This window comes from Pelodiscus sinensis, chromosome 5, assembly GCF_052426305.1.
Source record: "Pelodiscus sinensis isolate ZL-2025 chromosome 5, ASM5242630v1, whole genome shotgun sequence".
NCBI lineage: Eukaryota > Metazoa > Chordata > Testudines > Trionychidae > Pelodiscus > Pelodiscus sinensis.
The window spans coordinates 8408218-8479456 of record NC_143056.1 but is presented as its reverse complement, the minus strand read 5'-3'; the positions used below and the strand labels follow the sequence as shown (position 1 = coordinate 8479456).

At 47.8% G+C, this 71239-nt stretch overlaps 1 protein-coding gene and 1 long non-coding RNA gene across 2 annotated transcripts; both read left to right on the top strand.

Moving 5' to 3' along the window:
• The first annotated feature begins 20132 nt into the window (after window positions 1–20132).
• LOC142829051 (uncharacterized) lies at window positions 20133–57150 on the top strand. The gene is made up of 4 exons (XR_012903249.2): window positions 20133–20650; window positions 22476–22570; window positions 56465–56529; window positions 57036–57150. It is a non-coding gene; the product is annotated as an uncharacterized LOC142829051 (long non-coding RNA).
• Window positions 57151–57477: 327 nt separating this feature from the next.
• On the top strand, window positions 57478–60926 carry BMP4 (bone morphogenetic protein 4). The gene is made up of 3 exons (XM_075926224.2): window positions 57478–57673; window positions 58313–58689; window positions 59897–60926. The coding sequence occupies exons 2-3, from the start codon at window positions 58320–58322 to the stop codon at window positions 60733–60735; spliced, it is 1209 nt and encodes a 402-aa protein (XP_075782339.1). The 5' UTR covers window positions 57478–57673; window positions 58313–58319; the 3' UTR covers window positions 60736–60926.
• Window positions 60927–71239: the final 10313 nt, after the last annotated feature.

Sequence of the window (71239 nt, the reverse complement as noted above, 5' to 3'; positions counted from 1 at the left end):
TCTTCCACACATCTTAGACTGTGCTCAGACTAATATCCCTAAACTCGTTTAGGGTCCATCTTGCAGCTATAATAGCCTTTCACCAGCCTGTAGAAGAGTGTCTCTCAAAGTGTGGTCTGTGACTATCTTACAGGTGTCCAGCCCTGATCATAGAATCATAGAACACTAGAACTGGAAGGGACCTTAAGAGGTCATCAAATCCAGGACCAAGCACCATCTAGACCATTCCTCACAGATGTCTGTCTAATCTGCTCTTAAATATCTCCAGTGATAGAGATTCTACAACCTCCCTAGGCAATTTATTCCAGTGTTTAACCACCCTGACAGGAAGTTTTTCCTAATGTCCAACCTAAACCTCCTTGGCTGCAGTTTAAGCCCATTGCTTCTTGTTCTACCATTAGTGGCCAAGAAGAACAATTTTTCTCCCTTCTCCTTGTAACACCCATTAAAATACTTGAAAACTGCTATCGTGTTCCCTCTCGGTCTTCTCTCTTCCAAACTAAACAAGCCCCGTTCTTTCAGTCTCCCCTCATAGGACTTGTTTTCTAGGCCTCTAATCATTTTTGTTGCCCTTCTCTGGATCTTCTCCAATTTCTCCACATCTTTCTGGAAATGTGGTGCCCAGAACTAGACACTGTACTCCAACTTAGGCCTAATCAGTGCAGAGTGTTATATTGTTTGGAGTTACAGAGTTTAGAGAGAAATCACTTGAAACACAGAGAGCTGGAAGCAGCTGCAAGTGTCCATTTATTCCATAACACAGAACTAACTAGAACCAGCCCAAACCGGCTGGGCTGACCCCTAGTGACCTAACCCAGTTACTATAACAACAAGATCTATATGTACAACAATCCAATACACAACAGAGAGTAGAGTAGAATACTGCCGGACCAGCCTCATTGTGTGCATAATGCTCATCACCAGCCTGGTCAGCAGTTCAGGATCCAGGATGGGCCTTGTAGGACACCTCCTAGAGGTCAGTTAGAGCGACATAAGCAAGTGCAGTATCTACCCGGACCCTGCCTTACTCTGTCACAGTAAGCTCTATGCCTCTTGTCGAGTTGGTTTTATTTTGTTGGCATAGCAGGAGAGTTTAACCAGTGGGAGGAGCATTGCAATGTGTACATCTCCATTGTGTTGTTGGCTAAAGCTGATATTTTGTTGACAAACCTGTGGAATGTAGACTAGGCCTTAAGGTTTGAATGAGCACTGTGACAAGCGTTCTCAGCTCCCACTGACTTAAAATGAAGGATGATCAGCTAATCAAGCATGCTAAATGGACACATGCAGAGCAAATTTCAGGCTGTCAGCCTTCCACTAAACTCCAAGAAGCTCTGGGAGACAGACCCATAGTCTCCTATAGACAACCACCTAACCTCAAGATGATTCTTACCAACAACCACAGGACATACCACACTAATACCAACCCTGGTACTTTCCCTTGCAACAAACCCCGTTGCCAGCTTTGTCCACATATTCACTCTGCTGACACCATTATTGGGCCTAACCAAATGAGTTATAAGATCAAGAACACATATTCCTGCGCATCCAGAAATATAATCTATGCTATCATGTGCTGAAAGTGTCCGTCTGCTATGTACATTGGACAAACATCTCAGACACTTCGCCAAAGAATCAATGCCCACAAAACAGACATTAGACAGGATCACAAAGAAAAAACAGTTTCTTGCCATTTCAACCAGAAAGGACACTGTCTCAATGACCTAATCACATGCATCCTACTTCAGAAGACATTCAAATCTGCACTTGAAAGGGAATCCTCTGAACTGGCATTCATGCTAAAATTCGACACTCTCCGCAGGGGGCTGAACAAAGACCCCAACTACCTTACCCATTACAAAGATAGCTTCCTCAATTATCACCTCTAATACCATTAACTCACAGACATCTCCCCTTCCCCACCTCTAATATCATTAACTCACAGGCATTTACCTTCCTTTCCCCCCCCCCCCCGCATTCTCCCCTCTGTTCTGAAATGTGATTTGTCCTTTTCATATGTGTTCATTTTTTAAAATTGTATCCTTTGGTATATATGGTTGTGACTATTTTCTTCTACTATTTGATCTGAGGAAGTGGGTCTGGCCCACGAAAGCTCATCACCTAATAAACCATCTTGTTAGTCTTTAAAGTGCTACATAGTCCTGTATTTTGTTTCAGCTACACCAGACTAACACGGCTACATTTCTATCACTTCCCTTCTCATAGACTCAGTACTGCCTTTGAGCCTAGTAACTCTTGGTGCTCAGAATCAAAGGACCTTGAATGTTACGCTCTGACTTGTAATTCCAGTCTAGTTTGAGCACATTAATTTATATTCCTTTTTAATAGTAACTAATTTTTTAAATCCATGATTAATGGCTATTTTAAAAGTGAGAGAGCGAACTTTGTGTGGATACTTTATCTTCCATGCAACTGTCTCTGAGGCTTCTCTATTACTGCGCTTCCTCTCGAATGATCATGTCATTATTTCTGATTCAACCACTGAGCCTTCAAAAATCTGTGATAAAACCAGAATGATCATCAAGGTATGAGAGTTTCTGTCATCTATAGTGTGGTTGCTCTCAGCTTGTGACTCATTTATATATGAGGCACCATAATTTGTTCACACTGACAGTAGGATATAACAATGATAACTGGGTGGTTTCTCTCAGAAAATGTTGACTATTAAGTGGCTACCAAAGTTATTCATGCTTAAGTATTTGTAGAACTGAGACCTAACTTCTGAACAAAACCATGCAGATTCGCCTGAAGGAAAATCAGAGGTGCATGGCCAACTCTAGTAACATCACAGGTCTGATTTTTTCCCCTTTTTTCTTAAAATCCTAGTTCTTGGCATCGTGTGAGTATGTGAACATCTCAGCCTTTATTAAAAATGTAAAGTAATTTTTTATCTGTCATGGTTGTGTAGTAAAGCTTGAAAATGTGAGCCCAAAACCTATGAAGAAAATACCTCCCCCACATTTATTGTTTTTTAAAATCTTCTGATCTTCAGGGGCCTGACCCATCATTTTCAAAGAATTGAGGTTGGCAAAGCCAATAAAGCGTTGTCCATACCGGTGCTGCTTGTTGTTAAAACTTTTGTAGTTCTGCGCTGTGTTTTATCACAGCCCGAAGTGACAAAACTTTTTAACGAAAGTGCCAGTGTAGACATAACCCAAATGTTTGCAGGATCAGCACTTTCAAGAGAGTAGTCCAACATTTTCTGTCAATGTGATTTTCAGCTGCCAAAAACAAACAACAATTTTAAATCATAGATTTTTGGTTTTTCAACAGAGATGAAAAAAATGTTGATGCAAAGGAAATTTTTTCCATTTTCATCTAACTATTTTATGGAAACATAAATAATTTACTAATTTGGTCTAGCTTTGATTTTGCTGCCTTCAGCTGTGTTAGGGCATTGACTCAATGATATCGCGAGACCGATTTTGTTTTTAAAATACAAGTACATACACAAAGAGTCGATATAGGTATGGACAGTAATCTAATAGATTCACAGTTATGATAGATTGGATAAATACTATTTCAGCCACTAAACAATTTTCAATTAGGAACAGTTTTGTTGCTGCAGAGGTCGAATAGTTTGCCAAATATATTTCTTAAAAATCAAACATTTTCACAGAACCGAATGGGATCTCTTACTCTTCTATCTTTTTTGTGAGTACTTCTGTCATTCAAAATGGTCAAACTAAAAGCTCCAAGTCTACCAATATTTGCGTAGATGAATAACTTTGCACACATGGGTTCAAAGGGATTTCCCACATGTTTAAAGTTACCCACATATGAAAAGTTTTATGGTCCACTGACATGGGTACTGGGCTGAAAGAGAGATCTAGAAAGCTGGCTTCTATTACTAGCTCTGCTGTTATTCTTCTGCATGACCTTGGAAGTCACCCCCTTATTCCTCCTAGCTTTATCTGTCTTGTAAGCTCTTTGGGGCAGGGTGCATTTTTTACTATCAGTTTGTACCCTAACCTTAATCTCATCTGGGGCCTCTAGGCCTTGGCTAGTGAGTGAGCCACCCTCATCTCCGTGGGCCGCTAAACAGTCGTAACCAAGGCGCTTTCTCAGGATAGGGTAGTTATGGTAACTGCACTTGTGTACCTAGAATGTGCAGCGGGTGCCGGTTGAACTGTAGCAGTGCTTTTGCTTGACTTCAGAGGGAGCGCCCGGCTCTCACGGTCAGTGTGGTGTGCAACTAGCACGCACCTCACATCATATGCCCTGGCTTCCGTGTGTGCTGCTTTAGTAATACAGGCAGGAAAAACCAACACAGATGGAAACCAGGAGAATCTGGCAACGAGAAACAAAATATCTGGAGGGCCACACACAGAATCCCAATGGGCCACATGTGGCCCTCGGGCCGCAGGTTGCCCACCACTGCTCAAGATGCTACCATAATATAAATATTGACAGTGTGTTTGCAGGATTGGTCAACAAGTTTGGAACGAGGCTTATTTATGACCAGTATCCTAGAAGTTGTTTGCAGTGAACAGTGCCGATTGTATTATGCGTAAGTAACAGGAGAGCTATGCATTTTTCCACTAAGAAACATGCCGTGGGTAATTATTCCTGAATTAAAACGACATGTGGACATATTTGTGACATGCCGCGGTCCCATTTCTTTGAAGAGAAGTATTATTCTAAACAAGGTTAGCCACCACTCATTCCAAGGAGCTCTTGCTTTTCTGTGTTTGAAGCACTTTTTGTGGCTTTCCTTGTCTATTTGATAATCATTAACATGCTCCGGCGTTAACCTTCAAGCCGCTTTGCTTGAAACTTTATATGCAAGTGTTCCAACATTTGCCTTGCATTGCAGACTGTGGTTTGCTGGGGCTGGTTTTATAATCACTCGTGGGACAATCAAGGAGATGAAAAATGGGCGGGTCTGGAAGTGTAGCTCATCCAACATGCGAGACCTTAAATTAGAGTGACGAGCACAAACGCTGCAAACAGAGCTTCTCCAACTGGATTGCGGTTATATTTGAAATTGCCTACAATTACCAGTGACCATTTCAAAGGTAGACGTTAAACTTCTGAGGCTCTCCTCCAGAGGGATCGCTGTTACATGTGCTATGTTGTGCAGCCGACTGGAGGGAGGCGAAAGCGTGAACGAGAGGCACGAATAGCAACTGTGTTGTGTTCTGGCACAAGCAGAGTTGTGGGGTTGCTACCATCGTTACTGGGTTGTAAACGTGCATTTCATTTTGGACTAAAATGGTGGGTTTTTTTTGTTTTTGTTTTTTTTGAGGATGGCAATTGTGGAATCCACTTGAAAAGACCATGGAGCCAATTCTCTGCTGCTGTACATGGCCATAGCTCTACTGACTTCAAAGACTTTTAGTCATTTATTCCAGAGGAGGATTTGGCTCTTTATTTCTGACTCTTGCCTCAGAAACTGCTCTCGCTCTCCTCCCTAAAGGAGATCTGGAGGAGAAGTCAGAGCCTTGGCAATCCCTCCACTCCCTGGCCATACTTATTAGGAGTTGTAGCAGTGTACATCAGGTTGATGTGGAAGGCAACATCCCTTTTTGAGCTGGAATGCCTCCCTGGGTTCCCTCTGCAGGGTTGTACCTCTGTGTTCTCCCCGCCCCCTGCTGTGCAATTTTCAGAGCGTAGCGCTTCCAGATTATGAGATCAATAAAATGCTTCCAAGTGTAAAGTCAAGGGACCCTGCTCGTTGACAGGAGGGACTGAACCTGCGACCTTAGGGGCTAAATACATGTACTTCTACAGCATGAGCTAAAAGCCAAATACTTCTCAGCTAAAGCTGAGTAGAGCAGACTTCGCTTTCTCCTTGGCAGTGGTCTCCATGCTTTTGGGTTACACAAGCTACTATGAAATTTTAGAGATAAGTTTTTTTAAGAAAAGACACTTAGAACAAAACTTTTTCATGCTTGTCCCAGCAGCTAGTGCCATTATCCTGTGCTCTTCACATGTGGACCTCAAGTGTACAGGGAAGGGTATAGTCAAGTCTTTCTCCTTGGACTCCCAAGAATAGGGAGTAGCCTACTCATTTATTACTGGCTTTCAGTAGGTCTGCATTCCTCCTAATCAATTGGAAAATACTGCTCACAAGTTCATCACACACGTCCTGCCTGTTTCCTGTTGTTAATTCTTCAACTGATTTCAATATATCTTCAGCAGCCACTACAGGTAGAAGGGTCTAAATTGTACACTTAATTACTCGAGAGTAAATCAGTGTTGCTGGAGTCATTCCATTTGATGGAGTTACTCCCATTTTACACTTGGGGACCTGAGGGAAGGATCTAGCCCAAAGCATATATAAGACCAGATCTACGCTAGACCTGGAAGGTCAGGTTAAGGTATGCAACTCTAGCTACATAAAATAGGTAGCTAGAGCTGGCTTATCTGAAGCCGAGCTTGACGCCGTCTTGACAGAGGAAGGTTGATGGGAGTAAACGCTCCCATCAGCTTCCCTTACTCCTGGTGACTGCCAGTAGTACCAGTGCCAGCCAGAGCCATCCTCAGCATTTGATTTAGCGGGTCTTAACTAGACCCGCTAAATCAAATGCCAGAAAATCGATCTCTGGCACAGTAAGTAGAGGCATGGTCTAAGAAATAGCCATAGTTTCAGCTTCCAACGTGACTTTGAGTCTTGGGAATTAGCATGTGCCAAGAGTGTCAGCGACAGCTTTAGAAATGGATTGTTTGCATAAACTTGAAAACGGTACAAGCATAAATGTATTTCCTTTGTTTAACTTTTCACTCATGTTTACTCATTCCTGATTCTAAAAGGCTTTGTAAGTAAACTCCCCAAATCTTTAAGTGATGCAGGCATTAAAGGGGCGGCTGGGAATCTGGGTTCTGTTCCTGGCTCTGCTTTTTAAATAGCCTTCGTACCTTGGGAAACTCATGAAAGGCCTGATCCACCAGGCACTGAAGTCAGAGGAAAGACTCTTGCCACTGTCACTGGGCTTTGCACCAGGCTGTACATTTCATTGTGCCCGAGTGAAATCATAGAATACCAGGACTGGAAGGGACCTCGTGAGGTCATCGAGTCCAGTCCTCTACCCCCATGGCCGGACCCAGTACTGTCTAGACCTTCCCTGATAGACATTTATCTAACCTACTCTTAAATATCTCCAGAGATGGGGATTCCACATCCTCCCTGGGCAATTTATTCCAGTGTTTAACTACCCTGACAGTTAGGAACTTTTTCCTAATGTCCAACCTAAACCTCCCTTGCTGAAGTTTAAGCCCATTCCTTCTTCTTTTATCCTAAGAGGCCAAGATGAACAAGTTTTCTCCCTCCTCCTTGTGACACCTTTTTAGATACCTGAAAACGGCTATCATGTTCCCCCTGAATCTTCTCTTTTCTAAACTAAACAAACCCAATTCTTTCAGCCTTCCTTCATAGCTCATGTTCTCTAGATCTTGAATCATTCTTGTTGCTCTTCTCTGGACCCTCTTCAATTTCTCCACATCTTTCTTGAAATGCGGTGCCCAGAACTGGACACAATACTCCAACTGAGGCCTAACCAGCGCAGAGTAGAGCAGAAGAATGACTTCTCGTGTTTTGCTCACAACACACCTGTTAATGCATCCCAGAATCACGTTTGCTTTTTTTGCAACAGCATCACACTCCTGACTCATATTCAGCTTGTGGTCCACTATATCCCCTAGATCCCTTTCTGCCGTACTCCTTCCCAGACCGTCGCTTCCCATTCTGTATGTGTGAAACTGATGTGCCTTCCTAAGTGGAGCACTTTGCATTTGTCTTTATTAAACTTCATCCTGTTTACCTCAGACCATTTCTCTAATTTGTCCAGAAATTGGGGAATGCAGTGCAGTGCAGTGCTCATCATCAGTGTTTCTAATGCATGCTGAGTTCCCAAAGTCCCATGGGCTTCACAAGTGGTCACATAAGCATAAGTACTGCAGGGTGGAGGGTCTGACCTGGCTAATTTTCAAAGACAGAGATTCTACAACTTCCCTGGGCAATTTATTCCAGTGCTTAGCCATGTGGACAATTAGGAACTTTTCCCTAATGTCCAACCTAAACCTTCCTTGCTGCATTTTAAGCCCATTACTTCTCGTCCTGTCATCAGAAGTTAAGGAGAATAATTTGTCTCCCTCCTCCTCGTAACACCCTTTTAGGTACTTGAAAACTGCTATGTCCTTAGGGTGCGTCTACACAGCAGGGTTTATCTCGAAATAAGCTATGCAAATTGAGCTATGTCATTTGCGTTACTTATTTCAGAATAGCTTATTTTGAAATTGGGAGCATCTACACAGCACTTATTTCGAAATAGAGCACTCTTCCTCCGATTTCCCTTACTTCTCATACAATGAGGGTTACAGGAGTCGGAGTAAGAAGTTCTCCAGCTTGACAGTATTTTGATATTATTTCAAAATAACTGCCTGTGTGTAAACGTGGACTAAGTTATTTCGAAATATTTATTTTGAAATAATGGTGCTGTATAGACGTAGCCTCAGTCTTCTCTTTTCCAGACTAAACAAACCTACCATAGTTTGGCAAATTCTCTGGTTTGGCTCCAGGTGCCAGATGGTGCCAGACTGTGGAGAGTCAACCTGTACTAATTTTGATTTGCACTTACTACGCTTAACATGAAAGGGCTTTCCTTGAACTGACTGGTACATCCACATTTAGGCCCCAATTCAGCAAATCACTTAATTATATGCTTCAAATTAAGTGTTTTACTGACTTAAGACCTGCCTTAGACAATAAAAAAGCTACTGGAGAAGCACCTGTATCATGTATATCCTGGTCTGTCTCAATACTCTGCGACTCCTCCACCAATTTTAATGTGATCCATGCTGTTCAAAAGCCAGTTAGCTGCAGAACTAGGAAAGGGTCTAGTTTTCAGAGCTTATGAGCATTGCAACTCTCACAGGAAAGCGAGGTGCTCAGCATATCTGGAAAGTAAGACCCATATTACCCTGGCTACTTTATTAAGTCAACCAGTGGCTTGGTGCTCATGAGAAATTGTCCCAAATAATCTGCAGCTCTTTTGGGTCTCTTTCTCTGACCATCCTGCGCTTACCGCTGGGTTCATGATCCACCTCTCACCAATGGTTGGCTTAGAAATAGGGAAGGTGGAAATACAAATGACGGGGAGATGGACATCTTCTGATCCCAGTGACAAGTGTCGCTCCAGAGTTTCTGCAGTGAATAAGGTTCTTCCAGAGTTGCCCCAGGATAACTGAGTGCAGGGTCTGGCTCAGAGAGACGGGAGTGAGGCCATGACCTGAATAATGGGTGTGTTCCTCAGTATGACAACAGTACAATTTATTTTGTTCAATGAACCGGTACTCACTTAGAATCAGAGTGCAGTGGGGCAGATGCCCAGCTCTTGTGAAGGAAAGGTTAAACCCAGCCCTGGGAAAGGGCTGAGACCATGAGCCAATCAGCTGAAGGCAAGTAGCAGCCAATGAGGGCCCAGCTGGGGTGGTATAAACAGGGGCTGCTAAGCTCCTGGAGGTACTCTTGTTCCAGCTGTGGAGCAGGAAGGACCTGTCAGTCCAGTAAGCTAGAGAAGGTACCAGAGAGACAGAAAAATGCTGGGGGAGAGTTAGACAGACTTGGGGAGCTCTGGCCAGGCAAACTCTCAGGCTGATGCCTTGCTTTCAAGGCTGGAGGGATACTAGGTTTGCAGGGAGGCAGCCAGGGCAGGAGGAAGCAGCCAATGAGGAGTGGCCATTTCAGACGGCAGTTTGCCATGGGGGCAAAGGAGAAAAGATGACTGTCAGTGAGTCACTGAGGCAAGATGTGCAAGGTTGGGATTCTCTGGGAGGGGGGTGCCCCCAGAGTGTGGGGGCACTGCCACAGGGCAGTACTGTGGGGAGAAGGGCATCATGGGCCTGGAGAGCCACAGTGTGGAGAAGAAGACAAGCAAGATCTCAGCCAACAGGGCACTCTAGGGCTGGCTAGACAAGCAGGAGGCCCCTTCCTGGGTGCTCCAACTACATCGCTACAGGGTTGGGAGGGACCTAAAGAGGCTGTCTAGCCCACCCGCCTGCACTGAGTCTGGATTAAGTATGCCTCGACCATCCCTGGCAGTGAACATGGAGAGCAATTATTACCGTCCTCTTTCTAACAACCTTACATATTTGAAGACTGTCATCATGCCCCCTCCCCAGCCTTCTCTAGATAACTCCCCCCCCCGAATTCTTTCAAGCTAGGTCATATTTTCTAATCCTCTTTTTATGCCTCTCCTATGGACTCTTTCCAATTTTTCCACATCTTTCTCGAATTGTGGTGCCCAGAATTCAACACAGTCCTCAAGCGGAGGCCTCCCCAGTGCCAAAGAAAGCGAGACATTTATCTCCCACGTATATTCCTTCTTTGCAACAGCATCCCCTTATTGACTCATATTCATTTTGTGCTCCACTGTACCCCACAAGTCCTTTTCCTCAGCAACTATGGCCTGGCCAGTTATTCCCCATTTTGCAGTTGTGCATTGGATTGGTTTCATTCCTAATAGTGAGTCTTTGCACTTCATTTCATCCCCCTGATATCAGATCAATTCTTCCATTTATCAAGATGATTTGAAATTCTAATCTTGTCCTCCAAAGTGCTTGCAAATGCCTTCCCGCTTGGTGTCACTTGTTCGTTTCAAGGTGAGCTTTGTTGCATGGGGCACCAAGGATGAAGATGGGGCTTGGTCCTGCCGTGAGGGCAGGGGACTGGACTCAATGACCTCTCGAAGTCCCTTTCAGGTCTAGTGTTCTATGATTCTATGAATGAAGCCTGGTGTTAGCAGCTGGTTACAAAACTAAAAGGAAAACAGAACAGGGCTAGGGGTGAGGTGGCACCAAAAGATGCTTTAAAAGGTCTTTCTGTTTGTAGCTTACTTTCTTAACTCCCCATTTAATTCTAGCAGGAAGTAACTCTGGAAAAAAAATATTGTCTTCAAAAACTAATGTAAGTTATATACGTGAGCCACGATTTTCAGAAGCGGTGAGAGATTTCGGGAGTCCAACTTAGCGACACCATCCAGAAGCCTTATGTTAGAGGGGCAGATCCTAGATCCTTTTTGAAAATCAAGCCCTCATTCCGTGTCTCAAGTTGGGTACCACAAATCACTGTCCGCTTTTGAAACTCTTAGTCCTAAATACTAGCTCAGAATCTTTGTGCACAAAGTAAAATACAACAAAAATCATTTAAACCTCCCCGCCCCCCAAAAAAGCTGTTGGACAACTTGTGCTCGGTCTTGAACCCTCCACAGCCCAATTGGAGTGAAAGGAATTGCATAGGTTTGAAGTCAGCACGGAGTTTGGCCTCGTATCAGCTGATTTTAAATCAGTAATGTAAGAGTGCAATCAGCTGGTACTTACATCAAATAATATTCATGTGTAGTATGTAATTACCATCAAGTCTGTTTACACTCATAATAAACAGTTTGACCTTGCATCCCACTGTGGTGACATGTATAGAATTCTGAAAAGGCTCAATATCTCCAAAGACTGTGCTTCAGGTTAGACCGGGTCTGATTGTCTAAATTAAAGACATGTCAAACCTCATGAAAAGTTAAGGACAGAAGGTAACCACACAGGACGTGACATGTAGGCCAGATAATTACAATGGAGTGTAACCACGGCAGCACGAGGGAGACCCTATCACCTGCCTGCTTTACAAAAGAAAAGCTCGTCTTTATTTTTAATAGGAAATAAACATTAGTAAATGCAATCTGTGGATCCAAGGGCACTTGAATAAAGAAAAACAAATGTTTATTAGCTAATCGCTTGTAATTCTCCCTACCCCCAACTCCAGTTCTTCATGGAGAAAAAGAAAACTGAGCATGTAGGAACTTGTGCTCTGAGAAAACATTTCTATCTTCAGTCATTTATCTACCTCACCTCTGGCTCAGTTCAGACCTCCATTAAAAGACAGGCAGGGTGCTATCACAGAGAAAGGTCAGCCGGGATCATTTCAATGCCTTTTAGCTGGGTGAACCCTGAAGGTTTTTTCCCCCCCTTGTGTTTTCTTTCTTGTACATTTTGAGTCTGTTAAAAAGCAGAAAGTCTACTGAGCACAGAGCAGCTTATTCTTTGAACTGCGTTGCTTGCGTTTGCCTGCTTCCGAAATTACAGTGTTATTTTGAAACAGTGCTCATTATAACCACATGCGAGCACCCGGAAGCGTGTTTATTACAACGAACACTGAACGAGTTCTAAATGGCAAGCCGCTTGTTCCAAGTGTTATCAAAGGAAAGTTATTTTAACATAACGTTCTCTTCTGCCTTTGTTCCTTTCTGGTGTATGTGACTTTTCCCCCCTATTCAAACTGTTTCCCCAAGACAAACATAGTCACCCTCTTTGTAATGCAGCTTGTGGACTTTATTAAGATATAGGAACAAGCCTCAAAACACACACCTTGTTTGTTAATGGTGCAGCTATTTTTGGTGAGTTGACGGTCGCTGAGCAAACGTCTCCCTCGTTAGCAGTGCTGATTTCATGCTGCCAAGCTGCCATTTTTAATGCATAATGTCATCATTAAGAAAGCTGGAGCTAGACAAAAGGCTCGTCAGGTGTCAGATCTGTTGCTCTGCTGCCTTTCACCGTGTTAGTCACATCGTGTCTGAGTGCCTCCCAAAGATAGGGAGACAAGGTGGGTGAGTAATCACTTTTATTGGCCCCACTTCCGCTGCTGAGAGAGGCGCACAGAGCCACGCAGAGCTCTTCCGATCCAGGGGCAGGTCTATGCGACAAAGGCTGCATCGGTGCACCTGTGCCACTGTGGTGCTTTGGTGAAGACGGTCTAAGTCAGGGCTATTCAGCATGCGGCATGTTTGTTTGTGGCCCGCGGGGCGGTTTGGGTTTACGCAGGGCTCAACACGCAGCCCACGGGTGGGATCCTCTAAACATGGCCTCCGCTGGGAACCCGCTCCACAATGGTGAGTCAATATAACGGTCTTCTGTTGAGATGCATTTTAGTAGTTAAATTCCTGGACTGTCATTGCTCATTGAAAGGGCTGTCATATGGTGGAAATCAGGTAAATGTTGCATTTTATTAATATCAGCAGAACTGACTTAATGGGGCCTGCCTTAATCTTTGTATTCATGCCCATCAGTGTGAAAGAAGCGATTTGCATATATTTGCATATACATTTGCATGTACATGCAACCACACTTAAGTTGTGGCCCTCGGTGTGAGCTATGAGTATCATTGTGACCCCCGGAGTTGAGTAGCCCTGGTCTAAGTCAACGGGAGTCTGGAGAGAGCTCTTCCTTTGGCTTAGATATCCCATCGCAGCAAGGGGCACCGGAGCTAGGGCAGAGGGTAGGAGGACTGCACCCACCATTTTTACAAGTGGGAGGGCTGTGCCTGCCCATAGTTATAAGAGGTGTTGTTTTGGAGTCAGGGGATCACGTTCCCTCCCCAAATTACAAGCTTCAGGTGGGCGCAGAGCTGTGCCAGCAGGGCTGCCCTTCATAGCCGTGGGTTTCCCAATGATGGGTTGGGACCCAGCACTGGGTGGGGAAGTGTCGGGCGCTGAGTCTCGTTGCTGCAGGGGGATCTGGTGAGCAGTGGGGGCGCTAAGGCAGCTCCCTGCCTGTCCTGGCACCGCAGATTGCGCTGCACCCCAGAAGTGGCCAGCAACAGGCCCGACTCCTAGGTGTGTGTGTGTGTGGGGGGTGAGCACCGGGCTCCGTGCACTGCCCCTGCCCCGAGCACTAGCTCCGCACTCCCATGGCTGGGAGCCTGCTGCCGGCTGCTTCTAGGGCACAGCCTGGTCTGCGGTGCCAGGAGAGGCAGGAAGCTGCCTTAGTGCCCCCGCTGCACCGCTAACCGGGAGCCGCTCCAGGGAAGTCCCTCCTGCCCCAGCCCTGGCTCCCCTCGAAAGCCAGAGCCCCCTCCTCCAGCCCCACCCCGGAGCCCACACTCTAGTCAGATGATGTTGGGTTGCAGGCACCAACAATTTTCTTCAACTGGGTCATGAGAAAAAAAAGTTTGAAACCCCCTGCTCCATAGCAGGTCGATCAGCCCCCCCTCCCCCATGAAGTGAAGCTCCTACAGCTTCTTGCGGGTGAAGATGTGGGGAAGGGGATGAGGTGGCCCTCCCTTGCCATGAGGTCCATCTCCTCTCTGTGGACCTGCCCCTCTCCTCCTCTTGTCCCCATGGCTCCGCCCCCCCCCCACCAAGGTAAAAGCAGGAGCTGCCCAAGGAGCCTGGGACAATGTGGGGAGTCCAAGAGCCTTTGTGATGTAGTGGGGGTGCTGTACACCCTGGTTGGGCATTTGCTGGTCGCTATGCCTGGGCTGTGGGCTGTGGGTGACCCCTACTGGCCTGCATCTGTAAGCACTGCCTAGCGGGGGTCTCCCTGCGGGCCCTCGTGTCACGTAGACCATGGCCCAGCCGGTTCTCACCTGACCAGGGAAGGGGTTTGAACAAAGGAAGGGTGTGCTTTAGAGAGGGGGCAGTTGGAGTGTGGGGAAGCCTGGAGGGAGTAGACTAACCAGTGTAGGGGGGTTCAGGGGCCTGTAACCCCTTCCCCCAAGGGAACTAGGAGGCTGTCGGCCTATCCTCTTATGCCTGCATCGCGTCTATGCTTTGCTGTATCTTGGAGCAGCAATAAACCCTCTCTATTCCACTGGCTGGCGGCGTCACATCTTGCTGCGGACAGGGGTGCAGGGTCAGGGGTCCCTGACACGTCTTCACACCCTCCATCTGTCCTAGGCGGTGTGCTGTGGGGGGCTGGGATTCAGGCTGGAGCTTGCCCTAGGGCACGTCCGGTCTAGGGCAGATGGCAGGTGGATTTTTAATTCCTCTGAGCAATGTAGTGATAGCAAAGCAAGTGTGCAGTGTAGACATGTCTGGGAAAGGAACTCCCTGTCTCCTGGCTCAGTGAAAGGGGGAAGAGATTTTTTCATCCAAGTAGCTAGCGCATATTGTAAGGGTGGAGCGGCCCGTTAACCCCTCTGCAGTCACAGGACAAAAAGAGGAGGCGAGCGGGTTACAGACTGTGGGAATAAGCCACCAAGCCAATGGCTCTTTTCAGTCCGTGCTTTTTGGTGTCCAGCAGAGGAATGAATCTGAGCCCCCAGGTGCATCTTATGAAAGTGTCGTGCAGGTTTCCTGCGAGGATGCGGACTGCTAGGTCAAACACAGAGTGATCCCTCACGGGTGGGAGGGTGTTTTGGTCTTTTATGGTTTTCCAGGGTGAGTCCGTTCGCGAGCGGCGCGATGCTCTGGTTTCCCCTGCAGAGCTGTTATCGGGACATGTAGTGCACTGGATGAAGTGTAGCGCATGTGATAGTCGTGTGTCAGAGCCATCGAGCCTGAAGGGCATTTCGGGAAGTGTCGATCATGGTAGCAATGGAGAGTAGGGATGTTAGCTAACGGGTAATAGAATAGTTTATCCTCATGAATTTTTAGTGGTTAGTTGGCTAGTATATCATCCCTGGAGGCAGGGCTGACAGCCAGTGAGCTCCAGCCCCACTCCTGGGGTGCCCCCTGCCATCTGAGGCAGCAGCGCGGAGGGCCAGGCAAGGCCCGCTCCACAGGAGGAGCCAATTTAAAAACCAGCTCCCCCCACAGACCCGCTGCCTGCTGCTCTGCGCTGCTGCCTCTGATACAGAAGCAGCAGCATGGGGTGGCAGCAGCCCATGTCCATGGAGTTCTGCGTTCCCCATGGACAGAGGCTGCTGGCGGGGAGGGAGCTGGGGATGCTGCCGTGAAGCAGCCTCTGTTCCTGGCCAGCCCAGACTGCTTCAGACAGAGGCTGCTTTGCAGCACCAGCCCTTGTCCGTGGAGGGTCTCAGGTCTGTGGGGAGCAGCCTCTCCCCGTTGTGGGCCTGGATAGAAGCAGCAGTTTGGTGGGGAGACAGGTGGCACCGCGGAGACAGTGCTGGGGGAAATGGCTGTTAAGCCAGCTCTCCCCAGCACTGGCTCCTGCTTTCCACAGCCCCACTGCCTCTGATACACAGGCAGCAAAAGGGGAGGGGAACGCGGGCAGTGGACTAGATTAACTGATAATCCTGGATTAATCCTAGATTAACTTGTAAATCTAGTGGAGAGTTTTGCAGCTCTTGTTCTGGCAGGGTCCGGTGCTGCTTTGCGTTGGTGTGTGCTGGTTTTTATCATGCAATCAAATAGTCCCTAAGTAATAATGGCAGCATTAACCCCAACCGTTAGGACTGAGCTCTGAACTGTGGCGTTAGATGCCCAGTCTGAGGCGTGAGTTATTGGCAACTCCAGCTTTCGGGACCCAAATTTGCAACTCCCAGGAGAGGTGTGTGAGAGCCAGTATCACAGCCCCATAGCGCCTCAGGGAAGGGGACATGGCTTTATTTCTTGGGTTTGCAGGTCTTCTGCCATTTCAGTTGGGGAGGGGGTCTCTTTTCTAGCTGTGACTTGGCCAACTCAGAGAGATGGTAGGTTTCACACAGCATATTAGAGACTTGTAACAGATCTAGATAACTCAGTCTCTTTGTTGGGGGTAAGTTGAGTAAACACGTCAACATATCTGAGTTGAGTCACTCATAGCTTCTATAAATTCCCTCTGTGTCTATCCCCCCAAACATTCATTGGGTCAGTGATGTTGCTCTGAGCCAAAGAAGCATCTAGGAAGTTTTTCCCTCAAAGGTAATGGGATTTTGCATTATTTGAACAGGGAGAATTTGACCTTTCCCCTTTGGGTCTCTGATCTACAGTTGAGGTGGAAAACTGCTATAAATGTCCTGTCTTACACAAATATTCTGAGTTCCCCAAGCTGTCTGTCTGGCTTAATTACTCACCATGCTGACAGCTTTCTAGTGTGGTCCTCAACACTTTGAATTCCTTCTCAAGCTGATTGCATAGCTCCTTAAATCCGTGTAGCAGCTCATCTTTATTAGCAGGTTCCAAATTAGCCTGAATTTTCTGGGGTGTCCCCCCTCATGCTGTCCTGCTTGTGGTCCATGACACTCAGGTTGCTGATCACCTGTTGAATCTATTTTGTGAGTCCAACTTGAGAGTTATTTAGATGAACTTGTCAATCTGCCCAGACACTTTGTAGTTACTGCTCATCAAAGATTTTGTCTCCAACTGGAGGTAAATTCTCAGTCCTTTCTGGGAAGCTTCCAGGGAGCACTTTAATTTCTCTTGTAAAGTCTCCAATTCTTGTTTTAGGTTTAATTCTTTTAATTCCTTTTGTGACATCACCAAGTCCTGTTTTTAAATCCTTAGGGTCATCTTTGATTTCGGTAAATACCTCCATTATTAATTCCTCTGTGGCTCACAAAGAATATCAGTTCACAATTTCTCTCCTTGGAAATTGGATCCCACTGCAGCCACCCATTAACCAATATTTGGGAGCTCACACGTTATTTCTGTTAGGAGGAAACAACGATGATAGTCAGGTATATCTTTGATTCAATCCTGTTTGTTTACACAGAGTGTACAAAATCCTGTTTCTCGGATCATACTAAGACAAATGATAGGAAGCCGTTTCCCTGCTCAGAATTCCAAGCCTGCATTTCAAGCATAGATCCGGACCGCACACAGCCCCTTTTCCAAGCCCCACACTCTCTTTGCCTCTTCCTGCCCCTGCTCTCGCCCCTCCATTAGCACCTCCCACCCACTGCCAAACTGCTGATTACTGTGCATCCACCTTTTTCCCCCCATGAGTGCTCTGGGGTTTCCTGTACAGTGATGGTTTACAACTTTTCTTCATTTGTGTCTTTGAATGGAGGTACAGACTATGTTGGAATTCTTTGCAATGGTTTTCAGACTCCAAGGGTCTATGGACCACACGTTGAAAACCACTGCCATAGATCAGTGCACAGCCAACCTGTGGAACTCCTTGCCAGAGGATGTTATGAAGACCAGGAGTTTGGGTCAGGGTTCATAAAAGAGCTAGATAAATTCCTGGAGGTTAGGTCCATCAATGGCTATTAACCAGGATGGGTAGGAATGGTGTCCCTAGCCTCTGTTTGTCAGAAGCTGGGAATGGGTGATGGGGAAGGCTCACTTGATGATTCCCTGCTCTGTTCAGTCCTTCTAGGGCATTTGGCATTGGTCACTATCAGCAGACAGGATCCTGGGCTAGATGGAGCTTTGCGCTGACCCACTATGGCCATTCTTATGTTCGTATTATAAGCCTGCAAGGCAGGTATTGTCTCTGTTTCCGTAACACCCTGTACCATGATGCTCCAATCCCAGTTGAGGCATCTGGATCTTCAGCAACAACAATGCACAATATGTTCTCCTCTGAAAGGTCAGCTGTAGGCTCTCATTCAGCATCTTGCTCCTGGGACTTTTTTAATCCGCAATCTTTAGGCACATGAACTTCCTCAAAACACCCCCCTTTGTTTCCCATTCCAAGATTTAAATCCTGCAGTTTTTGCTCTAGCACTGAGAATTGCGGACGCCATCACATCTAATTTCAGTCTTCTAAATTGGGTTCCACAAGATGGGTCAGGGACACATACCACCATCCTGCCCAGAAAACCACGCTGAGAAAGTAAGGTTGGGTAAGCATCAGGCCCTGTTGAAATCAATGAGTGTTTTGCTGTTCACTTCCCAGGGGTTAGGCTTTCACCTGATATTTTTAAGCAAAACCTGATCTGTATCTCCAAGAGATTAAAAAAAAAAAAAGAATGCCACAGTATTCAGAAAATGGTATCATTATTCCTGCACGCTAGCAGATTCTGGAAGCAGAAGTGTTCTTTCTATTTGGAAAGGTAGGTTCAGCGCTGCCTCTACGATCTCATGCCAACAACGTACATGATTCACATATAATCCACATACCTTCTGGGTGTGGTGCTGTCCCTTCTAGAGACAGGCCACTTACAGAAAGAAGAATGAGTTTGCTCTGCCACTTTAGCTAAGAAGCAGCTGGCTTTTAGCTCAAGCTGTAGAGGCCTGTCGGCGTTACACACTCTTAACTTTAAGAATGTAATTGAATTGAGTTCAGCAGGATTTGCTATATGCTTAAAGATATGCATGTGCTTATGAAGTTTGCTAGATCAGGAGGAACAGACTTCTCAACCCCTTGCAAGATCAAGCCCTAAAGTCGTTCTTAAACTCCTTGGCAACCCCATCCAGTTCCTTCTGAGCCATCTTTTTACAACAACTACTTGCTGCAGTTTTTTGGTCACAGTGTTACTTTCTGGTCCTGCAAGGTTTTCCGTATCACTGTGATTTCTTTGATTAGTGGCCTAGAATCAGCCTTAAAAGTGTGTAACTCCAATTCCAGTGTGCCTTGTCCAATCTATTATTTCTTTGAAGGTTTTTATAGCATGGGTCAACAAACCTGTTCATTCTTAACAACTTTAAGGAAAGTGCCTCAGTGTAATGATCAAATCTTTTGTTCTTAGCTTTGCTGGACAAAACCCTGAGCTCCAAGTCCGAAGAGAAACATTGACATCAGCAGCAAAGTCTGCAGAAATCTTCACTCAACTGTAGAAGGCAAGCTATAACCTACTACTTTCTTCTCCCCCTGCATTGGACCAAAAAGTATAATGAATACCTTGGGGAAACTGTTGAAACAGGGTATTTATTGTTTCAGGTCTATACTGGTGGAGAAAATCCATGTAAGATGTGCATTTCCAGCTTCAACAATTGGATAGCTGGAGATGACTTACCTTACATTGATTTTCTGGGGCAGCCCCACAGTAACTCTCCCATCAACTTCCCTTACTCCTTGTGACTGAAACTGCAATGAGTACCATGGTCAAGGGGGGTTCCCTCAGCATTTGATTTAGCGGGTTTTTTGTAGACCTGCTAAATCGAACTCCGGAAGATCAATCACTGGAGTGTTGATCTCCGGTAAGTATAGACAAGGCCTAAAGTTATAAATTGCATTTATCCAGGGTCTTTTTTTTTCTAAATGAAATCTCAGAGGATGATGGGAAATGGAGGGTATGGAATTTTCAGTTTCCCATTGTGGGGAGGTGTGTATGAAATTTGACTTTTTTCACCAGAAAGAGACACGGATTTATTGGCTTCTGAAACAAAGTGGCTCTGTGTGTCTACTAGGCCCTGAGCCTGAGGCAGGTTGGCTCATTGTGAATGTTTTGATTGCACCCTTCATTAAAAGGAAAGTTACCCCAAATTAGAAGGAAAGTAACACTGAAAAAATCCAGCTGCATCCCCATTTTATTTCTCAATAAAACATCTGCATTGTTCTTTCAGGATGGCTCTGCCAAACGAGTCAACAATAAACCAAAGACCTGGCAATAGACGAAACGTTGGAAAGCGCCTTTTTAATATGGAAAAGTATCCTGCAGTGTCACAAAGTCCCCCGAGTGGAGACTGCCTCTCGCCCCTGTGAAATGTATACATAATATAGGGCCAAATCGTCGGCTGATGTAAAGTGACCTAAGTCTGTTGAAGTCCATGGAGCTATGCTGATTTACACTGGGTGGGGGAACTTGTCCTATTTTTTTTGTTTGTTCATTAAAAAAAAAAGCTCTTTTTTGGGTCTGTAGAAACTTTGCAAGTTCCTTGTTTTATTGTTAGCTCGTTTGGCAGGAGCAGCTGAGCAATAGAAGTGTTTTGTTTGGAAATACTTTAGGGGGAATTTGACAGAGTCCTAGCTGCCTTATGGTTGTTCTAGCTCTGAGAGGTTTTCACCTCTTCTTGGAGGCTGCACCAGGCTCGGATTATCTCATTTGATTTCCTTGGATCGGCGTACAGCTGAGAATTGAGGAAAATTAAAGGTTAGTGAAGTTTGCTTTCATCTCACACTGAGAGCTTTCAGTTATTTAAATGTAACTTGTTCTCTCTCTCTCTTTTTCCCCTTCCTGACAACTACCTTCTTGTTTTTGTGAACTAAAAATACCACTCGAGGTTTGATGTAGTTTGATTTGGTTCGGTAACCAAAGTGTGACCCAAACAGCTTTTTCTCCTGTGCAAGAGAGACTTAGAGGAAGAGGAATGGGGCCAGATTCTGATCTCAACGACGTGGGTGTAAACCCAGCGTCAGCCACTGACAGCTGAATCCGACCCTTCTATTTGAATATCAGGTGTGGAAACGTTCCGTTTTTCATGGCCAGCAATAACACGCCGGGTTGTTTTGCTCTGTGTTGTCACACAGCTTACTTTATTGCTCTCCAAATCTGTAAAAACCTCATCACCAAAGCTCTACTCACTTGCAAAGAATGAAAATAAACCAGGAAACCGCTTCTTGTGCTCACACAACCACCTCTTTCCTCTGCTTCCCAGGTCGAGGTCAGAGCCTCAGTTTCCTCAGTTGATGACAACTGGCACTGCTGTGCTCACGTAAACCACCAGCATGCCCTGGATGTGCTGAGCTCCTTTGAAAAGTGGGACATTTATCTTTGGGCCTCTTCTGCCAGTCTGGCTGGGAATGTGGGGGCTGAAAAGCTAGCTCTAAAATTCTAATATTGGCACCATCTAGACCATCCCTGACAGGTGTCTGTGTAATCTGGTCTTAAAAGCCCTCAATGATGGAGATTACACAACCTCCCTCAGCCATTTAGTCCAGTGCTTAACCACCAGGACAGCTACGACGTTTTTCCCTGATGTCCAACTTCAACCTTCCTTGCTGCAATTTAAGCCCATTGCTTCTTGTCCTATCCTCAGAGGTTAATGAGGACAATTTACCTCTCACCTCCTTGTAACACCCTTTTATTACTTGAAAATGGTTATCATGTCCCCCCTCAATCTTCTCTTCTGCAGACTAAACAAACGCAATTCTTTTAATCTTCCCTCACAGGTCATGTTCTCTAGACCTTTCATCATTTTGTTGCTCTTCTCTGGACTTTCTTCAATTTCTCCACATCTTTCTTGAAATGTGGTGCCCAGAACTGGACGCAATACTCTCGTTGAGGCCTAATCGGAGCAGAGTAGAGTGGAAGAATGACTTCTCGTGTCTTGCTCACCACACTCCTGTTAATACATCCCAGAATCATGTTTGCTTTTTTGCACCAGTGTCACGGTACTCCTTCGTAGTCAGTCATTTCCCATTTTGTATGCGTGCAATCAGTTGTTCCTTCCTAAGTGAAGTACTTTGCATTTGTCCTCATTGACTTTCATCCTATTTACTACAGACCATTTCTCCAGTTTGTCCAGATCCTTTTGAATGTTAACCCTGTCTTCCGGTCTTAGCCTTCTCTCACCTGGAGAGCCCAAAGACTTAAGGATGGGAGAATCCCTGATCATTTGGGGGAAGAGACAATGAAGGGTTGAGGATGGTTAATTTTTAACCTTTGTCCATTGTGCTTTGCGTTGCACTGCATCTTGGAGAAGGTCAGTCTGGCAGCATCCGTACAGCGCTTGCGGAATGTGCAGCTCTTGGAATGAATATAATTTTACAATTGGCCCGAAAAAACTCCATCTAGTTGTCAAGGTTCAAGAATGTTGTTTTATTAGGATTACGGCCTTGTTCTTCTTTGGTGTCAGCAGGCGTTTATGACTGTTACAACAAGAATGAAAAGCTGGGTCTGGAATAAGTGTTGCTTTCTCCTGCCAGGCGCAGGGTTCACCGTGGAGGCCAGACATATGTCTTTCTTTCTCCCCCAGATGCGACTTTCTTTCTGGAGGAGGCGGTGGACTGCACCCTCGCACTGGAAGAAGTGGCTGACGGCAGCTGCTTGCTGTGGGTTTGTAGGCCGAAGGTAACTGAAGGACCGTGTCACCCCCTCTGCCTCTGCAGGTGGAGCAAACCCTGATGAGTATGACAATGGAGAATGGGGAATGCCACAAGGATGCCCCTTAATGGGAACTGTGCAAGGTTGCCTCAGGCTGGGGTGAAGTGGGGGACAGAGCAGGGTTGGGCTAAGTGGCCAGTCACTAGCTGTAGCTTGCTCCTTCCCTCAGCTCAGCCAGTCTGTCATGGGTACATTAATCCAGATCCTGGCTCCCCTGCTCCAGGATGGAATCCGTCCCAGGGGGAGTAGGCTCTGCTGACAAGCATGAGATTCCCATAACTGCGCAGTCCCGACCCAGCCATTCTGTGAGAGCCAGAGGGACACAGGAGAGCCAGAAGAGAAGCCAGTGCAAAGGTCTGGGAGGCTCCACATAGCTTCCCCTGGCCTCCACAGATCCCCTGTGGTCCATGCAGACCTTGGCAGGTTGTTTTCAAGAGGTGACCAAATTCTGCCTGGCCCCAGGGAGCAATGTCTGGGAAGTCTGTGCCGAGACCCTGACAGAGCTTTCAGGCCCCTTGTGGGTCCTTCCTGCCTAGGGCACGGCCAGGCCATTAGCACTGTCATCATCAGCAAAGCCTGCTGAGGTTGGAAAACTTGGCCGGCTGTTTGCTTGTTTGTTTGTTTTGCCTGAGGAGCTCCATATGCCTTTCGGATTTGCTGGCCATCAGGGGGCTGAGGAATAATGAAGTGTCCACATCAGTGGAGCTGGGTTTTTGTCTGTTTATTTGAAAGAGCAGATGGAGGGCGGATAAAAGGGGTCTCCGTTGTGGATGGGGAGAACTCTCATGTCATGGTCGGGACTGGACAGCAGGACCAGCATGGCCGTGCGCAGTGTGGGATGTCAGGGCGGGGGTCTGCCCAGAAGGTAGAGGGATGAATTGTCTTTTGGACACCGACGGGGGGATTCTGAGCAAACCATTCATTTTATCGTACAAACAACTGGTTTTTCACGTCCATGAAGGTCCAGTCTCTGGTGTGCAACCCTGAGCTTCCTCATGCCATTAGAATTAATGAGGCTGGTTCTATGAATAAGTGTAAATAAGGTCGCAGAACGGACCTTACACAATGCCCCATCCTGAAGTCCTTACTCAGCTCCTATTCAGTCCTCATTTAGCCAAAATATCCATGGACTAAACATGGTTATGTAGGACCCTCAGGACTTGGCCCATACATTCCAGCTGTAAGTTTTGGGGCTGAACATTAATTATGTTAGATTTATCTTACCCTGACAGTCCCGCTGAATTCTACGGGGTGTCAATGTAGAACAAGGGCTCTGTCGTAATGTTCTGTGAGAAAAGAGCTATAGTTACCGTGGCTTGCAGGGTCTTGGTGGCTCTGTTGTATGCAACTCCTTGGGAGATCTCAGATATAGTGCCTCACCCTCCTCGGTGGTCCTGCTGCCATCACCAGCCTGCTTCCAGAGAAGGCGGCGTCTCTCCATTTGTGTCCCATTGCTAATCAGTCAATACCGCAGGTCATTTCTGCATTCGAAATACGTGACGCTGGAATTCCTTCGACAGCATAATCTGCCCTCATGACCAGAGCCTCTTGGGTTGCCACACAGCCAGAATGAGAGAACTGGAGGTATGTCTACACTACCCTCCTAGTTCGAACTAGGAGGGTAATGTAGGCATACCGCACTTGCAAATGAAGCCCGGGATTTGAATTTCCCGGGCTTCATTTGCGTAAGCGGGGAGCCGCCATTTTTAAAACCCCACTGGTTCGAACCCCGTGCAGCGCGGCTACACGGGGCTCGAACTAGGTAGTTCGGACTAGGATTCCTAGTGGAACCAGGTGTACCGGTAGTTCGGAATAGGGAAGCTCCGTCTACACCATCCCTGACAGATGTCTATCTAACCTGTTCTTAAATATCTCCAGAGAGGGAGATTCCACCACCTCCCTTGGCAATTTATTCCAATATTTGACCACCCTGACAGTTAGGAATTTTTTCCTAATGTCCAATCTAAACCTCCCTTGCTGCACTTTAAGCTCATTACTCCTTGTCCTGTCCTCAGAAACCAAGAGGAACAAATTTTCTCCTTCCTCCTTGTGACACCCTTTTAGATATTTGGAAACCGCTATCATGTCCCCCCTTAATCTTCTTTTTTCCAAACTAAACAAGCCCAGTTCATGAAGCCTGGCTTCATAGGTCATGTTCTCGAGACCTTTAATCATTCTTGTCGCTCTTCTCTGTACCCTTTCCAATTTCTCCACATCTTTCTTGAAATGTGGCGCCCAGAACTGGACACAGTACTCCAGCTGAGGCCTAACTAGTGCAGAGTAGAGCGGCAGAATGACTTCACAAGTTTTGCTTACAACACACCTGTTGATACAACCTAGAATCATATTTGCTTTTTTTGCAGCAGCGTCACACTGTTGTCTCATATTCAACTTGTGGTCCACTATGACCCCTAGATCCCTTTCCGCCATGCTCCTTCCTAGACAGTCGCTTCCCATCTTGTATGTATGGAACTGATTGTTCCTTCCTAAGTGGAGCACTTTGCATTTCTCTTTATTAAACTTAATTCTGTTTACCTCAGACCATTTCTCTAACTTGCTAAGGTCATTTTGAATTATGTCCCTATCCTCCAAAGAAGTTGCAACCCCACCCAGTTTGGTATCATCTGCAAACTTAATAAGCGTACTCTCTATCCCAATATCTACATCATTGATGAAGATATTGAACAGTACGGGTCCCAAAACAGACCCTCGCGGAACTCCACTTGTTATCCCTTTCCAGCAGGATTTAGAACCGTTAACAACAACTCTCTGACTACGGTTATCCAGCCAATTATGCACCCACCTTATCGTGGCCCTATCTAAGTTATATTTGCCTAGTTTATCAATAAGAATATCATGCGAGACCGTATCAAATGCCTTACTAAAGTCTAGGTATATGACATCCACCGCTTCTCCCTTATCCACAAGGCTCGTTATCCTATCAAAGAAAGCTATCAGATTAGTTTGGCATGACTTGTTCTTCACAAACCCATGCTGGCTATTCCCTAGCACTTTATTACCTTCCAAGTGTTTGCATATGATTTCCTTAATTACCTGCTCCATTATCTTCCCTGGGACAGACGTTAAACTGACCGGTCTGTAGTTTCCTGGGTTGTTCTTATTCCCCTTTTTATAGATAGGCACAATATTTGCCCTTTTCCAGTCTTCTGGTATCTCCCCTGTCTTCCATGATTTTTCAAAGATCATAGCTAAAGGCTCAGATACCTCCTCTATCAGCTCCTTGAGTATCCTGGGATGCATTTCATCAGGACCTGGTGACTTGCTGACATCTAACTTTCCTAAGTGATTTTTAACTTGTTCTTTGTGTATCCTATCTTCTAAACTTACCCTCTCTCTGCTTGTATTCACTACGTTAGGCACACCTCCAGACTTCTCGGTGAAGACCGAAACAAAGAAGTCATTGAGCATCTCCACCATTTCCAAGTTTCCTGTTACTGCTTCTCCCTCCTCACTAAGCAGTGGGCCTACCCTGTCCTTGGCCTTCCTCTTGCTTCTGATGTATTTATAAAAGGTCTTCTTGTTTCCCTTTATGCCTGTAGCTAGTTTGATCTCATTTTGTGCCTTTGCCTTTCTAATTTTGCCCCTGCATTCCCGTGTTGCTTGCCTATATTCATCCTTTGTTATTTGTCCTAGTTTCCATTTTTTATAGGACTCCTTTTTTATTTTGAGATCATGCAAGATCTCCTTGTTAAGCCAAGCTGGTCTTTTGCCATATTTTCTATCTTTCCTACACAGCGGAATTGTTTGCTTTTGGGCCCTAAACAACGTCCCTTTGAAATACTTCCAACTCTCCTCAGTTGTTTTTCCCTTCAGTCTTGCTTCCCATGGGACCTTACCTACAAGTTCTCTGAGCTTATCAAAATCTGCCTTCCTGAAATCCATTACCTCAATTGTGCTGGTCTCCCTTCTACCTTTCCTTAAGATCATGAACTCTATTATTTCATGATCACTGTCCCCCATACTGTCTTCCACTTTCAAGTTCTCAACTAGTTCCTCCCTATTTGTTAAAATCAAATCCAGAACAGCTTCTCCTCTGGTAGCTTTTTCAACCTTCTGAAACAGAAAGCTGTCTCCAATGCAGTCCAGAAACTTATTGGATAGCCTGTGCCCCGCTGTGTTAGTTTCCCAACATATGTCTGGATAGTTGAAGTCCCCCATCACCACCAAATCTTGGGCTTTGGATAGTTTTGTTAATTGTTTAAAAAAGGCCTCATCCACCTCTTCCACCTGGCTAGGAGAGGGCTCAAAGTTCCAAGAGTATGTCTAGACTGCATCCCTCTGTCGGCAGAGGGATGCAGATTAGGCAGGTCGACATTGCAAATGAGGCAGGAATTTAAATATCCCGTGCCTAATTTGCATAAAAATGGCCACTGCGTTTTGCCGACTCAGCACTTTGTCGGCAAAAAGTGGCAGTCTAGAGGGGGATCTGTCGAGAAAGAAAACCTTTTTCGACAGATCCTGTAAACCTCCTGCCAACAGAGGGATGCAATCTAGACATACCCCAAGTGTCCATCTGTGCCCCAGCCTGGAGCAGCCATTACAGGGCAAGTCCTTATGAGCTCCTAAAGTCCTGAGCTGAGCATGCTGAGTCGTTTTGTGGGGATGGCGCATGTGCAGTCTGGACTGCACTAGGAATGAAGGTTGGAGCATGCTCAGTAAAGACAGACTCTTTAGAGAGTTAAAATGAAAGAAGTCGCCCTACATAATTTGGCCAACTTTGGGTGGATTTTTATGAGGATGCTAAAAGGCGCATCTCTGGTACAATGGCCACTTCCTTCCCAAAATTCAAGACTCCTTCTCAAAAGTATGGGCATGATCAAGTTTTTCAGAGACAAGGTCTCCAGAATGTTTTGTCATGGGCAAAGCAACTTTATTTTCCATAATTTCAGTCTCACAAAATGACTGTGTGGACTGAAATTTTCATAAGAACATACTGGGTCCAATCAAAGGTCCATCTAGCCCAGTATTCTGTCTTCTGACAGTGGCCAATGCCAGGTGCCCCAGAGGGAGTGAACAGAACAGGGAATCATTAAGTGATCCCTCTCCTGTCACCCATCCCCGGCTTCTCCATTCCTGCCCATCCTGGCTAATAGCCATTGGTGGACCTAACCTCCATGAATTTATCTAGCTCTTTTTTGAACCCTGTTAGTCCTGGCCTTCACAACATCCTCTGGCAAGGAGTTCCACAGGTTGACTGTGTGTTACATGAAGAAATACTTCCTTTTGTTTGTTTTAAACCTGCTACCTATTAATTTCATTTGGTGACCCCTAGTTTTTGTGTTATGGGAGCAAGTAAATAATTTTTCCTTATTCATTTTCTCCACACCAGTTATGATTTTATAGGCCTCTATCATCTCCCCCGCCCCTTAGTCTTCTCTATTCTAAACTGAAAAATCCTGGTCTTTTTAATTTCTCCTCATAAGGCAGCCATACCAGGCCCCCTAATCAATTTAGTTGCCCTTTTCTGAACTTTATCCAATTGCAATATATCTTTTTGGAGATGAGGTGATCATATCTAATTTTTCAAAAATACTCATCCCATGGCAGCCACCTAGCATGGAAAAATCATCTCAAAGAGTTAGAGTTTGGAAAAATTGCCCAACAGAAGACAGGGTGTTATAATGGGAAATGCTCGGCACCTTTAATAGGGCCCTCCCCCTACCAAGACTTATGTACATGCTTTAAATTAATCCTGTAAATCTTTACAGGATTGGGACCCTAATATAGAGAAAGCTAGAGGCTAATAAAACCAATTAAGCACACCTGAGTTTAGATTACACTGCCTTTACTTGTGATTATATCAATGAAACAACTCAGCAGAACTAGCTGGAAAAGGGAAGATCCCCATTTATAAATTACCTATTGGGGAAATTATTTTTTCCCCACAGGAAAATGTGAAAAATTGTCTGAAAAAAAGCCTGCTTTTCCTAATTTCCTTTTTTGTTTTCTCATATTCCCTCTGCTTATGACTGTTTTCCAATGGGAAAATAAAGTCTGAATGTAACTTTCTCTCACCTACAGAGGACATTGAAGAGTGAAATGGTTACTTTTAAAAGTGAAAAGCAGCACACTTTAAAACTCTTTAAAAACAATTCACCGCTTTTCTTGGCGCGGGGATGAATAACAATTAAAAAATGGGGGAAGAGGAGGTTCAGCATTTCCATCATTTTGAAATGAAAAAAAATCTTCAAAAATAATTATTTTTCTCCAAAACTTCTCATTGAGGTTTTGTTTTTCAAAAAAAAAGAGAAATGTTAAGAAGAAAAATTTTACGTGCAAAATATTGTTTTTGATTAAATCTCACTTTTTACTAGAAAAAAAAACCCTTTGTATTACTCTCTAGAGTCGACGTTACTCAGGGGGTAAGTTACTGTTCCTCTTGAAGAAGGGTAGCAAAATTTGCCCCTTAAATTTTAGATACAATCTGCAGCCCCAGAATTTATCTTTGTAGTAAAACTCCTCACAGGGGTGCAGTAAAAAAAAAAATCACTGTACAGTAGGGAAACCCCTTTTTTCTTGTAAATTAGAAAAATGTGAACAATGCCAATAAGTGATTATGCAGAAATCTGAACCCACCTGACCTATCTTTTGTTCCATTTTTTTATAGTTGCCTTAGTTAGAAAGTAGACTGATAAGCAAGTTGTTTATTGCAAATACAGCATTCCTGGAAGTCAGATTGCTCCCGTGGCTTGACGTGCATTGTTGTGAGGGAAGAGACCCCATATTGGGGAAGGAATTGCCTTTTGTTCATGAAATTGCCCAGCCGCACATTTCAATGTACTCAAGTACCTCCAGCAATGAGATTTTTAGTGACTCTTCAGCCTCTGAGTGATCTACTGTCTTCAAGAAGTGTTAATTGTGATCTGTTTCGACTGGAAGAACCAAAGGAGATTGTGGTAGACTGAGCAAGGCAGCAGTTGGCCTACAAAAACAATAATGTTTGAAATGTTATAGTGTCTCCCCGGAATACATCCGTCATTCTAGGTCTGATTTATGGGTGCCTGGGTTATGGGTTCAGAACTTGAAGAAAAAGGCAAACACTCATTCTGTGTATCCATATAAACATGTTACACATGTGTTTAAGTGGTCGTGGCATGTAAAATAGGGCTAGAGTGGCAATTAAAATATTGAGATACATAAAAGCCACCTGCTTTAAATGAATACAGTAATCTACACAAAGCTCAGTGAGCAAAGCTGCGTTCAGAACGAACCCTGAACCTGCATACTTACCTATGCTTAACAACATAATCATTAAAAGAACAGAAACCTTTCCTTCTAATCCCTCTCCTACAGGCCAACATGTGGATGTTAGCATATTTGAACTGCTTCACATTCCTTCTTGCCTGCTTTTGAGAACATACTACATTTTAAAACTTGTTGGGTTCTTTCATGTTTTATTTGACCCTATGTAATTGCATTCCTGAAGGAATAACAGGCTTCCACAGTGATTTATACCCTGTATTAAATGTCAGTTTTGAAGAGACACAGTGAGCAGTTTGGTTTAACCTCCTGTCTTCCTATGGAAGTTCAAAACTGCACCGTAGCTGGAGTTCTGAGGGCGAAGAAATGAAGGGAACATGGGCTTAGAGAAGACATTGCATGAAGCGTATTTGCAATGTCTTTAAAAGCACCAGCACAATATTCCATAAAGCCATCCTTTTTTTTTTTTTAACTATTTGTGTAGTTCATTGCTGGCCCCAAGCACCAGTGAAGGCTGTAAATCAGCGCAGCAGAGTGAAATTGCAAACGCTCTCTTCCTTGTAGCCACCCACTGCTCTGACAAGGGAGACTCCAACAATAGGCCAGAACATTTTTTTCCCCTCCAAAACAAAACAAAAAAACACCCGTTGAATAGTGGGTTTGGCATCGGGCCCAGTAATAAGGCCAGGAAAATAAATTGTCCTTGTAATTTAGTGTCGGGCTGTTGTCTTTATGCACTTAATTTTCTGAATAGGTACACTATTATTGTTTCAGCTATTTCATTCTCGTTGTAGATTTCCTTATGCACAGTGAACAACTGCTTAATCAAATGTTATGAACTAATTATGGGGGGGAGAAGTTAAATAAATCTTCCTGGAATGGCACATTCCCTGGTGCATGTGTGTGTGTTTGTGTTTAAATCTAAAAGGGAATACAGCCCATGATATAATCTGGCATGAGACTTACAGAATCATTGTCTTTAGAAGCTCTGATCCTAAAATATGTTACAAGATAACCTCCCTAAAGACTTAAAAACTTATTTCTTGCACCCAAAACAACCTTCTCCAGCTCCCCCTAACCATGGCTCACTTCAAGGTGTGAGGGGGATGTTCTAACTTCCCACAGTGGAAATTTAGCAACAAACGCCGCAAGAATGAGAGTTTCCCTTTACCGCTAGAACAACATGTTTGATCCACCAAACCTTTTCTCATGTGCAGCATTATCCTCACTGAGGAAGGACTGCGCCAGTGCACAACAGTGTGCAGAATCAGAACTGCCCAGCAATGGGCACATGCTCCATTGAAGACAGGAGCCAGATAGTCAGTCGGTGTAAACCGGTGTGGCTCACTCCACTGATTTCTATGGTGTGACACTGATTTATACCAGTCGAGGATCTGGCTCCGTGTTTGGCTTTTCCTACTTAGAAAGTCTAATGGAGATTCTATCATTGATGGGGACACAGAGTTACTAACTGTTCACCCTAGGCCTAGGCTATTCATCTCATGGTCTGGATACAAACTGGCATAACTCCACTGAGGTCTTACAACGTACCACCAGACTTGTGCTCCTTCAACAGGCTTCTCTGCACACAGTTCAGTCACTATCCTGCCTTGGTCCTGCCATGCTTGGTCCTGCCGTGAGGGCAGGGGACTGCACTTGCTGAGCTCTCGAGGTCCCTTCCAGTTCTAGTGTTCTATGATTTTATGATTCTATCACTAATTGTGCCTATTGTGCTAATGACTCAGCCAGGTCATTGCTCCTTCCCCAGCAAACTCCCCATGGAAATCAGCGAGTGTTTTGCCCAGGTGAAGAATCTGTGTGTAATAGTATGTCTCTGTCAGGTTGTTCTGGATACTCTCTGCATAGGAGATCAGTGTATGCACCCGCTTAAGACCCTCTCGTAATCTGTGCCTTTCTCCCCAGATGTACGGTTTGATGGATGCGGTATCTTCTTTGCACTTGTCTCTCCCCTCTTTGCATGCAGAAGATAGGCATTCTTTCTGCTGCCCTTTGGTGCCCTTCCTGGAGCTGCAACAATTTAAATCAAATAATCAGAGCTAACATTAAGATACAAGTGAATCACCTAACTTCATTGCCCTCCTAAAAGGATAGATAACTGGTTAAAATTAACATCAAGCCAGCTAGAGGCTCCTCATCGATGTGTTATTTTAAAGTTTCAGCTAATGAGATGTCACTAGGATCTGATCATTCGTATCGATAATAAGAACTTGTCTACATTCAACAGGGCCTATCATAAGTCATCTGGGAAAACATATTTAAAGAGGAAAATTTGGTTAAAGGCCCCAATTCAGCAAAGCACTGATTTAAGGTCAGGTTAAGGTATGCAACTCAAGCTACATAAAATACATTGCTGGAGTTGACTTACCTTAAGCCAAGCTTGGTGCCGTCTTCACAAAGAGAGATGGGAACAAATGCTCCTGTCGGGTTTCTTTGTTCCTCGTGACTGCCAGGAGTACTGGAGCAGACCAGGACCACCCTCAGTGTTGGATTTAGTGGGTCTTAACTAGACCCACTAAGTCGAACGCCAGAAGAGTGATCTCCGGCACAGCAAGTGAGGCGTGGCCAAAGTAGATTTAAGCATGTGCTAAAATACTTCACTGAATCGGGATTTAGAAGAGCCATTTTTAGGTGGTACAAAAGGCAAAAAGTGAACCTCACCGCATTTTCATAAGCAAAAGGAACACTGTTAGTTGGGTTTGTGTCTTGTCTATACTAAGAACTTTTGATACTTTAAACATACTAGTGTATTTAAAGTGTTACCACCTCCCTTACTGTGAATGCAGTTTTTCTGTATAAAAGTGCTTATAGCAACATAGCTTATTCCAGTGCTGTTTTTGTGTAAAAAAAAAAAAAAAAAAGGTTCTGGTACTCAAGGGGAAACATTTTGAGCTCTGACTGGAGGTGCTGGTACTACGTCTGGAGGTGCTGGTACTGAGTACCGGGCAGTACCATCACAAAAAAAGCATTGGCTTATTTTAGTTCAGAAAGCGGAATAAGCTATTTCTGTAGAAGGCACCTTTAATTGCATTTATGCTAAGGCTTATACCGCGTATAACCAGCATACTCTCAGTTTTGGTCACAGAATCTAGTGGGGAGGGTCCTTTGGATTCGGGGCATTGCTTTACACATCAGAATAGCCCCCACCAGCCAAGGAATTGAAGCAAAAGCAAGAACCGAGTGAGGGAAACCAAGCCTGTTACCAGAGCAGAGCTGCCATGATGTCATTACACTCAAACAAGGAAGCAACCAGATGTCCTAGAGACAGGTACATTTTAATTCCATTTGACCGCACAAGGGAAAACCTCTGCGGAGACCAAAATGGGAAGAAGAAAATGTTTTCGATTCAGTCCTCAAGAAGGTAACTCTAAACCAGGGGTGGGGAACCTCAGGACTGGGGGCTGGTTCCGGCCCCCGAGGCTCAGGGACCTCCTAGCATTGGGGAACCCGTGCTAGCACTCCAGCCCCATTGCTGCCCCACCAAGGGACTGGAGCACACAAAATCTACTAGGCTGGGCCCCCTTCCCAGGAATGTGGGGAGGGGCTTTCTCCTCAGTCAGGGGCCACGTCGGTGAGCATAGGCGTTTGTTTTTTGGCTTCTCACTTATGTGCGCCCCCCCAACTGATTTTTCTATGGTTCAGGGACTCCCGACCCCCAAACAGTTTCCTCACCCCTGCTCTAAACATTGGAGGGTAGGGGAGGAATGATGGGCATGAATTTTGAACCCGCACGCATGTGAGCAGTTTCATTAACATCCATGGGATTTTACTCACATAAAAAGAGACAATTGGTTTAAGGGTTTCAGGAGCAGCCCCTTTTATTTGGGAAAAATCATTCAAGCACTTCTCTCTGACACCACCACGGTTCCTTGCAGCTCTGGAAAAACTAACATTTCATTGACTTCCTTTCGACAAATCTGCTTTTCACCGCAAGTGAACAAAATCCATCATTTCCCACAAAATAATTTAATTTCCCTGATTAAATTTTGAAAACCTTTTCTGCCCAGTTCATATGTGGGCTTAGGTGTCTCATTCATATAGCATCCTAGAGGGTGCAAGATTAGCTGGACCCAATACAATTACTGCATGTGGATATGCTTGGTTTTGGTTGGAGCAACACTTGCCTAGTAAGGATGACAAAACACTTCACAGAACAGTGAGGTGAGGCTCTCCTGCAGACAGATGGAGAAGATGAGGTGGAAGGAAGAGTGAGCAAAAAGCAAATAAGAGCGTCTTTATTCATCTAGCCAGGCTAGTTCTGAGGGAGGAGGAGAAGTATGTGGAGACAGAAAACTATTATGTGGGGAGAAAGGGGTTAAAGACAATTTGCAAAGGGGAACAAACGGGACTGTGCCCGTTTTTTAAAAATCATTAATGTAGTAGTGCAGTAATGCCTAGGGTGGGGTGGGGTGGGAGGGCGACAGAATTTCCGGGCCACTGGGCAAGATGGGGAAGGCCGACAGTGTGCTCCCAAAAAGAAAAGGCCCTCGGGTGGAAGGGGTGTGGCTGGGGCTATCCTCCCTCCCGTCAGCCATTCAGTGCCGCCCAGAGCATGTTGCCCGGGGCTCCAGCGGTGATTTAAAGGGCCCTGGGCCTCCTGGTCACCACTGCTGCCCTGTGATTCACTGGGCACTAGGGCAGTTGCCCCCTTTGCCCTCTCCCCAGTCCACCAGCGACCCTAGTTGTGGCCAGGAACCCCATTGTGCTAGGTGCTGTACAAACAATCTTGGTATAAGACAAGTGCCCACACAGGGATGCAGGCAATTGGGGGAGCTGAAGGAACCAATGAAATGATATTGGTGAGCATGGTCAACCCACTAGCTGCCCAACTATTTTTTTTTTAAATTTTGTTATCGTGTCTAAAGACTGATCGAAAGGACATTTTTTTAAAGCCTTGATATTTTTATTTTTTACCTCAGAAATGCCAAGGCTGTGGCTCCACGCTTCTGTCAGAGGCTTCCTGGAGGAACCCGGACAATTCCTGAGTCCTTAATTGAAAGGGCCAGTTGTTGAATTGAAATAAAAATATCTTTTCTCCTCAGGCCCCACTTGTTTATCCGGCCTTGGAGTTACACAGGTGCTAACAACAAACCCAAACCAGAGTTGTAACCGGTCAATATCAAACCCCCATCTCCTTTCAGTCGTTGGTAATGTCGTAATTGTATTAGCTCCCCTCATGCCTGTGGAGTCTAGCGGGAGAAAAAACAGAGATGTCACCTCCATTTGTAATGACAAAATTAAGCAGGAAAAGAAACTCTTGTAAAAACAACCCAAGAGGAGCCAATTTTTCAGACTTATTTTGTGTACCAGAGAGCGCAAAGGTTTTTCCTTCTCTCCCTTACTGAAGATCGCCTGCAACGGGATGAGAACCTAAGGCCCAGGGGCCAGATGTGGCCCCCAGCTTGCCTGGATCTGGCCCCTGAGGCTCAGGGCTACTCCCCCCTCCCCTCCCCAGCATTGGGGAGTCCACACTGGCACTCCAGCCTTCCTGCTGGCCTGGAGCAAACAATCGACAAGCCTAGGCCCGGCTAGGCTGTGGTGTGTGAGTGGAGTGTCTTTCTCCTTCTCAGTCAGAGGCCACATCACTGGGTTTTGGTTTTGGTTTGGTTTTTTTGCTTCTCACTTGTGTGTGTCCCCCCGCTCCCTCCCCCCCCCCCCCCCCGCCCCGATTCTCCAGCCCTGACCTATAATATCAAAAGCTGGCTCGAGTTGTAAGAGGGGTTTCCTAGACTCCTTGTTCCTGCCAGATACCTCAAGCTTCATTCAGGGTCACCCATCTTTGAAGCGGGTTGTGCGGTTCAAGGGCTTCCCTGGGCAGGATGTTCTGTTATGCTGAAAGGTGTTAATGACGGCCCTATCAGTGGCTCTTTGATCTATTTAGATCAGTCACCGAGCCAGGTAAAATGGATGGGTCTGCTAAGCACCTTTCATTCAGCCAAATGAAAGAGCAATAAATGCCCCTTTCTGTGATGATGGCTGAAACAGAGGAGGCAACTGCCCAAGGCCCTGGCCTGGGGGAAAGGATTTGGGCAGAGTCTGAGCCCCGTGGGCAGAGAGATTTCCTGCAAGGGCTGGAGAACTAGTGCCTGGAGGTATGTGTGTGTGTGAGAGAGAGGCAGAAAGAACCAGAGAGCTGCAGAAAGCCAGCAGACAGTGAGAGAAGCAATTGGGAGCGTGGCCCTTTCAGGGAGTATAGACAGAACTCTGGGGACGTGGAATTGGCTGGAACGGCAAGCTTGGCAGTCATAAGTAAGGAGCTGTTTATCCCAGGGGTGGGGAACCTAAGCCCCTTAGGTCAGATGCAGCCCCCAGCTTGCCTTGATCAGCCCCTGAGGCAGACTCCTTTCCCCCAGCATTGGGGAACCTGCACTGGTGCTCCAGCCCTGCTCCCCCCACCCACCGCGGGGCTGGAGCACACAAAATCTACTAGCCAGGGACCCCTTAGTCTCTGGTGTGTGAGGGGAATGTGGGGAGGGTCTTTCTTTTTCTCATTCGGGGGCTGCATGAGTGAGGGTTTGTGTCTGGAGGGTTTTTTTGGCGTCTCACTTGTGTGCGGCCCCCGACTGATTTTTCTATGGGTCCCAACCCGAAAAAGGTTCCCCACCCCTGGTTTATCCCTACTGCGATCAGGGAAACTGGACTCGTGTGCACATTCTTTGTAAATACATGGGGCTGCCCTAAAGAAACACCTTTACGATCAGTTTCTGCTCCTAACAGAAACAGTTCAGCAAGGCTCTGAATCATGGCTGGTCACTAGGTGCACAGGGAGGAATATGTACATGCTTCGGGCTAGGGCAACATTTCTTCAACCAAAAAGGGGGAGAGGGTGAAATCTTTGCCCCACTGCAGTCAATGGCAAAATGCCCATTGGGCTCAGTAGAACTAGAATTTCACTCCAGGGGACCAAGGAAGAATTATCCAAAAATTAACCTAAAGGATTAGAAATCACTAAAAAAGAAACTCTCCGGGTGCTCCGGAATGTGGTTTTTTTTCTCGTAAAAATCAGACCAAAATAGTCACACTTGCCTTAATCTTGAACCCAGGCAATTGTGGTTCAAGTGTGTGAACCACGCAAGACGCAGCATATTACAGTGTGCGGCTCTGACGGATAACAGTATCATTGGACAAGAACGGGCTGCGACGGTGCTTCCGCATTCTGGAATGATGTACACAGTGTGAGGAACACGCCCTTCACCTGGACCATTCAGGTCTGTGCACACCTGGAGGACTTAAGAGATACATAGACATTGTGCTGGCCCTTTGCAATGGAGTGAATTTCACAGCACGTCTTTACATAAGCACAGGAACTAGCCGCACGAGGGGTGCTGCAGCACCCCCAGGCTTCCTGCCTACTGTCCAGGGTTCCAGTTGCTGCCCCACATGCCCGAGGCTCTGCTGCCAGCCCTGAATGTCAGGGGGTCTACTGCTGGCTCCAGGCCTAGCGTCCTGGCTTCCAGCTCTGCATACTGAGGGCTCTGCTGCCAGCCCCATGCCCTAGGTCCCAGCTGCTGGTCCCACATACCAATGCTTTTTTCCCAGCCTCAGCTGGTGGGAAGGGTAGGAGGAGGGATATAGATAAAGGTGGAGTGTCGGCCCCTCTACTATTAAAAATGTTCCCATGCCATTGCGCCCTTAGAATAAGGAGCAATATACAAAGAGCTCTGTAGAGCTCAAAAGCTTGGCTCTTTCACCAGAGAAGTTGGCCCAATAAAAGAGATCACCTCTCCCCCTTTGGTTAACATCCTGGCATCACCACAACTACAGCAACACTGCAAATTACTTGTGTGTGAAGAGAACTTCAAGGAAAGAAAGACTGAGATTGAAAAACAGAGGTGAGTACCCCCCCCCTTTGCACAGTCGGGGGAACTAGAAGGATGTAGCAAAGGGCCGCTGGAAAGGTGAGAGGTTTAATGTATTCTGGTATTTGTGATGCAGAAATGCACACTTCTCTCTTGGATCCCTGAGTGAATGGAAAGCAATCGGTGAAAAGGGCATGTCTTCTCAGGCTGATGAAAGCCTGTTTTGGGGACTGGTTTGGAAAGAGCACACGGCCAACCTGTGGAACTCCTTGCCAGAGGATGCAGTGAAGGCTAGAACTTTAACAGGGTTCAAAAAAGAGCTAGATAGATTCATGGAGGTTAGGTCCATCAATGGCTATTAGCCAGGATGGGTAGGAATGGTGTCCCTAGCCTCTGTTTCTCTGAAAGTGGGTGACAGGGGAGGCTCTCAGGGGGATTACCTATTGTGATCCCTCCCTCTGGGGCATCTGGCATTGGCCACTGTCGGCAGACAGGATACTGGGCTAGATGGACCTTTGGTGTGACCCAGTATGGCCGTTCTTATGAGCCTTCCAAAAGGACCCATCACCAAATTGCTTTAATTGACCCATCAAATCTAAGGATCCTGTTTGTTCCACGTGAGGCTTTCTCTGTGGTGACGATTACGGAGAAGCTTTCTATAGCTCATCAGCAGAGGAATGAAATGAAACAGATGTGGTGCAGAAAATGATAGCCACTTGGCACAAACGACTGAACAGAAGGGAAGCCCTTTCTCAGACGTTGCCATGTGATCCACAGTGCAAAGGTTCACTAAATTCTTAAGAGCCAGATTCTAAAGGAATGCAGCCAACATTTTCTTTGAGCAAAGTCGTGGGAACCAGTGCAGTATTTTAACTGAAGGGATATCTGTTCTGCCCTTCATATGGATATATGTTGATAGCTTCCACTGCTGTGGCTATGCTTTCATAGCGGATTCAGGGGTGGCTACTGTGTTGTAGTACAGTTAAAAACCAATAAAGGATGAAGTATGAACAGAGGCATCAATTAGGAATGTAAGAGATTAGCCAGTTAACCCATTACCTGGTAAGCAGGCGGCTTATCAGCCTGCTTGCAAGATAACCAGTTAATTGACCCAGCTAGCTGGACCCTCCCCACAGCGTGGCTGGCAGGAGCAGCCTGCACCAGTTAACTAAATGTTTAACCAGTTAACTACAAAACGTTTATCCAGCTAACTATTTTACGGCGTTTTTACATCCCTAGCACCAGCACAGCTACAGACTTTATGGCCTAATTCAGAATCCAGTGAATGGAAAGACACGGCCATTGATGTCAATGGGATTTGGAGCAGACTTAAAAGCAGATAGTGAACTTCTATATCTAGAGTCTTCTTCTGGAGGTTCCTGCTCGTGTATCCAAATGTTGCTGGTAAAGATTTCTATTGACTATTGCAAAAGGCAAGAATGGCATGTTTCTGTGTCTTGGAATATATGCACATAAGTATAGAGAATAACTATTCTGCGACAGTGACTCATATCTAATGAGAGGTGGGTGTTCTTATGACATTCCCTAGTTTTTGTTACTGTGTCCTTAATTTTTCTTGGTCCCATTAAACTTAAAAGGAGTTTTTGCCATTGACTTTGCTAAGAGAAAGAGTGACTCCTGAGCAGGTTTCCTTTCTGAGGTGTGATGGGGCGGGCAAAACAGAAGAAATTCCTTCCGCAAATATCACCTATTTGAGAGGGAAGTGTTTGCCTGATAGGGCCCTTGGGTCCCGTAAAGCCTGATTCTCAACCTTCCTCTTACTCATGTTGAAGAGTCCCAGATACCCCAAGTGGTCCCATTGACCTCACAGGAACTATGTTGTCGCTCTGTGCCTCAGTTTCTTCATCTGTAAAATGGGGATAATGAGACCGTTCTTTATAAAGTGCTTTGAGATCTATTGGTGAAAAGTGCTATAATTTATTACTGCTTACAGTGTAAGATGTTAGTCTGCAGGTGTCAGGATATTCGACTCTGTTCATCTCTCCGTGCCCTAGTTCACTATCAAAAAATGGGGATGATCATTCCTTTCTCTGACGTCTGTCTTGTCTCTTTAGATGGGCTTTTAGATTTAGCGTTGTGAGGCAGGGACAGTCACTGACTCTGTGTAAATTTTGCACCCAGAACAATGTGGCTTCCATCTGTTAGGCCATCTAGATGCTATCATAGTACAAAGCATAGCCGTGATACCAATGACCTGCCCACTTCCCAATGCTTTTTGAAGCAGTGCATCTCAGCAGTTAGCACACAAGTCATAGGATGTTTTAATCATCTAAATTCTAGAGATTTTATGTTCCTTTTCACCCTGCTTTATCGCATCCTTTATTTTCCAAATTCTCAAATGTGAAGAAAAGATGTAAGAACTGGGTCTCTCTTTTCACTAGCTGCTCAGACGTCACAGTCAAAAATCACTCAAAGCGCTTTCTTCTCTCAACATCAAACTAGATTCCGGCATCACAATCAAATGGCAAGAATGGAATGTCTATAGAATGCTGGAAAGTCATTGGAGACTTCGACGTTTTCCATCAGTGAGTTCTCATGTCATTTTACAGCACTTTGAAGTTGTAAACCTACCAATAAGCGCTAAATATCCTTGCTATTATTTTATTGTTATCTAATTTCATTGTGATTCTCTAGTAGAACTCACTTCTAACTGCTCGCCCAGAAGAGATGTTTTTTGTCTATAAAGCATGTATCTTCTCCTTTCTTTTTTTCCTTTGGTGCTTTTTCCTGAGTGGAATCTGCAGTCCCTATTCACATAAAATAATCCCACTGGCTTGAAATAGCTACGAAGAAAAATGTTAACTTCTTGAAAGAGCAGAGAGAAAAAACACTTCGGTTGCTCAAACCCAGATAATTTTAGACTTGAAGGCTTTCTCCATAATAAACCTTGACAATCTAACAATCATCTTCGCCTTTTGCACTGCACCGCGTTTCTTTACATTGTTAAATGCATTCCACGTTTCAGTAAATGACACCCGGATCACCAGCAGCGAGTGAGTGATTAGTTTATCATCCTCTTAGTGCAGCCATCTAGATCTTTAACTCTTGAAGCAGTGGCATTTAAAGCTTGAGAACACCCAGGATCATGCCTGAGGCTTTAGACATTCTCAATTCAGACAAATCTTTGGATATCAAGAGAACAAGGAATAGAAGAAAATAGGCAGGTCCATTCCGATTAGATAAATTCCGATTAGGCCTTAGGCAAATCAAATAAGCTAAATTGCAAATAAGCGCCGTGCGTTTTGCAAAGGAAACCTACTCCTCTTTTGTAGGACCAGATCCTGCACCATTAGGAGAGTGAGCATCATAGGAGTTGTGCAGCATAAAATGAATTGGAGCATACCTAATAGCTAGGCTTGGAAGGAATAGTATTTTCAATTGATAAATGTCAATTCCGCTGTACAATAGAAAATATATCCATTGATGAGAATTGAAGTATATAGATAAGCAAAGTAAGAAAAATACTGCACATGGAGTTTGATGTACATTTATTTACTCTGTATGTTTTGACATATAAATACAACTTTAAAAAAACAAGAGTAGTCCTCTGGCACCTTAGGGTATGTCTACACTACCCTCCTATTTCGAAATAGGAGGGTAATGTAGGCATACCGCAATTGCAAATGAAGCCCGGGATTTGAATTTCCCGGGCTTCATTTGCATAAGCGGGGTGCCGCCATTTTTAAATTCCCGCTCGTTCGAACCCCGTGCCGCGCGGCTACACGCGGCACGAACTAGGTAGTTCGAACTAGGCTTCCTAGTTCAAACTACCATTACTCCTCATTCCACGAGGAGTAACGGTAGTTCGAACTAGGAAGCCTAGTTCGAACTACCTAGTTCGTGCCGCGTGTAGCCGCGCGGCATAGGGTTCGAACGAGCGGGGATTTAAAAATGGCGGCGCCCCGCTTATGCAAATGAAGCCCGGGAAATTCAAATCCCGGGCTTCATTTGCAATTGCGGTATGCCTACATTACCCCGCTAGTTCGAACTAGCGGGGTAGTGTAGACATACCCTTAGAGACTAACAAAAATATATATAGTATCATGAGCTTTCATGGGCAAAAAACCCACTTCTTCAGATGTTCACAGTGTGAATTTTTTAATACAGTGTGTTTATAACGCTTTAGTTCTTTGAATTTCAGCTTCCACTGTCATTAAATAATTATTGTCTGACCCCCCCCCCCCTCATATTTCCCCACAACTGGGAAAATTTAAATTCATAAACGTAGAAAAAAAAGCTTTACAACTTTAATTGTATCTGTCAAAATTGTAAAAAATAAAACTTGATTTCTGCCAAGCCTACTGGTAGCACATGGAGGAATGAACGGTAACAAAACTGCATTTCCTGAGAATCAAGGCTATTGGATTGATTTTGTGATGTCTGCTCACCTTTCGGTAGGCAGTGAAGCTCAAGGCATTGCAAAGCAACTGGCTATGACAAATATAACTTAGCTACTTACACCTGATTTGAGCAAAGCATAACTTTATGCACAGTATGTAATATCAATAGGGCTACTCAGTATGTTAGCTAAGCATGTACATAAGTCTTTGCAGGAACTTATTAAAAGAAAATGTAGAAATAAGCATGATCATTTTCAGAAAGGAAAAGGAACGCTGTAGGCTCAGCTCCCAAGAGATATAGATGCTGACTCCCACTGATTTCTTGTAAGGAACGAGGCCATAGGGCCTGCCGTGTTTTTTAAAAAGAAAGATTATAATGAAAAGGGGGCTATTCAGGTTAGCAAATAGCTTTTCTATTTTTTATTTCCATCTCGGTTTTTTCTGACAGATGAAAGGGGTGTTGTGGCCCAAAAGTGAAGTAGCTGCAAGTTGAGTTTAAATGATACGTTGGCTCATTGGAATCAATACCCCTTTTATGCTTATTATCGCTGATCACTTTTGTTTGACCAGTAAGAGGAAGGATGGTTTTGTGGCTAAGGCAATGAACTGGAACTCAGAGTATCTGGGTTCACCCGGGGTCATGGTGTGACCTTCCGCAGACCTGTTTGGGTTCCTTTCCCACTCTGAGTGGCCACCTGAATAGCCCAGCTCATAGAGCACTTCCTTTCTGCTACAGCACCATGCACCCTCCTGTAGACTCCATGGAGTTTCAGTGAGCTGCCTAGAGCGTCCTTCCCCAGCCCTCTCTCCCCGCAGCAGCTTGGGGCCAGGTGAGAAGCGCCTCTCCGTGGCTGCTGCACAGGTGGGGGAGAGGTGCCCGTCCCCTGGCTGGGGCAGGTCCAGGTTCATTTGCCCCCTGCGCCCTCCAGCCAGACTGAGAAATGGAGCAAACCGTGTGCTTTCCCCTCACAAAGGGGAACAGCCAGCAATGTTCCTCTATGACTTGGGGAAGGGGGAGCTTCAACCCACCCACCGCCCTCTTACCAGGGCCGGCTCTAGGCACCAGCAAAGCAAGCATGTGCTTGGGGCGGCACATTTCCAGGGGCGGCATTCTGGCCATACTTGTGTGTACTGTGCTGTCCCTGTTCTGCCCCCCACCTGCCAGCAGCAGCCCCTTCCACACACTCCCCCATGCGGGGGGAGGGTCCCAGCACCCAGGCAGGTGCCCCATAACCCTGCCTCTCCACGGGCGGCGCTGCCCGAGTCTCTTTCCTGCGAGGCTGGGACCTGCATGTGCCCCACTGAGCGTGCTGATTGGCTGGCTGACGCCACGTCACAGACCTGGCGGGACCCTGTGGGGAGACTAGGAGGGGGAGGGGCACGGGGCCCTGCGGGGGGTCATCCATCTGGAGGGGTTGGTCAAGGAGCCCCCAACCCCTCCCCACCCGGTCACAGTGCTTGGCCGCGCAGGGCAGCAGCATCTCCCTGGCTCCTGAAGGGGAAACTGAGGCAGCAGGGAAATGACGTGCCCCAGGCCAGCTGGCAGCAGGGATGGGGACAGAACCCAGGTGTTCAGGCTCCAGCCTGGTCTTCTGAGTCATTCGGGGCCAGCCCTGGTCTCAGGCCAAGCTCCTATCCCTGTGCCAGGCTGTGCCAGGCTGTGCCAGGCCAGATCCTGTGGCCCGGGCCAAGCACACTGAGCAGAACGTCCCCTCCCTCCACGCCAGGGGGCCTAAGCCGCAGCCGGAGCAGCCCCTGCTCCGGGTCTGGGTCACTGCCAACAAAAAAAAGGTGGAGCAGCCAAAAAATGTTGTGCTTGGGGCCACAAAAAACCTAGAGCCGGCCCTGCCTCCTACTAACATTCCTCAGATCCAATTTCTCAGGCCCCCCCCCAGACTCAACCCACTCCATTCGCCCTCTTACAGCCCCCTCAAGCCCCAACCTCACCCGTCCTCCTTCTCAGACCCCACCCTGCCTTCCCAGCATCAGCAACTTTCCCCTGTTCCAGCTCCCACTCTGGGCTGTATCCGTGGGAATGGCTCAGTAGCTGCCGCATAGGGCTGTGTCGTGAGTCCTGGAGGGATGCATGTTAGCGTCCTGGGGGCGGGTGGGATGAGCTAACTTTGGGGACATACAGCGCGGCGCTGTTGTGTTGCAGACACCCTGCTGGTGGCTATTCATGGTGATGGCTGTGCATGTTCACGAAACAGGTCAACCGGCCCATCTGCCTACAAAACCTCCTTTCCGCAGCGACGGTTTTGTCATCGCTGAGCATGGAAGAAGGAAATAATGTCTCCTCAAGGAGACAGGACGGGCAGGGCTGGAGGGAAGGAGAGGGGGGTGAATGAGTTCCTGGGGGAAGACATGGTGCCTTCGTGTCTGTGACTCAAACACGGCCAGCATCCAACCCTCAAAGATGGATCAACAGTTCTTGTCATATGCACTGAAGTAGCAGGATCAGCGTCTTTGCTGGTCCCTTTCATGCCAAAAAGCCAGGGACTTGGTTCATTTCCTTTTGTGCCTGGGCAGGAGTGTGCCCCCTTTGACTGAGTCCCGCGGGATACAATTCCTACCTGTGCAGAGAGCTAGACCGTGCCAGTGTTTCCCAGTGAATTAAACCATGTTTTACAGACTCTAGTGTGTGAGGCATTGAGTTGGCCCTTTGCACAGGAGAGTTTCCCTTTTGGTCTCCATTTCTGTCTCTTCGCAAGTTTCCCTCCTTCTACTCAGTGTTCCTGCTGCTCCTCCAAGCCAGGGCCCTTGTCCGGCATATTCAACTTGACTTCAGTGGAACTGCTCTTGTGTAAGTGTTGGCAGGGTTTGGGTCTTGGCTGGGTCACCCCTTCTCTTAGCCCCTACCCACTCCACCCTTTCTTAGTGGCCTTTTCGCTCTCCTCTGCTCTTACTTTCTAAGTTTTATATCTCTCCGCTCAGATCGTCCTTCTTTCCCACCCTCTTCTAAGCGTCACCCTCTTGGTTTTCTTGTCCTCTACGAAGGCTGCTCTAGTTTAAAAATGAAACAACCTAATAGGCAGCCCAGTTTTCCTGCGATGTGCCCATATGTATAGTACATGTCATGCCGGTCTCCTCCCATCACTGGGAGAAGGCATCAGCAAGGACATAGTATTCTCTCACATGGAAGCCTGCATCTGCATGCTAGCACATTGGACTTCCCCTCAATTCATGAGCCTTCAGGCTGTCATCCAGTAATCAAAAGCTCTCATTACTATTTCTGGAAACTTTTGGAAATCCGCCTCTGGCTGTGCACACGATCCTTGTTTCCAAACACGCGCACTGTCTAGTCTTCCTCGTGCAGGAGATTTTGTTTCCCTAGTTTACAGGATGTGTCCCAGACACAACATTTCCCTCTGCCCTTCAAGTCCAACCTCCATGTCACTCTTAAAAAACAATCAATCTAAATTCATGTCTTATGAAATCAGAAATGCAGTGGTCTTGTTTCTGTAGGGCAGTGAACCAGAAATATTGGGGAGTGTAGATAGACGAGGCAGTAGCAAACCTTGCAGTTACTCTTGTGCTGTAAGTACGGGATCAGATAGCATGTATATATAGCACAGTGATCTCTGGTGAGTTGTTAGGAGCAGGAGCACCATTTTGAAAGCATTACTGTGACGGGTTAGGAACCTCACTGGAACAGAGGGTGCATGTCCATGCTGAGTGAGTTTCCAACAAAAAAAAAAAGTCTTAGAGGGGTAGTGTTAGTCAGTAACTTTAAAAACTGAGTAGTCCTGTGGCACCATATATATATATATATATATAGTATCATGAGCTTTCACAGGCAAACCCCACTTCTTCAAGATCACCTCATCTGAGGAAGTGGGTTTTGCTCACAAAAGCTCATGGCACTATCTATATATTTTTGTTAGTCTCTAAGGTGCGACAGGACTTCCCATCTTCTGCGCCCTTTGTGCTTGGGGCCACAAAAAACCTAGAGCCGGCCCTGCCTCCTACTAACATTCCTCAGATCCAATTTCTCAGCCCCTCCCCAGGCTCAACCCACTCAGCCCTCTTGCAGCCCCCTCAAGACCCAACCTCACCCGTCCTCCTTCTCGGACCCCACCCTGCCTTCCCAGCATCAGCAACTTTCCCCTGTTCCAGCTCCCACTCTGGGTTGTGTCCTTGGGAATGGCTCAGTAGCTGCCACATAGGGCCGTGTCGTGAGTCCTGGAGGGATGCATGTTAGCGTCCTGGGGGTGGGTGGGATGAGCTAACTTTGGGGGCATACAGCACGGCGCTGTTGTGTCGCAGGCATCCTGCTGGTTGCTATTTATGTTGATGGCTGTGCATGTTCACGAAACAGGTCAACCGGCCCATCTGCCTACAAAACCTCGTTTTTCAAGACTGTCAAGAGTTCCCCATTTGATGAGAAATGAGAACCTCTCGCCCCACATCCTAACAGTTTGCCCAGCCCTGAACCCTACTCCATCTTTCTTTCATAGCTTTCTATGATTGTTTTTAGATTATAGTCAAGCATGTACTTAACCTGTTCTGAATTAGCTCCTTGGTGACGCATTCAAGAGCTCACAGGGAGCCTGTGACAAAGCCAGGATGAGATGAACCTAGATCTCCTCAAGCTTAGTCCAATTACTTTCACCACAAGACCATCCTTTCTCTTTAGAAGTCCCCGCACTTTTAACACCTCACTGGGACCCCTTGCTTTTTAACTCCCCAGAACATAGCTAAAGAATGATTGCAAGTACAGAGGACTTCTAGTCTGGACTAATGCATGCCACTGTGTATGTTCTGACTGTGCTTTGAACGGAGGCATTAGCCGCTTCACATATCACTTGTCTACAGGGACAAGTGAATAATTTGTAACAATATATGTGATTCATGCCATCTCGTTTTTTATCTTTTTGTGAATTGTCTGTGGGAAGACTGTGGCTTTTCTCAGCGGTCTCCCTCATTCAAGATTATTCACTGAATAATTTCTGTGAGTAATTCCCAGTCTGCGGCTCCTTCTTTACCCAAGCATTTCATTGCACATAGCTGATTTAAACAACGCTCACTGATCAGTTTAGGTTGGACACAGGCTATGGGAGGTTCTTTCTGTTCCCACATTGGAACCTGGGAGTCAATATGACTATTCCTGTGAATGAATTCAAAAGTTCCCTTTTTGCAACTGTTTCCCGAGGGCGGGAAGCATTTCAGCTAGTCAGCCTGTTCTTCAGGACTATTAATGGAAAGCAAACCCAAGCGTGCGCACGTGTGTGTGTGTGTTTGTGAACACAGTCAGCGCAAACTCAAGTCAAACTGCTATTCCTAGATGTGCATTTCCAGGAGCCACCCACTTCTGCTGCTTTCAGTTTTGCCCTGGTGTTTGAAATCACCACTAAAGCGTTTGGTGGTAGAAGATCTCAAGACATGATGAAAGGGCGAAGGCTGAGGTCAGCATTCTATTATGGTGCTCCCTGGCTGTAAAAAGTGGTGAATTTGGCATCAGTGCTTAGACAGTAAGGCAAAGTAAAGCATGATACATATCTGTGTCAAAGCAAATCTCAAACAAAGCCACATATCAGTGTGAGAGGCACAGAAAAGGGGTATTTAAAGAAGCTGCCAAAAAGTTTGTGGTATTCTTAAAGGGGACCATGACTCAATGGATCCAACATGAATGTGCTTATCTTAGATCGCCGTACAGTTCTGTGGTGCATGCTAGAAGAATAGCATTCTTTATTAGTGCCAGCTACTATTTCGGAACAGGGGGACTGTGTTCTGCATCTTCTGGAGCTACTCATTAGCTGTCAGAGTTGCAGATTGATGGGGAGGGGGATTAATAGAGTATGGATGTGTGTTTAAAAGTGAAATTTCACTTATGAAACTGCATGGGGCTGATGCCTGGTCTCCCCGTAGCACTGATCAGGGCATGGGTGACACAGACAAGAGAAAGCATTGACTCCCCAAAACTGTCTGCTGGCCTCTCAGAAGGGTTGGGGCCACCGAATGGAAGGCCTGGCTACCCAGCCACCCAGGAGAACAGGGGCCACAGCATGGCAACCCAGCTACCCCATGTGCAAATACACACACAGGCCCCCTGTTACTTTCCAGGACACAAGAATCAAATCACCCCCTTATCAAAAAATTATTCTTAGTAACAACAAATGATCTACTTGATAAAGTCTACTAGGTTGCTAGGTGTACAGAGTCACGGAATAAAACAAATTAAAACACAGAAAAAATCTCTGGGAACAATGCTGAGATAGTGAATAGGGGAGGGAAGGGAAGGATTCACACAGAGAAGTTTAAACCAAACAACCAAAACAAAGACAAATACCCTGATCACAACTAGATCCACTTTCCCCTCTACTCATCATACATGCTGAGCTGTACTTCAAGGTCCAGCTCACTCCTGTGTCCAATATTTCTTATAGGCATGGTCATTCTGAACTGTGCATCTGCTCTCTCCAGCCCGTTTCTTAGAAATCCCCCAAGGAAAGAACAGACCAGGTATCTAGATCCAATTCAGATTTCAGCACTGTATCCCCATTGGCTCTTCTGGCCCCCTGCCAACACCCTTGCTAGCTACCTGACTTTAACCCTTGGTCACCGGATGCTGGCCAGCACTCCTCCTATCCATCACATCATATTTGTGAAAAATGGCTTGCAATGAGGTAGCAGTCTTGGGTCCCATTCTGCTCTCCGTTGTGCTGGGGTGAATCAGAAGTCACCCCACTGATACCAAAAAAGTGATTTGACTCTGAAACCAAAGTAGGCTCAGAATCAGGCCCCTTGTGTGTAATGGGAAAAGCCTGAGTTTCTTTTTCAATGTGCCATGCCACAGAACTTGTCAGGGACGCCAGCTTTAGCAAGTCCTGAAGAAAACGGAATAAATCCGTGAGTGGTTCAAAATATCCCAGTTGCTGTTCAAGCATGTGCACTTGTTCTTGCTTAGTCTAGGCTAGTCTCTAATTAGGAGCTACTTTGGACAGAAAGCAGCCGGCTCCTGGGAGTTGTTCTTTCAGTTCCCTTTGTCTTAACTGACAAGCGTGTCCAGTTAAAGAGCAAAAAACAGGAGAGATTCCCTCCTGCTACTCTGAGGGCGCCTGATCCTCTAACCAGAGGCACCGACTCCTCCAAAAAGGAAAAAAAGGGGTGCTCTCTACTCAGCACCCATAGGGTCACATTAATCTTTTGTGGGCCCCACAGCCTGGACCTCTGCCCTACCCCCCTGCTCTATCCCAGGCCTCGCCCGCTTTCCATCCCTTCCCCCGAGACCCACCCCACCTCAGAGGCATAGCAAAGGCAACATTTGCACCCCCCCCCTCCACCGCTGTCATGTGGCGGGGCCCCGAACCTGGCACACGGCTGAGCCAAACCCTGCGAGAATGGGGGGAGCTTGTACCACATCTTCCCCCGCCCACTTTAGCTTGGAGCTGGGCCCCTGCATGCACTAACCCACTGGCGCAGATGGAGGAGGGTTGGGCTGGGGGCAGAGAGGCAGGGAGGAGGCTCCAGCTGGTGGCGGTGGGTGGAGGAGGAGCAGGCGAGATGAGGAGAGTGGAAAGGGAACTAAATTGGTGCCCCCCTAGCATGGTGCCCGGGGGCAACTGCCCCTCTGCTCCCCCTCGCTACACCACTGCCCCACCTCTTCCTGCCCTGCTCCACCCCCACCCTGTCTCTTCCTGCCCCTGCTCTGCCCACCTCTTCCTGCCTGTGCCACCCCATCCTCTGCGTGCCCCAGGCCCCACTCTACCCCCCCCCCCAGCTGCTGAACAGCTGATCCGCCATGAGTGTGACATGCTGGGAGGGCAGCTGGGAGGGGCTGCTTGGTGGTGTTGGAGGGGGCGAAGCAGATTGGAAGGGCTGCCAGTGGGTGCCAATCTCCTATAGGGGATGGGTTCCCTAAGGAGGTGGTGGAATCTCCATCCCTAGAGGTTTTTAAGTCTCGGCTTGACAAAGCCCTGGCTGGGTTGATTTAGTTGGGATTGGTCCTGCCTTGGGCACGTGGCTGGACTTGATGGCATCCTGAGGTCTCTTCCAGCTCTATGGTTCTATAATATATGATTTTGGATAATTCTACAGATTGCAAAAAGAAAGAAAAGAACCGGCGGCCTCTTCAGGCAGCAACGAAATCATCGGTGGCAGGCAACGTAGTTCTGAAACTCAGTCCCTGGTCATCCCCTGGGCACCGTGAGGCAGGGAGTTTTGTGGGAATTCGTCTCTTTTCGCCCTGGACTTGTTCACAGCGTGCAGGCCTGGAGATCTCGGCCTGGACGTGCTCGGCTCCAAACGAGGCCATCCGTCTTGCTGTACAGTGCCTTCATGGGCAGGTGCTCCTCAGACAGCAGTTCACTGAGGTCAAAGTGGAAAAGACTGTCTGCAGAATCTCCACCACAATTAAGGCTGAAATTCCAGACGGGGACTTGTATAGGCACCTCATTCAACTAGGCGAGACTTGAGCCCCGGTGGAGTTTGTGTGCAACGTGTATGACCTGCAGCCGCTCCTATTTTAGATTTGGTGGATCATTAGTGTACACAAGGTAGCTGTGACACTGAATTAAGCAGTGTTTGCTTTCCTGACCTTCCATACTTTTATTTTTAGCTGCATTTTGACATTCACTGTTTTGGTTTGACTGTATATCACGCTTGGCTCCTTAGGAACCAGGGGCCAGATTCACCCCCTGTGAAACGCCATTTCCTTCTGAGGGCGTACATCAGGGATGAGTTTGCCTCCCTGGATGTAAGGAAATACAATCTCTGTAGGAATATATTTCAGTCCCCTCAGTCAATGGTACACTATTTCCATGAAGGGTTATTTCTGTTGTGGTTTGGGACTTATGTATTTACATCTTAGGGAATACATGCTAAATTAAACAGCACAGTTTTCCTCTATGACTAACTCTTTTTAATAACCAATAAGCCACTAAAACACCCCCAGACTTCCTCGAGTTTCAGAGACAAGAACCTAAACCACATCATCTTCTACTGGATTTCTGTCCCTTTACAGATGCTTGGTTTATCTGAGTGGTGTAAGTGAAATGCTTTGTATTTCCCTTTAAAAGGCTAGTTCACTCCAGAAAGATATGAGGTACCAAATAAAGGGATTAAATTGCTTATATTGACAAAATGTTCTCACTAAACTTGGAAGTGTGTGTGTTGGTTATATAAAATCTGTGTGGGCTATTTGGACAGGCGGAATAAAATTCATTCATTGTAGGCTTGTTTGCTTGTACCACAGCAGTTCAGAGTCAGTTTCTTTTACAGATCCAGTGTTTTAAAAGCAGGATTACACAGGCACTCAAATAGCTTTTGTTTATAGACTGGAACATTTTCAGTGAAAAGTGATTTGACTTTCATGAGACGCACAGTAGTGACTTTTCAGATTGTTTCCCCCTGTTACGTGTAATGCACCGTTCAACATATTTGAAACGGTTATGGTGATGTTTGACCAGTTTGGCTGGGTTCAGCCATCAAATACTTTGCTAATCAGATGTTTCTTTTAAATAGGTTCTGCTAGAATAATGCAGGGGAGTAACTGTGCTGCCAATGTAGCTGTGGTGGGCTCTTTAAATAGCTGCTGGAGTGCCTGGCCACACACTTTGCATGTGGAATCTCCACCGCTAGAAATATCTAAGAGCAGGTTGGCTAGACATCTGTCAAGGATGATCTCCATGATGCTTGGTCCTGCCGTGAGGGCAGGGAACTGGACTTGATGACCTCTCAAGATCCCTTCTAGTTCTAGTGTTCTGTGATTGGATGGCTCTGAGGGCTGGGGGGAGGGGTGCGCCGCTGTCCGGGCAGTGCTGAGGGCTGGCTGTCCTTGCCCTTCCTCTTCCACCCAAGGTCCCATCCCTTCCAGGGGCGCAGAGCCAGCCTCCCCTCTCTTGTGGCTGTTGGCCCCACTGATTAGGGGACAATGCCTGAAAGATTGGAATTGGTCACCAAATGGAATTAATAGGCAGCAGGTTTCAAACAAACAAAAGGAAGTTTTTCTTCACTCCACACACAGTCAACCTGTGGAACTCCTTGCCAGAGGATGTAGTGAAGGCCAGGACTTCATCAGGGTTCAAAAAAGAGCTAGATAGATTCATGGAGGTTAGGTCCATGAATGGCTATTAGCCAGGATCGGTAGGAATGGGGTCCCTAGCCTCTGTTTCTTTGGAGGTGGGTGACAGGAAAGGAATCATGAGGATTACCTGGTGTCTTCCCTCCCTCTGGGGCATCTGGTATTGGCCACTGTTGGAAGACAGGATACTGGGCTGGATGGACCGTTGGTCTGACCTAATATAGCCATTCTTATGTTCTTGTGGTGGTGTTTCCTTCTTTTCTGAGGCAGCGGGGCAGTCTGCTTTTTCTCTCAGTACTGTATATGGAAGTCTTACAGCCCTTCACTGAGGGAGACTTATGCTTTGTCCACACATATGGCTGCCAGTGGAGTGCCGCCACTACGATGCAGTCGCATGCTGCAATGAAAGGCTCTGGCAGTAGGACAGAAAACAGCCGTGTAGACTTGGGAAACCTGGCACGGGTGAGTAGAGAGCTGTGTAAGGTACGAACCTTAGGGCATGTCTACACACGGAAATTATTTCAAAATAACTAAATTTGAAATATTAACTCCCAAAATAACTATTTTGTAAAAAGCTTATTCCCCGAGGAAAGCAGGAGCACAGATTTTGAAATAACCAGCCTGGTATTTTGAAATAACGGGCTGAGTAGTGTGGATGCTCTGTTTATTATTTTGAAATAGGGGGGTTATTTTGAAATAACTCCCTAGTGTAGACCAGGGCCCAGGGTTCAGGTGTGCGGGCCATGCTATTTGCCCAAGCAAGTCTCACTGCCTACACATCTGACAAAGTGTTTTTTTACACACAAAAGCTTATGCCCAAATAAATCTGTTCGGCTGTGTCTAGACAGCAGGGCTCAACTCGAAATAAGCTATTCAAATTGAGCTACATAAATTGTGTAGCTTATTTCAAAATAGCTCATTTTGAAATTGGGAGCGTTTACACAGCGCTTATTTCGAAAGAGAGCCCTCTTCCTCTGACTTCCCTTACTCCTCGTACAATGAGGGTTACAGGAGTCGGAGTAAGAAGTCCTCCTGCTTCACAGTATTTCGACATTATTTCGAAATAACCGCCTGCCGTGTAGACACGGACTAAGTTATTTCAAAATAATATTGCTATGTAGAAGTACCCTTAGTCTCTAGGGACAAGTCTACATGAAGAAATTATTTCAGAATAACTAAATTTGAAACAATAGTTCCCAAAATAACAAAATCAAAATAGTGTGTCCACGCTACAGAGGAGCCTCAAACTTAGTCCGAAGCAGGCTCTGTTATTGTGGATGCGCAACCTTGACTTGGAGCCCCAGGAAGCAATGGGGAGTAATTACTTTAAATGACTCTCGGGAGTCATTATTTTGAACTAGCAGCAGTGGAGCGTTCACACTAATGCTATTTTGAAATAAGCATTATTGCCCGAGGAAATCAGGAGTACAGATTTTGAAATAACCAGCCCATTATTTCAAAATAACGGTCTTGGTAGTGTGAATGCTCTGCTTATTATTTCAAAATAAGGGGGGTTATTTTGAAATAACTCCCTAGTGTAGACCAGAGCTAAAGGACCACAGGACTCCCCGTTTTTGCAGATACTAACACGGCTCCCGCTCGGGGACTTGTCTACACTGCCGTTAATACTCATGCTCACTGGACGTGTGGCGTCTGTACTCACCGCGGCAAGAGTAGATTTACCTTTTGAAAGCTGCCTTGTCCATCACCATCTCTTTCGGGGGGTTTCCCTACCTCTCCAAGATGACTGCAGTGTGTCGCCTGCAGATGAGTCTGACCCAATGCGAACAGCCTGGAAGCGTGAGGAACGCAGATCTGAATGGGGCAGCTGGCCTATGTCTGTCATGAGCTAAATGACTCCCCTCTCTACTCCGGATCCCAGTCCCCAACTCTTGGGACAGTTTGGACTCCATCACTAGTTCAAGCAATCAACGGCAGTGGCTCCTGTGATCGGGATAGTCTCCATATTCCAATGTATCAAGCGTACACCAATCAGCGGCAGGTAGCCTGTGCAAGCTGGGTTGCCATAGCATGTGGTCTGCTAGCCTGGCCTGGCTGTGGAGGGAGTGACTGACATCCTCGGAGGGGGCGGGGCTTGTAATGTAGCAGCCCAGTGAGCTGGCTGGTGTGGGTTAGCCTGGTCCAGGGAGAGAGGGAGGGGGGAAGGAAGAGAAGAGGGCGAGAGTGAATGCTGACTTCTGAAGCTGGCTCTGGCTAATACCCAGGCAAAGTCCCTTTCACAAGGACAGAGGGTGCTGGCAGCTGACTGTGGCAACCCCTCTGTGCTGGGATTAGCATGTATCCCCCCCACCCCAGATCACTGAGCATGCCCCCCTTGTTCCCACAGCCTGCATCAGAACCAGACAGTGATCACACTTACCTGGGGTAAGAGCTCAGGGCCGCATCTGGCCTTTCACACCCAAGGGCTCCCGTGGGGCAGGGCTGAGGAGGCCAGAATGCAGGTCTCTTTGCCCATCTGGTGGGGAGGGGGAGAGAGATCAGATCTCTAACCATCCCCGGGTGGCTGCTTTTCATTGCCAAGCTCCCCCTCCTCTAGCTTAGAAAAGAGGAGACTAAGGGGACGGATATGATAGAGGTGGAAAAAGTGGTGTGGAAAAAGTGAATAAAGAAAAGTTATTTACTTATTCCCACAGTATAAGAACTAGAGGTCACCAAATGAAATTAATAGGCAGCAGGTTTAAAACAAACAAAAGGAAGTATTTCTTCATGCAGAGCAGCGTCAACCTGTGGAACTCCTTGCCAGAGGATGTGGTGAAGGCTAGGACTTTAACAGGGTTCAAAAAAGAGCTAGAAAGATTCATGGCGGTTAGGTCGACGAGTGGCTATTAGCCCGGATGGGTAGGAATGCTGTCCCTAGCCTCTGTTTGTCTGGAAGTGAGTGACAGTGGAAAGATCACATGAGGATTACCTATTGTGTTCCCTCCCTCTGGCATTGGCCACTGTTGGCAGACAGGGTACTGGGCTGGATGGACTGTTGGTCTGACCCATGATGGCCGTTCTCATGTTCTCTACTGCAGGGAGAGATGACTCCCAAGTTTCCCTTTGCAAGGCAGCGTTATGAGTGGTCGCTGGGGACATCCAGTACCATCCTAGTAGAATTATCTCTGTGTTGTCCCCTCTCCCATCCCCTATTGCTGGGGATGATCCAGAGACCCAGGGCATTCTCTGATGTCCCCCAAGCCAGCACAAGGTAACCTGGTTCCACCTTGTTTCCAAGGATGCTGCCGGCGTGGCCAAACCCAACGGGGTTTCACGGGATTTGAGAGGTGCTTCTCCCGGGGGGACGGGGGCTTCTGGGAGACAGACAGACAGAGGGACTGAGTCTCAGAGGGGTAGCTACGATAGCTGGAGCCACAAAAACAAGGAGGAGCCCTGTGGGATTCCAGATTCATTTGGGCGTAAGCTTTTGTGGGCCCAAACCGTGAGTGTTTAGGCGGATGCCCAAATAATTCTGTTGTCTGTAAGGTGCCACAGGACACCGCCTCGTTTTCACAGAGGAACCAGAGTCACGCGCAGCAAGAAAGGGGAAGCGGAGAATCCCTCTTTGTGTGACGTGGCTTCCGGAGAGTCGATTCCAATCCACTTTGGTTTGCTCGCATACGCAAAACCCTGCTGGGATTTGGTTGTGAAAGGGGATCTGAGGGCTGGAAAGCCGCATATTTCCGCTGACTCAGATGGGGAGGGGGCATTTCCCCCTCCCCTGCAGGTAACAAGTTCTGCAAGTCCAACCCGGATCTCACAGCCCAGGTCCCATCTGAAATCTCCTTATTCACACGTCTTAGAGTTTTCTCTGGGCTCTGGGTTTTCCTTTGCATGCCGCGGAGGGACCCTGCCTTCCAAATGCTGGGAAAGCGCGGGGTTTGCCTGCTTGTCTTCCATCACAGAGTGATGATGGGAAAAGAAACCCCCTTCCCTGCCTTGGAAAATACCAGCGTTTCATACTGAAGGCTCACTCAGCCCTGCTGGAGGACAGGACACCTCTAGCCCCTCAGGACCTCCAGGGGAGATCTCACATTGAAATAGTCCTTACCCTTGTCAGCAGGAGATGCTGGTTGTCTCTCTGCCTGGCTGTGGATTAGCTGGGCGATGTGGAACTCTTTGATGGACCAAAGGCTGAGCCTGGTTCTGCTTCAGAGGGCTTCGGTCCGGAAAAGGTGCCGCCCTGATTCTGACTTTGCGCTGTGTCATGGGTTTGATTTTTGAATAGGTCCTTCCTGATGACAGATTCCTGCTCCCAGCATCCCTCCATGCCTCCTTGAGCTGTGGCGAGGTGCAGTTCTTGGAAGTAGCTTCCTGAAGCCCGCGTTCAGCAGTAATAATTAACTTAACACACAAGTGCAAAGACGGGAAGTGGGGGGGAGAGGAGGAGGAGCGGATGCCCAAGGCTATTTCATATTTTTCATATTTTACTTGCTCCCAGAAGCTGAGAAAACTTCCCCAGTGTCCCATCCCTCCGGCTGGAAGCTCAATGCTAGGGAAAGCTTGGTGAGTCTTCTCTTACTTTGATGGTACTAATGAAGTTGACTGTGCTTTAATTCGGAGGGGAGCTCTCACACCAGCAAAGCAGGCCCCTGCCCTGTTCACAAACACTCCCATTGATGGGTTAAGCCCTTAAAGTTTGGCATTGCATTTAGTTTAGCTCCCCCTGGCTCCCTCCCCTGCCAGACTCAGTGCTGGCAAGATTCTGGCTGGGTATGGAAAGCAATGGGGCAGATCCTCTAGTGCCCTGGGTGTTTTTAGGGTTGCCAAATGTTTTCAACAAAAATACCGGACACACTTGACATGACATCACAATCTGCATTCCATCTGATTTAGAAAATACCCGACACACTTGACATGACATCACAATCTGCATTCCATCTGATTTAGAAAATATCCAACACATTTGACATGACATCACAATCTGCATTCCATCTGACATCACAATCTGCATTCCATCTGATTTAGAAAATACCCAACATTTCTATTTTCTCTATTTGTTTCCCAAACAGAAAGCTCAAATGCTGGACTGTCCGGTTCAAAACCAGACACCTGGCAACGCTAGGTGTTTTGCATCCAGGGGGTTGCAGCTGGGGAAAGGCAAATCAAGGGGGGTTACCAGTGGGGAAGGCCTATGGCACTTGGTTTTCATATAGAAGTGCTGCTTTAGGCTAAGGATACAGCAAGCAGGGCTGAGCTGGGGGCAGTGGGGGGGATGTAGTGGGGTGGGGATGAGGGCAATCGCTCAGGCACTGCAGGTGGGTGCAAGGCAAAGAGGAGCCTGCAGTTTAAAGTCCTGCTCCCATTGAACTTGTCCCCCCGCAGTGGGATTTTATCAGCATCAGGCCGGCCAGCCCCCTTAGCAAGAGAAAGTTTCTCCCCTAGCAAGGAGATTGACAGGGGCGGCGGGGCGGGACATCCCTTTTGGAGCCGGGTGGGCGGCGCCCGGGCTGTGAGGGACAAGCGGTGCAGGAGTGACTTGGGGCCACGTGACTCGCCTGGGCTGGAAGAAAAACAGAGCCAGTCCGCTTTGGAGCCTCATTGGATTCGAACGTCCCTCGCAGGAGCCGCTCCGCAGCTTTTCCACCCGTTTGTTCCAGATTGGCTGGCTAGAATCATGGACTGTTTTTCCATGCCTTGCTTTCTGTCAGTGAGTAGCCCCTTCTCCTCCTCCTCGCTCCCGCTGATCCCCTGCGGACTCGAACGTGCAACCCCCCCGCCGCCCCACTTCTCCCTCTTCCCAGGCGCTTGTGCGAACAGAACTTTTTGCAACTTTCTGTCTCTTGTGTCTGCAGGGACCTTAGCTCCAAGTCCAGTGCCCCCCTCTCTGGCGGGTCTCGAAACCCAGTTCAGGCCGTGGCCAAGCGGTAGCGGCACTTTACAGGGACAGCGCCAAAAAAAGGGGGGGGGCAGGGAGAGTAACTTTTGTGGAAGTGCCCCCCCCCCTCCCTGTGGTCCCTGCTGATGGATCCCCCCGATCAGCTGCACTTTAGCAAGCCTTTAGGATAGGGGAGGAGGGCAGGGGAGAGATTCCATCGGAGCCCAGTGTGGACGGTTTATTCTTGCAAGCAGTTCGGGTCCGGGCTAAGATAGCAGGGGCCGAAAAGATGAGCCGGGCAGGGCGGTGGGGGCTGCAAACAAGCGGGAGCTAGTCAGTTACAGCTGGCGAGCCCTTTGCCTGCGAGACGCGGCCGCTGCGGGCGGGGGGTGGGGGAGGGAGACGGGGGCTGTTTTTAATCTTGACCCTCCTTGTTTGTTGTTGCGGGTTTTTTCCCTGTTGAAACCCCAGAGACACCATGATCGCTGGTAACCGAATGCTGATGGTCATCCTATTGGGCCAAGTCCTGCTCGGCGGTACCAACCATGCCAGTTTGATACCCGAGACCGGGAGGAAGAAAGTTGCCGAACTCCAGGGTCAAGCCGGATCCGGACGCCGCTCTGGGCCAAGCCATGAACTCTTGCGGGGTTTCGAGGCCAGTTTGCTGCAGATGTTCGGGCTCCGCAGGCGGCCCCAGCCCAGCAAAGCAGCCGTCATCCCCGCTTACATGCTGGATCTCTATCGGCTGCAGTCCGGGGAGGAGGAGGAAAGTTTGCAGGATCTCAGCTTGCGCTACCCCGAGAGATCGACCAGCCGGGCCAACACCGTGAGGAGTTTCCACCATGAAGGTGAGTGCTGCGGTGGGGTGGGGTAAGGGGCTGGCTAGGGAGGCGCCGGGAAGCGATCCGGATTGGAGACTCCCAGTGCAGATTCGCAGCAGCATGTGCCCAGCCCTCGGTGGAAGGCGACTCCCCCAGCCCGCTGGCCGGGATATTCCTGCGGCTGGATTTTCCAGCATCCTGCCTCGACTTTGAAATGAACCCGTTCGTGCACCGGGGCTGCTTTGCTCCCTCCAGTTTGCGCCCTGAGCGCCCACCGGCTTCACTCCGGAGGAACCGAGCTCCGGCCCGGGCTTTGGAATCTCAAAGGGCGCGCTGCATTACTATTAAGATTGCACTTTAATTTCAAAAAGAGCAACCCGGACTTGACTTCAGTGCCGGCAGCGGCGTGTTTGCGAGGCTCCTGCCGGAGGGCCCTTGTAATCCGATCCAAATGTGTCGTAGCGGATGTTTCTTTTCCAAAATCAAGCGGAGTTTTTAATCCACCAGCATCGCTGCTGTGTCGGAATTTACCTCCCCCTCCCCCGCTCTCCCCGGAATGGGATCAACAAGGCACGGCTCCGTGTTTCCCAATCGCTGGGCACGGTCCGTGAGCAGGCTCCTTCGGGGGAGGGCGGGCGAGGCTCTTCCAGAAGTGTGTGAAGTTTCTATGCCCGTGTGAACCAGGCCCGGAGGCTGTGCTGGGCAGTAGCCGGGTGTGCGTGGGCCGGGGGTGTGGGCGCGGGAGCCGGGTGTGCGTGGGTCGGGGGTGTGGGCGCGGGAGCCGGGTGTGCGTGGGCCCGGGGTGTGGGCGCGGGAGCCGGGTGTGCGTGGGCCCGGAGTGTGGGCGCGGGAGCCGGGTGTGCGTGGGCCCGGGGTGTGGGCGCGGGAGCCGGGTGTGCGTGGGCCCAGGGTGTGGGCGCGGGGTGTGCGTGGGCCGGAGGAGTGGGGGCGGGGGAGCGGGGTGTGCGTGGGCCGGGGGAGTGGGGACAGGAGCCGGGAGTGCGTGGGCCGGGGGTGTGGGCGCGGGAGCCGGGGGTGCGTGGGCCGGGGGTGTGGGCGCGGGGGCCGGGGGTGCGTGGAACCTTGTTCCTTTGCGCGTCGGGGGGCGCCCGGTGAAATTGACAAGCAGGCTGAAATCTTGCTGTGCCTAGCCAGCGGCAGGTGAAGGTCAGCGCCCGGGCAGCGTGGCGGGGAAAAGCAGCGCGTTTTAACCCTCCCCCTCCCTGCTTTGCAGAACATTTGGAGACTCTCCCGGGGCCCGGCGAACCCCCCCGCTTTCGCTTCCTCTTCAACCTCAGCAGCGTGCCAGAGCACGAAGTGATCACCTCGGCGGAGCTGCGGCTGTACCGGGAGCAGGTCCCGGAGCCCAGCCCCGCGTGGGAACGGGGCTGGCACCGGATCAACATCTACGAGGTGATGAAGCCCCCGCCGGCAGGGGGGCCGGCCATCACGCGGCTGCTGGACACGCGGCTGGTGCGCCACAACGTGTCCCGCTGGGAGAGCTTCGACGTGAGCCCCGCCGTGCTCCGCTGGACCCAGGACAAGCAGCCCAACCACGGGCTGGCCGTGGAAGTGGCCTCCCTCCCCCCCGCGCCGCCAGCCCCCCACGTCCGGGTGAGCCGCTCGCTACCTCAAGGGGCGGGGGAGTGGGCCCAGCTGAGGCCGCTGCTGGTGACTTTCAGCCACGACGGCAAGGGCCACGCACTGATCCGCCGGGCCCGGCGCAGCGCCAAGCCCCACGCGCGGGCCCGCAAGAACAAAAAAAACTGCCGCCGCCACGCCCTCTATGTGGACTTCAGCGACGTGGGCTGGAACGACTGGATCGTGGCCCCCCCGGGCTACCAGGCCTTTTACTGCCACGGGGACTGCCCCTTTCCTTTGGCCGACCACCTCAACTCCACCAACCACGCCATCGTGCAGACCCTGGTGAACTCGGTCAACGCCAGCATCCCCAAGGCCTGCTGCGTGCCCACGGAGCTCAGCGCCATCTCCATGCTCTACCTGGACGAGTATGACAAGGTGGTGCTGAAAAACTACCAGGAGATGGTGGTGGAGGGGTGCGGCTGCCGCTAACCCCCCCCCTCCCTCCACCGCCCCCCCTTGGAACTGCGCCTCCTGCCAGAGACTCTCCCCCCCCCCCAAACTCAACCTCCACCTTGACCTTATTTATGACTTTACAGTGCAAATGGGTTTTGACAATAATGATCATATATTTTGACAAAATATATTTATAACGACGTATTAAAAGGAGAAAACACAATAAAGCGAGTGGTTCTTGGCGGGGAAGGCAGCGTGTGTGTAGGGGGCAGGCCCGTTCCTCCCCTGGGAGTGGCCGGGGTTTTTTTTTAAGTGGCTAGCTGTAGGGCGGTGGGGGGCAGGCCCGGCTCCGGGCCTGGGGGGCTGTTGGAAGTTTGCATGTGAAAAGAGGCGGCAGAGGGCTTATGCAGGGATGGTTTTCTCCTCTCCCGGCTCCTCTCTGTCCCCAGCTCCTCGCCTTTATTGTGGGGTGGGGGTGGGGGGGTGGAGACTGGTTCTGTGGAAGGCTCCTTTGCAGACCAGATCTCCCAATGTTCCCCCCGATCCGGAGCGGCTGGACGCGGGGGCTGCGCAAAGCTACCTGGCCCCGGGCTGCGCAGCGGGGCATGGCCACTCCCGCCGGGCTGGAGGTCAGAGCCGGGCCAGGGCTGGAGCGCGCGGGTGAAGGCGCGGAGGTAGCCCCGGGGGAAGGGGACAGGGGAGCTGGCTTAGCAGGGGAGAGATCAGAGCCGCAGGCGGGGCAGGGCCAGTGCGCTGCTCCCCCCTCCCCCACCCCCAGCCCCGCTTGGTTTTCCTTGCCCCCGGCTGGCAGGGCCCGATCCGGAGCGCGGGGGCTAAGGCGGCTGGTGCGTGCAGCCAGCTCTGGGGGGGGGATCCGCCGCGAGAGCCCCGCCGCGGCGTGGGAAATACAGCGCCCGCCTGCACCCGGGCCAGCCGCAGGGGAAAGGGGAGGGCTCTCTGGTCCGTCCCCCCCGCAGCGCCTTTCCCCGCTGGCCAGCCCGGCCCGGCTCCCTGCGGCCAGGCTCTGCAAGGAGCGAGTCCCGCAGCCCGCGGTGGCTGGAGCGGCTCCGAGTCCCCGTGGCTCTGCGGGCAGCTGGGTTCGGGCTTTGCTGCTCTGGGGGGCTCCCCCTCCCCCCGCTCTCCTGCCTGGCTTGAGCCGGGACGGGCCTGGCCCGGGGCAGCGGCGACCCGCAGCCTGCGCTTTGATGGCTGCGGAGCAGGCGGGGCCCAGGCAGAGAAAGAATTTCTGGGGGGGGGGGGGGGTAGCGCCTTGCAGCTGCCTGACAGGCCAATTACATCCCCGCTCCACTGATCGGCCCAGGGGGATTTGCCCCCAGAGCCCGGGATCCTCCCCAGCCCCTGGGTCGGGGCAGGCGTGAAGCAGGCAGGGGGCAGGGCATGAGAGAGCTGGGGGGACGGGGAGGGGGTTGCACTTGTGTAAAAAGTCACTATCACTGTTTCAAAGGGCTTACTTTTAGCCCCTCCCCCTCCCGTCCACCTGCTGATCCCCAGGGTGGGTTGTCCTGGCATCATGACCGCCCCCCCTCCTCTGCGTGTCTGCAGCATGGGGGGGGGGGGGACCTAGATCATGCAAAGGGTGAGGGTTATAAAAAAAATCTGCCACTGTTAAAAGTTGTTGATGTTTTGCCTTGAGCTGGCTCCAACAAGGGCCCCTGTCCATGCCCAGAGCAGATTCAGGGTGTGTCCACAGCTAACCTTGAAATAAAATACGCAATTTGTGTGGCACACATTGCCTATCTCATTTCGATTTCAATTTGAAATTTGGCTCATTGGCGCGGCACCAAATTTTGAAATCAAAGTGCAATTTTGAGCCACCCCTTGTTCCCCATGCAACGATGTTTACCGGGGAGGCGAAATAGCACGCCTGTTATTTCGAAACACTTTTCAAAATAACGGGTAGCTTGTGTAGACACAGGAGAGCTATTTCGGATACCTCGACAATGAACGTTGGGGCAAGGTGATAGGGCAGGAGAGACCAAGGGAATGTTTCACCCCTACATTTGACATCGGTGGGGCTTTTAAATCCTTAATATTTCTGTGGATATTGGCTCTTATATGTTCCTTTAAACAGAACCTAAATGGTGGGCCTAACCCACGGTCTGGTAGGGTTAAGCAATTAATGTTACAATAAGTGATGGTGAAATAGCCACGGAGCGTATTTACACTTTGTGCACAACTTCTTGGGCGATTCTAAACAGGTAGCGAATGTTAGGTGGGTGAATTCCAATCTCTCTTTCTCTCTCTGTCTCACAAGAGGGGTGAGCTCATTTCTTTCATTGGACCAACTTCTCTTGGGGAGAAAGACCAGCTTCGGAGCCCCACCGAGCTCTTGCAGAAGCTGGAAAGCTTGTTTCTCGCTCACCACCAGAAGCTGGCTCAATGAAGGACATGGTCTCGCCCACCTTGTCTCCCTAATATCCTGGGACCAGCCTGGCCACAATAGCATGCTGTGTCCATCTGTCTGTGTGCCCATCTATCATAGGTCCAGGTAAACAGCCCAACAAACCACTGAAGAAAGTGGGGAGACAAGAGGCCCTGACAAAGGACTGCAGTGTAAAAATGTCTGCGTAAAACATTTCAAACCTGGTAGTGCTGATGCCAATGGAAATGTTGACAGTCACCTCAGTGTGGTACCCATGTCGTCGCAGGAGGAATCAAAAGGAAGATTATTAGTCTGGTTTGTGCCCACGCTTAGCAAAACACACCTGGCTTTCCATCCTGCTCTTCTTGAAGTTAGTGCGAAAGCTAGTGGAGAGTTTTCTTGCCGAGTTCTACCTGTCTTAGACATCCGGACTTGGCTTTGTTTTAACTAATTACCAAGAGACACTCACCTTGCTCAGAGCAATAAAGAGATGCTGGAGCCCTATTTGGGCCGTAAGCAATTACTCAGGGTTGCTTTCTCTGCAGCGACCACGTTTCTCTTATGTATGTGTTGGGTGCCTTTCACAAAGCCCGTGACTTTGGGGGGTGTATTTTCTGCAGATCTGACTTATTTCCCCAGGCTTGAAGGCTTTCTTGGGGATGCCCATGGCAATGCCTCAACTTGGCATGGATTTCATTCAGCAGCTCCAGGAGTATCTGGCTCTGAGATAATCGCAAATTGAATCTGCTAAAATGAAATGATGCAAATTGAAGTTTGAAAAAAAAAGGGGGGGGAGGGAGAGGAAGCTGATTATTGGGTCAAACAGTTGGGAGCATTAATCGATATAGCTCTCTGCCATCTCATGGTATCCGAACTGAATGGTTTTGAATAGTACAAAGAGCGAGCCCCTGCCACCAATAGTCTGGACCTATTTCTTTCTTGTGTTTGTGCCTTGATTTTTGACAGGGCCGGTTAGCACTATTGAAAGATTAGAAAGGCAGCAATGGAACGGATGGTTCCTCCATGGCATGGCTCGAGGTAACAACTTTATCCTAAGTCAGGGCTATTCAACACGCGGCCCATGGGCCGCATGCAGCTCGCAACCTGTGTGTGTGCCGCTCGCGGTGCAGTTTGAGTTTACGCAGGACTCAACACACAGTCCGCGGGTGGGATCCTTTGAACATGGTTTCCATTGGGAACATGTTCCATAATGGTAAGTCAATATAACGGTCTTGTGTTGAGATGTGTTTTAGTCGTTAAGTTCCTGGACTGTTATTGCCCATTAAAAGGGCTGTCATATGAGTGGAAATCAGGTAACTATTGCATTTTATTAATATCAGCAAAACTGACTTAAATGGGGCCTGTGTGTTGTGTAGTCTTGCCTTAATCTTTGTATTGATGCCCGTCAGTGTGAAAGAAGCGATTTGCATATATTTGCATATATATTTGCATGCACATGCAACCACAATTAAGTTGCGGCCCTTGGCGTGTGCTGTGAGTATCATTGTGACCTCCGGGGGCTTCCAAAGTTGAGTTGCCCTGTTCTAAGTGCTCTCCTCTGGCAGACTAGTTTATGGGATTGCGGGGGGAGTGGCCAGTCAGTCTGGTTGTAGTCAGTCAGACTGTCCTGTACTTATTCAAAGCGCAGTGATTGGTGAGGTTACGGGACTGAGCTTCCACAGAGAAATGGCTTGAAACCTGACTCCAGCGAGATGGCTCTCTCTCTTTGTGCTGCTCTCCTGGCTCTCCATCGTGGCAACGGCTCAATCCCTTCCGGCACTCAGCTGCTTGGATTGGACCATGTGGTCACACGATCAAGTGCTCCTGGTTTTTAGGCCCCTTAGAACGTCTTGGTGGATTTTTTTTCCAACATGCCAAAATGTGCCTGCAAGACAAATTTCCCAGCACTGTGTTAGGAAAGGATCCTGCAATTGCTGAGTAGCACTTGAGGAAAACTCGTTACACGGCCGGGCGTTGTGTGTGTCTCCCCACTAAAGGGAATGAGGCTTTGTAAATTAGTTTCTATCGTGTGAATCTGAAGAAAAATGTAGAGGTTTGCACATCACTACGCAGGGACGGATGCTCAGGCTGTTCCACAGAACGAGCAGGTGTTGGTTTGGGGTCTTTTCATTTTCCGTGCCACACGGAAGCAACCAATTTTGTTCTTTCCTGGTATTTATTAGCATATTCCAGCTGTGATGGCTTGAAAAATTGACATCCTCACGTAACAATCAAGAAAAGAAACAAACAAGAAAAGAGGAGACTAAGGTGGGGGAGGGGATCTGACAGAAGTCTATAAAATCATGACTGGTGTGAAGAATGCGAAGAAATAAAAGTTATTTACTTGTCCCCATAACATAAGAACTAGGGGTCATCAAATGAAATGAACAGGTAGCAGGTTTAAAACAAACAAAAGGAAGTATTTCTTCAGGCAATGCACAGTCAACCTGTGGAACTCCTTGCCAGAGGATGTTGTGAAAACCAGGACTTTAACAGGGTTCAGAAAAGAACTAGATACGTTTATGGAAGCTAGAGGTTCTTGCAGATGGTAGCATGGGCCACATTTATGAATTTGTCTTTTCCTGCCTTTTGTTGTTGTTGTTGTTCAAATCATACCTATTTCGGGATCTGCACCATCCCCCAGGCAGGAGTAATGCAAATCCAGTCATGCACACTTTGCAGATGGATGAATGTGACCAATAACACAGCAGATACAGGAAATGGATGGAAAATGGAGGTAAGTCTCTCAAATGCTGATGCCATTCCAAAGTTAGAAGACTAAAAGGGCAGATCTGAAATTGCGCTAGAATTCTTACCCAGCTTAATTTATGTGGCTGAGAAAAGCAGCAACTGGAAAGTTAAACTTTCAATGGATATGCTTAAAAACTGTACTATGTGTCTTAAATTTGGGCTCCCGATGGCCTGGTCAGTTCCAATTTCTCTACGACAAACCCATCCCTGAGTTTGGGTGGCCATCTCTTAAGGGACCTCCGTGTTCCCCCTGCCTCTTCACTTTTCACTTAAAATGTGCTCATTATTTCGAAATATTTTTCATAATAACGGGCATGCTATTTCGGCATCCCTGTAACCCTCATTCCACAAAGGCTAAGGGATGTGTCAAAATAGCGTGTTATTTTGAAATTTGGTGCCGTGTAGACGCGCCAAATTTCAAATTTTGCTATGTCGAAATACAATAAAAAAATACGCAATTTGTGTAGTGCAAATTGCATATCTTATTTTGAGTTTAGGACGCTGTGTAGACGCACCTCTAGTGATTTGGTTCTGTAGCATGAATTATTCTGCTCGTGGTTGAAATGCAACCACAAACCCCTTGTCAGTTACAACATAAGTCTTGGCTCAGCCCAGAGTCCCACAGGCAAAAAGCAAGTGCTTTTTTCAACTAATCCACTTGTCCCTCACCTCTCCCTCCAGTAACATGAGATGATATGTTATGAAGTAATAACTTGAAACAGTCTGTGCTGTTTTACATATTAAATTATATGGGGGACGGTAGGCACTTGACATTGCTTTCATTGGCTTTGTTCATTTTGTCTAAACTGTAATGAACACCTGTTATTTAATACTAAAATAAGTAAAATCCTTCATGCCGAGATTAGCTAAGGCATGCTAAATTGATTATAGACCTTGTTTGGGAGGGAGTAGGGAGGGCTTGTAGGAGCATAGTCTAACAATGGAGAGACCCTGAAAATCTTTGAGGGTTTGCTGAACATATGAGGGGCATAGCTCTTATTTTGCAACTTTCACAGAGGGGTGTGAAGAATAAAGCGGCATGCACAGATACAGGAGATGCTGGGTGCATGATCTCCTAGGGTATGTCTACACTACAAAGTTAATTCGAATTAATGGACGTTAGTTCGAATTAACTTTGATAGGCGCTACACAAGCGCTCCGCTAGTTCAAACTTAATTCGAACTAGCGGAGCGCTTAGTTCGAACTAGGTAAACCTCATTCTATGAGGACTAAGCCTAGTTCGAACTTACTAGTTCGAGTTAAGGGGTGTGTCGCCCCTTAATTCGAACTAGTGGGAGGCTAGCCCTCCCCAGGTTTCCCTGGTGGCCACTCTGGCCAACACCAGGGAAACTCGTATGCCCTCCTCCCGGCCCCGGACCCCTTAAAGGGGCATGGGCTGGCTACGGTGCCCGTGCCAGGTGCAAGCCTGCCAGCACCCAGCCAGCAGACCCTGCACCTGGCATGGCTCGAGCCAGCCACCCGATGCCCCCCAGCCCTCCCCCTCTTCCCAGGACCAGGCTGGTGGCTCCCGGGAGCTTGCCCGGGACCGCAAGAGGCGGGCACACGCCTGGTCTAGTGCAGAGATCGTGGACCTCGTCCCCGACCTCCGCACTAGGCACAGGAAAGTGGCCGTCTAGGGCAGGAGAGCTGCCAGCCTGGCCACCCAGGAGCAGGTGTGCATGAAAATCAAGGTGGTCCACTGAGACCCCCGACCCTGAGCCCTGAGCTTACAATGGCCAGCCTGGGTCAGACCAAAGGTCCATCTAGCCCAGTAGCCTGTCTGCCGACAGCGGCCAACCCTAGGGACCCTGGAGGAGATGGACCGAAGACAGTGACCAAGCCATTTGTCTCGTGCCATCCCTCTCCAGCCTTCCACAAACCTTGGGTAGGGACACCACTCCTACCCCCTGGCTAATACCACTCCATGGACCCAACCTCCATGACTTGATCTCACTTCTCTTTAAACTCTGTTCTAGTTCTAGCCTTCACAGCCTCCTGCAGCAAGGAGTTCCACAGGTTGACTCTTTGCTTTGTGAAGAAGAACTTTCTGTTACTAGTTTGAAGCCTGCTACCCATTCCTTTCCTTTGGTGTCCTCTAGTCCTTCTATTATGGGAACTAATGAAGAACTTTTCTGTATGCACCCTCTCCACCCCACTCATGCTTTTAGAGACCTCTATCATATCCCCCTCAGTCTCCTCTTTTGTAAGCTGAAAAGTCCCAGTCTCTTTAGCCTATCTTTATATGGGATCTGTTCCAAACCCCTCATCATTGTAGTTGCCCTCCCTTCTCCAACCTTCTCTCTTCCCCTCTCCCATCTCCTTTTCCCAGTCTCCCCCAGTTTTGTTCAATAAAGAGAGATTCTATTTTTGAACACAATTGTCCTTTATTTTGCACATCAGGAAGGGGGGCTAGGGAGGGGTAAGTGGAAGGAGGTGAGGGAGGAATGGGGTACGAGTCCCGATGGGGAGGACTGGGCTGGCTCTGCGGGCTTCTGGGGGTGGAACCTCTCCTGCAGCCCCCCAATTGCCTCCTCTCCCCGGATGGCAGCCTGCGGCAAGAGCAGCCGGTCTGATGGCCGAGTGCTGTGATGTGCCCAGTGTGGGTACTCCGGGCACTCCAAGACAGGACTGCTTTGCAAGCGGGGCACCCCTGAGAACTGTCTGTCCGGGGTGGGAGTCGGGTCCCTTTAAGCACATCCCTCGGCTAGCCGGAGACAGCAGCTCCACGCTCTAAGTCCTCATCTGATGCCCTGCCGGCACTGCTTCTGGCCATCCTTAACCCCGGTTCAGGGTCCACTCTGTGTGGATGTGCTAGTTCGAATTAGCTTAGTTCGAATTAACTAATTCGAACTAAGTTAGTTTGAATTAACTTTGTAGTGTAGACATACCCCTATATAACATGAACTTAATAAAAGTTCATGACTGCTTCTCTGATTGGGAAAACCCAGGGGAGAGAGCTCAGAAAGTCTCTGCAAACAGCCAATCATGCATTTCTTTCTCACCTGTCATATTCTCACCAGGCAGTTACCCCTTCACCCCATGGAATAGATGGTAGGATCTTATGGATCTAAGGATGCGAAGGCGAGAAGGACTTATTGTTTTCACCTAGTCTTGCCTCCTGTTTAATGCAGACTCTAAATCATGCCCAAAACAACCCCCAAAGCAGATCGTGGAGACAAACATCCACTCTCGATTTAAAAATTGATGGGGAATCTGCCATGACCCTTGGTAAATTGTTCCCATGGTTAATTACCCTCCCTATTAAAAATGTACGCCTTATTTGCAGTCTGAATGTATCTAGCTTGGACTTCCAGCCATTCGATTGTTTCTATCTTTCCCTGTTAGATTGAAGAGCCCATTATTAAATATTTTTTCCTATAGGTACTTACAGACTGCAATTGCTAACCCTTAACTTTTCTCTTCATTCAGCTAAACATATGGGCTGTGTCTAGACTGCATCCCTTTTCCATAAAAGGGATGCAGATTAGACACATTGCACATGCAAATGAAGTGGGGATTTAAATCCCCTTCCGCTTCATTTGCATAAACATGGCTGCCGCTTTTTTCCGGCTCGGAGCTTTGCTCTTAAAAAAAGGAATAAGGGATCTTTCGGAAAAGGCTTTATTTTCTGAAAGATCCCCATCTAGACTGGCGCTTTTTTCCGGCAAAGCTCCGAGCCGGAAAAAAGCGGCAGCCATGTTTATGCAAATGAAGTGGGGGGGATTTAAATCCCCGCTTCATTTGCAATTGCGATGTGTCTAATTTGCATCCCTTTTACGGAAAAGGGATGCAGTCTGGACACAGCCATTGTGCTCCTGAAGTCTATCACTGTAAGTCAGGTCTTCTAAATTCTCCCCAATTGATTAACATCCTTTTTTAATTGTGGATGACAGAACTGGACCCAGGATTCCCGCAGCTGTGCCAAATACAGGGGTAAAACCACCTCTCGTGGAATGAGGAGTAACGGTAGTTCGAACTAGGAAGCCTAGTTCGAACTACCTAGTTCGTGCCCCGGGTAGCCGCGCTGCACGGGGTTCGAACGAGCGGGGTTTTAAAAATGGCGGCACCCCGCTTATGCAAATGAAGCCCGGGAAATTCAAATCCCGGGCTTCATTTGCAAGTGCGGTATGCCTACATTACCCCGCTAGTTCGAACTAGGAGGGTAGTGTAGACATACCCTTTGAGAATATTACATCAAAACCATTACCTTTATCCACCATACTTGTAATCTCATAAAAAAAAAGACATCAGGTAGTTTGACGGGGTCTATTTTCTACACACCCATGTTGATTGGTATTCATTATATTACCTTGGTTTAATTCTTTATTAGTCAAGTCCCACTCTAGTTACTTACTGGGGATCGATGTCAGGCCGACGGACCTATAATTATCCTGCCATCTCATTTACCCTTTTAAAAAATTAGTATATTAGCTGTTTTCTGGAACTTCCTCGGTGCTCCAAGACTTATTGAAATTCAACATTAAAAGTACAACCAATCGTCAGTTATAGCTTTTAAAATTCTTGGATGTAAACCAACACTGTGAGTTCTTTTTTATCCTAATATATTGAAATCTTTCCTTCTTATTGTCCTTATTTCTTATGGCCATTGAGTTAGCCTTGGCTTCCCTTAGTAATGAATATAAATCAGAAGTTAGGAATTGTAGGAAGTTGATAAGGGAAGCAATCAGCTTTCCCTTTCTTCCATTTTTTATATATTATTATTTTTTACAGGTGCCTTCACTTTCCCACTAACCCAGACTGGTTTTTTAACCAGCACAGCCTTCTTTCTCAACTGATTGTAATGATATGTTTACTTTCAATATATGATTTAGTCATTTGTAATCTCTGTGTGATGCATAGAGTTGTAGATATTATTCAGCCTCTGGTAAATATGTGGAACAAAAGAGGAACTTGATCTGTGTGGAAGCCTGATTGTTTATAGCTGTTTTCTTTCATAAATGCCTCCTGTTTCAAATGGACTGTGATTTCCTGTATCATGCTATTGCTGCCTCTCATGCTATTTAATTGCCCCTTCCTGTGGCCAGAGGTCATGCTGGCTGCCTAGCCAATGATCAGCTCAGTCAGATGTAACCCTCTGGAAAGAGCTTTGCCCTCATCTTATTAGTGATGGTCTAAGCACGACTCCCTACTCTAGTTTTGAACTTGACCTGGGTTGTGAGTTTGTGGGAGGGAGGGAAGGAGAGACTGTTGACTTCTGGCTTTGGAAAAAGGTGGGACGGATCCTGTAATATTTGGGAAGGCTGTGGGGTGAGTTGGTTGCACCATGTTTTGACAGCCTGGCGATGCTCTGTGGGGAAGGCCAGTCTAAGGCCCTCTGTGCTGATGAAGCACTGCCCAGGGATGGCACGAAGAGGTGCCAGCAGAATTGTGATGGGCCCCTTGATG

Coding starts and splice junctions, on each gene's coding strand:
- BMP4 (XM_075926224.2), top strand. CDS start 58,320: ATGATCGCTGGTAACCGAATGCTGATGGTCATCCTATTGGGCCAAGTC. Junction 58,690..59,896: donor GAGGAGTTTCCACCATGAAG/GTGAGTGCTGCG, acceptor CCTGCTTTGCAG/AACATTTGGAGACTCTCCCG.